The sequence below is a fragment of the Chlorocebus sabaeus genome, chromosome 22 (assembly GCF_047675955.1).
Source record: "Chlorocebus sabaeus isolate Y175 chromosome 22, mChlSab1.0.hap1, whole genome shotgun sequence".
In the NCBI taxonomy this organism is placed as follows: domain Eukaryota; kingdom Metazoa; phylum Chordata; class Mammalia; order Primates; family Cercopithecidae; genus Chlorocebus; species Chlorocebus sabaeus.
Window position 1 is genome coordinate 18,387,229 of NC_132925.1, and position 60,948 is coordinate 18,448,176.

Below are 60,948 nucleotides of genomic sequence, written 5' to 3' on the forward strand. Positions count from 1 at the left end.
TTAAGATTTTTACAAATATCATTTAATAAAAACCCAACAATAAAACCCCAAAGTTTCACTTTCAAAGAGATAACATGCCAGTTGGGTAAGTAAGGGTTGAATAAGAAAATGTAAAATACAGTGCTGGTGAATATGTTGTCTGGTCCAATCTTACTTTGAGTTTCTCCAAAAGCAGACGTTGAGAAAAGGATAGTGGTGCAAGTAGTTTATGTGGGAAGTAATCTCAAGATGCATAATTAGGATGAAGAAGTGAGATAGAGGAAGGAGGAAAGCCCATGAATGCATTAATGAGCAGGTTACATCTGTAAGGAATCAGGGACCTTCTGAAAGACTGAAAAACACACGTCAACATTTTTCACCATGGAGTGAGAAAGTCAGAGTCAAAGTACATACCCATAGACCACGCCCGCCCCTGCTGTTTTTTTTGAAACAGTCTTGCTCTGTTGCCCAGGCTGAAGTGCAGTGGCCGCAATCTCAGGTCACTGCAACCTCCGCCTCCCTGGTTCATGTGATTCTCCTGCCTCAGCCTCCCGAGTACCTGGAACCACAGATGTGCGCCACCAGGCCCAACTAGTTTTTTGTATTTTTAGTAGAGATGCGGTTCTGCCATGTTGGTCAGGCAGGTCTGAAAGTCCTGACCTCGGGTAATCCCCCTGCCTCAGCCTCCCAAAGTGCTGGGATTACAGGCATGAGCCACTGCACCTGGCCCTAGCCCCCATTTTTATTGGTTGAGGGTCATTCCCGCAGTGTTAAATTTCTGATGATGTCATCCTGGCCCTTTCCAAAGCGAAGTGAAATTGCATGGCCAGAGTAAACTAAAGAGCTTCTGCACAGCCAAAGAAACTATCATGAGTGAACAGACAACCTACAGAATGGGAGAAAAATTTTGCAATCTATCCAACTGACAAAGGTCTAATATCCAAAATCTACAAGGAACTTAAACAAATTTACAAGAAATAAAAAAACAACCCCATCAAAATGTAGGCAAAAGATTGAGCAGACACTTCCCAAAAGAAGACATTTATGCAGCCAACAAACATATTAATAAAAGCTCAACATCACTGATCATTAGAGAAATGCACATCAAAACCACAATAGATACCATCTCCCACCAGTCAGAATAGGGATTATTAAAAAGTCAAGAAACGATAGATGCCAGTGAGGCTGTGGAGAAATAGGACCGCTTTTACACTGTTGGTGGGAATGTAAATTAGTTCAACCATTGTGGAAGACAGTGTGGCAATTCCTCAAGGATATAGAACCAGAAATACCATTTGACCCAGCAATCCCATTACTGGGCATATACCCAAAGGAATAGAAATCATTCTACTATCAAGGCACATCCACACATATGTTTACTGCAGCACTATTCACAATAGCAAAGACATGAAAACCACCCCAAATGCCCATCAATGATAGACTGCATAGAGAAAACGTGGTGCATATAAACCATGGAATACTATGCAGCCATAAAAAGGAACAAGATCATGTCTTTTGCAGGGACGTGGATGAAGCTGGAAGCCATCATCCTCAGCAAACTGACACAGGAACAGAAAACCAAACACCGCATGTACTCACTCATAAGTGGGGGTTGGACAATGAGAACACATGGACACAGGAGGGGAACAACACACACTGGGGCCTGTTGAGGGGGTGGGGGGTGAGGAGAGGGAACCTAGATTACGGGTGAATAGGTGCCGCAAACCACCAGGGCACAAATGTACCTGCAAGTTCCGCCTGGAACTTTAAAAAAAAAAAAGGCACAAAAAGCCTTAGTCAATTTGTACAGGAACTGTGTGTATGTGACCCAGAGAGTAGGTCCAGGGGCAAAGGGCAGGGCAAGTGTGTCTATCATAGGACCTAAACAGTGGCACAGAATTCTAACCTGGATAACCAAGAAAAACACTAAAGATCAATCTGACACCAGGCAGATTCTAGAACGAAATGAGTAACAAACAGGGTAGGCAGGTTGGCAAAGGCAAGAAAAGGAAGCAGGAAAACCTGTGGCCTAGTTGGGTAGTTCCCAAGTTTGGCTGTTGTAGAAAAGTTTCTATAAACAAAGGGCCATATATGCAGATACCTTCAGAAGGTATGTATATATAAAATATGTTGGTTTCCTAGTACATATAAAAGTTATGTTTACTCTTTATTATGGTCCACTGATTGTACAATAACATTATGCCAAAAAACAAAGTATATATCTTAATTTAAGAATAATTTATTGCTAAACAATGTTAACAATCATCTGAGACCAGGGAATAGTGATCTTTTGTTGGTGGAGGGTCTTGCCTTCATGATGACGGCTTCGACCACCAGCTGATCAGGATGGCGTTTGCTGGAGGTTGGAGTGGCTGTGGCAATTTCTTTAAAAAAGACAAAAATGAAGTCTGCCACATTGACTGAACCCTCGTTTCACAAAAGGTTTCTCTGTAGCATGTGGCACTGTTCGAGAGCATTCTACCCATAGTAGAACTTCCTTCAAAATTAGAATCAAACCTCTCAAACCTGCCGCTGCTTTAACAACTTAGTTTATGCAATGCTCTAAATCCTTTGTTGTCATTTCAACAATGTTCACAGCATCCTCAGCAGGAGTGGACTTTATCTCAAAAAAACAATTTCTTTACTCATTCATAAGAAACAACTCTTCTATTCAAGTTTTATCACAGTATTGCAGCAATGCTGTCACATCTTCAGGCTCCATTTCTAATTTTAGGTCTCGTTATCTCTGCCACATGTGCAGTTTCTTAATCCACTGAACTATGGAGCTTTTCAAAGTCATCCATGGAATGAGCTTCTTCCAAACTCCTGTTATTTTTGATATTTTGACCTCCTCCCACCCATAATGAATGTTCCTAATGGCATTTAGAATTATAAATTCTTTCCAGAAAGTTTTAGTTTTCTCAGATCCATCCAAAGAATCACTAATGATGGCAGCTATTACCTTATGAAATGTATTTCTTATATAATAAGACTAGAAAGTCAAAATTACTACCTGATTCACAGACTGCAGAAGAGGATGTTGTGTTACCAGATATGAAAACAACATGAATCTCCTTATACATCTCTATCGAAGATCTAGGGTGAACAGGCATATTGTCAATGAGCAATAATATTTTGAAATAAATCGGGATTTTTTTTTTTGAGCAATAGGTCTCAACAATGGGCTTACAATATTGAGTAAACCATGCTGTAAATAGGTGCGCTGTCACCTCAGTTTTCCTTTTTTAATTCTCCATATAAGCAGTAAGGCTGTTTTGCTTATCATTTGTGTGTTCACTAGAGAAAAACTTTTCATTTCTTTTGCATTTGCAGCTTGGATAACTGACACAAGAGGCGCAGGCTTCTGCCTATCTCGGCTTTTGACATGACTTCCTCAATAGGCTTAATCATTTCTAGTTTACAATTTAAAGTGAGAGATGTGTGACTCTTTTACTTGATCACTTAGAGTCCACTATGGCGTTATTAGTTGGCTTAATTTCAATATTTTTTTTGGCTCAGGGAATAGAGAGGCCCAAGAAGAGAGAGAAAGAAATGAGAGAACAGCTGATCAGTGGAGCAGTCAGAGCACACACAACATTTATTAATTGTCTGCTGTCTTATAAGGGTGCAGTTTGTAGCACCCCAAAACAATTACAATAGTAACATCAAAGATCACTGATCACAGACTATCGTAACAGAGTGAACAATAACGAAAAGTTTTGAAATATTGTGGCACAAAACCATGACATAGAGACAGAAAGTGAGCACATGTTGTTTGAAAAATGGTATGGATAGACTTATTTGACACAGGGTTGTCACAAATCTTCAATTTGTAAAAAACACAATATCTGTGAAGTACACTAAAGTGAAATGCAATAAAATGTGATATACCTATGTATAAAATGGATGTAAGCAAGACAGACGGACAGAGTCATCACACGTGGCAGTATTGTAATAGCACAGAAACGAGACAATAAAGAAATGATTCTCAAACATTTTTGTGTTTTTTATAATACACTTTAAATATTAGATATTTTAGCACCATTATCTAAAACAAGAAGACACAAGAGTATTAAATAAGATGTCAATAATTCCAACAAAATTACTACTATAGTATAATAACATTTTATAATGTCTGTAAAAGTATCCATGATTAATGAAATCTTTTCTTTGCTGTCCCTCATAGTGTTTCTGTCTTAACAGAACTGCTCACTGATATGAACAAGCTCTCTTATGTATTTATGAGACAGAATTTTAATATTTTTGGTACCAGTTCAATGTTATGGTACCAAACAATGTTTGTTATGGTATTTTATAGCCCTGAATTACATGAGATGAAAAATCACAGGATACAGACCTCAACAACAACACAAGTGACTAGAATGAGAGATGTTTATTAGGGAAGAATCCATGGAACTTGATGACAACTTGATAATAAGTTGGATACAGGGAGTGAGGATAATGGCCGTGCCATAGATGATAGTATGAAGCCTGGAGATGTTGAATGTCTTCCTGTTGGTCTTAGTATACGCTTGGGAGTCTTGAGCCCGGACTATAAAACCCTATGATAGCTGACCCTGACTATTACAGAAGCGAAAGCTGATATCAGTTGAATATTTTGACTCACTTCTTCTAGAATATAATATCTCCTTGATTTTTACCATACTACACTCTCTCTCCTCTTCTCCCAATTGCTTTCTTTCTTCTCTTTCTTTTATCCTCCCTTTCCACTCCTTTCTAAGACAAGTAAGTGCTGTCCAACTGGTAGCACTAGCCATGTGACTATTGAGTGCCTAAAATGTATATAGTCTGAACTACAATGTGCTCTAAGTGTAGTAAACCCACCAGATTTCTTTTATTATTATTATTATACTTTAAGTTTTAGGTACCTGTGCATAACGTGCAGGTTTGTTACATATGTATACATGTGCCATGTTGGTGTGCTGCACCCATCAACTCGTCATTTGCATTAGGTATATCTCCTTATGCTATCCCTCCCCCCTCTCCCCACCCCATGACAGGCCCTGGTGTGTGATGTTCCCCATCCTGTGTCCAAGTGTTCTCATTGTTCAATTCCTACCTGTGAGTGAGAACATGTGGTGTTTGTAAACCAACCAGATTTCTAAGGCGAGGTGAGATTAAAATAAAGTAAAATATCCTATTAATTTTTTACATTATTACATGTTGAAATGATAATATTTCGGATATATTAAGTTAAATAAATATATCGTTAAAATTAATTCACATTTTTATTATTTTTAATTAGGTTAGTAGAATATATTAAATTACATATGTAGCTTACATTATAGTTTTATTGGACAGCATTGCTCTAGATTTTCTTATCTATACATTCTCCCTAGGCTTCAGCACCACCTCTAACTAATTGATACGTAAATATATATCTTCACATGAAATACATTCAGACATCATTGCTAAGCCTCAAACTTTCTAAACGTCTTCTTTTAGAAGTCTCAGGGTCAGGCACTGTGGCTCACACCTGTAATCCCAGGGCTTTGGGAGGCTGAGGTGGGAGGATCACTTGGGGCCAGGAGTTCCAGATCAGCCTAAGCAACACAGTGAGATCCAGTTTCTAAAAAAAAATATTTTTTATAATTAGCTGGGCATGGTGGTGTGCACCTAACTACTTGGGAGGCTGAGGTGGAAGGATTGCTTAAGCCCAGGAGTTGAAGGTAAAAGTGAGCTTTTATCATACCTTTGCAATCCAGCCTGGGTGACAAAAAAAACACTGTCTCTGGAAAAAAAAAAATGTGCCTCATACTCAGCATGTGTGAAATCAAACTTATTTCCTGCTGTCCTCTCTCTTCAAACCTAATCCTGTTCCATGGTCCAGTCTGAGTGAGTGTCATCACCACCCTCTTGCATAAGCCAGAATTATAGACCCTTCTTTGAACCCTACATCCAACCCAGCACACAGTTCTGCTCATTCTACTTAAATACTTCTCCAATTTGTCCATTCCATTCTTATCTCCACCAACTACTACATGCTACTGTAATCTCTTTCCTAGAAATTTTCAATAGTTAGTCTGCTATATTAGTCCATTCTCACACTGCTGTAGAGAACTGCCCTGGGTAATTTATAAAGGGAAGAGTTTTAATTGACTCACAGCTCTGCATGGCTGGAGACACCACACAAAACTTACAATCAAGGCAGAATGGGAAGCAAACATGTCCTCCCTCACATGGCAGCAGGAGAGAGAAGTGCTGAGCAAATGAGGAAAAGCCCCTTATAAAAGCATCAGATTTCATGAGAACCCGCTCACTATCATGAGAACAACATGGGGAAACTGTTCCCATGATTTAATCACCTCCCACAAAGTCCTTTCCCTTCTCCAGCATGTGGGGATTACAATTTGGATTACAATTCAAGATGAGATTTGGGTGGGAACATAGAGCCAGCCTATATCATCTATCCACAACCAATTTTCTAACTTCCAATATATTCTGCATTATTCAGTCAGATTTGGTTTTCAATGGGTTTGTTTTTTGCTTTGTTTTTTGTCACCCAAGCTGGAGTGCAGTGGCATGATCTTGGCTCATTGCAACCCCGCCTTCCAGGCCTAAAAGATTCTCCCACCTCAGCCTCTCGAGTGGCTGGGATTACAGGCGCACACCACCATGCCTGCCTAATTTTTTGTGTGTTTTAGTAGAGACGGGGTTTCACCATGTTGCCCAGGGTGGTTTCAAACTCCTGAGCTCAGACAGTCTGCCCATCTCGGCCTCCCAAAGTGCTGGAATTACAGGCTGAGCCACCACATGTGGCCCGGATTTTTACAAAATGAGAATCTAATCATGTCAACCTTCTTTATCAAAACCTTCCATGGGTTCTCATTGCTCTTAGAATAAAGAGTCAAATTATTTATATTGTTTATAATACTACTTGTTGTCTCTTCCCTGTTCACCTCTCTTGCACAATTTTCCCCAACTCTCTTTGCCTAACTGACCCTCTTTCAGTACCTTGAACTTGCCATGTTCCCTCCGGAAATAAGGCCTTTATTATATAGATTCTCCTCACAACTCGCTCACTCTACCCTTCCCTGGTAACTTCTCTTCAGTCTCCAGATTTCAGCTCAGTTATCACTTATTCAAGGAAATCTTTCTGTTAAGGTCCCCCCCCGCCACGCCACTGTGACTCACCATAAGTAATAGTGGTGGTGGTGACAACATTTAGTATTTATCAAGCACTTAGTATGTAATAGGCTTTTTTCTTGTGCTTTACACATAATAATGTAGTAAATCTTTAAAACTATCTTTTTTAATCTCCATTTTTGGAACATAATTCATTATAATATACATTATTCTTTGAGAAAATTAAAGATCAGAGAGGTTAAGTAATTTTCCCAAGAGCAGCTAGAAAGTGATAGAGCTAAGATTCAAAATTAGGCATCCTGATTCCAGAGTTCATGGGGTTAACTGCTACATTATACGATCTTTTCAGACTAGCCTACACCTCTTTATTACAAGTTTTAGATCTCCAGGGACCTTCATAATAGAGAAGTTGTACTTTCACAGCATTTGGGTGATTGGTTAATGTCTTTCTCTTATGCCTTGCCCCAAATTCTTTAAGGGGAGGTGCAGATACCATATCTACTTTTGTTTATTGCTTAATCATGGTGCCTAGAATTGTGGCTGGCATAAAGTGGACATATAATATATTTGGAGGAAAGGATACAAAATAAATGTATGCATATATGAAAGAAGAAAGAAAGAAGGGAAAGAAGGAAAGAAAAAAGTGAAAGAAAGTAGGTTCCATGTCTCTAGTTATGAATATCTCTGTTGGGCACAGCTTGGTCTACCATATTCTATCTTGGTTCCTACATTTACCTTAGGAAATTTGACTTTTACTCTGCCTACAATAAAATCAAACATCCTTTCTGTTATGTACCTAATGACTTTAGAACTCCTCCTGAGCAATTACTTGATTATGAATAGCTGATTCATTTAATATTTATTTCAGGCAGAAATATCAAAATTGTATCACCAGTGAGTAATTTACCCATCACATAATGACGAATACCATGTTCTCTAATACATCCTACATCCAGCAAGACTGGAGACTAGTTTTCATTCCTCTAAAACTTCCTGGCTTTTATGTCTCTGGTATTTTGCTTGTCATTCCATTTCCAACCCTTCTTTGCTGAGAAAATGTCTACATATCTTTCAAAGTGAAGATTAAATGTCATCTCCCAGTCTTACACAGATGCTAAGCTTAATTGTAGGATATTTTGATATGATTATACTATTAAACATATGGCTATGCCCTTGTTATTAAGGTTGGACTCTTCCCTGAAGAGCTGGCCATTCCTAGTGTCAATTACATAAGGGAAGAGCTAAGCCCTAAACAACAAAAAGGAGTGAGTCTCCTGCCTGCTCTTCTGTCCCTCAGACTCTTGGAAATGGATCTCTGGAGCTGAGCTATGCCAGATGACTAGGAAAAGGCAGCATCTGTCTTTCAGAGGCAGATGTGGATATGGGTAAGGGGGTCTCACTGTAGCAAACCATAAGCACAAGATGAGCAACTCAGTCATATAAACCAGATTATCACGATCAGCAGCTTTCATGCTATTAATATTTTAACACCCTGATCTGTCACAATTGGTTATGAGATGCATCACAACTGAAGTGTTACTAATAACAACGTTCCATAATTGAAATATGACTAACTTTTTAAAAAGTAAGTATAGTGGGCCGGTCGTGGTGGCTCACACTTGTAATCTCAGCCCTTTGGGAGGCTGAGGCAGGTGGATCACGATGTCAGGAGATCAAGACCATCCTGGCCAATATAGTGAAACCCTGTCTCTACAAAAAAATACAAAAATTAGCCAGGCGTGGTGGCGCATGCGAATAGTCAGCTACTCAGGAGGCTGAGGCAGGAGAATCACTTGAACCGGGGAAGCAGAGGTTGCAGTGAGCCAAGATAGCACCACTGCACTCCAGCCTGGGCAACAGAGCAAGACTCCATCTCCAGGGTGAAAAAAAAAAAAAAAAGAAAGTATAGTGGATTCCAGATTACTTCAGTGATACCTTCCTCACTCTTCTGCAAAACAATATGCTCTCTGTGGGAGAAAATGAAGAGGAATCAGAGCCAGTTAGCTAGCTAATGGGCAATTGTTCAAAACCTAGGGGGCACGTGGGAGTATGTCATGAAGTCATGTCACCTGCCAGCTTACCAGCTTTCTAAGTAGGGTGAAAGGGTTAAGAACTGTTCTTCTAGGCTGGGCTCAGTGGCTCATACCTATAATCGGATCACGAGGTCAGGAGATCGAGACCATCCTGGCCAATATGGTGAAACCCTGTCTCTACTAACAAGAAAAAAAAAATACAAAAAATTAGCCGGGCGTGGTGGCAGGCGCCTGTAGTCCCAGCTGCTCGGGAGATTAAGGCAGGAGAATGGCGTGAACCCGGGAGGTGGAGCTTGCAGTGAGCCTAGATCACGCCACTGCACTCCATCCAGCCTGGGCGACAGAGCGAGACTCTGTCTCAAAAAAAAAAAAAAAAAAAAAGAAGAAGAAGAACTGTTCTTCTGGTTGTATATTACTGAATTTTGTTTCCAGTGGTTATCTCCTAGATCTAGTAAATGATCCTTCCTACTCTCCTCTGCTACCGGGGATCATCTGGGTGAGAGTGAATGTGAATGGAAGAGCAGTGCCTTCTTGCGGTCACCATGGTTTGGGCAGCAGGTGTAACTACTTCCCCAAGGGGAAAATGAGTATCTGGGAAAAGGTTTGGAGGTTATAAGACCTCCATGGTGTTCACATGGAGGCTCCGTCTCAAAAAAAAAAAAAAAAGAAAAAAGAAAAAAAAAGAACCAGCAAATATTTATTTTTATTTAATTTTTAAGTTTAGGGATACATGTACAGGTTTGTTATATAGGTAAACTTGTGTTACGGGGGTTTGTCGTACAGATTATTTCATCACCCAGGTATAAACCTAGTACCCATTCATTATTTTTCTTGATCCTCTCCTACCTCCAACCTCCTACCCTCCACCCTTCACCTTCCAATGGACCCCAATGTGTGTTGTTGCCCTCTACATGTCCATGTGTTCTCATAGTTTAGCTCCCACTTGTAAGAGAGAACATATGGTATTTGGTTTTCTGTTCTTACATTTAGTTTGCTAAGGATAATGGCCTCCAGGTCCATCCATGTCTCTGCAAAGGACATGATCTCATTTTTTATTGCTGCGTAGTATTCCACGGCATATATGTACCACATTTCCTTTATCCAGTCTAACATTCATGGGAATTTAGGTTAATTCCATGTTTTTGGTATTGTTTATAGTGCTACAATGAACATACATGTGCAGGTTAATGATAGAAACATTTATATTAGCTCAGGTATATACCCAGCAATGGGATTCCTGGGTCAAATGGTGTTTCTGTCTCTTGGTCTTAGAGGAATTTTCACACTGTCTTCCACAATGGTTGAGCTAATTTACACTCCCACCGACAATGTAAAAGTGTTCCTTTTTCTCCACAACCTCTCCAGCATCCTTGTGTTTTTACTTTTTAATAACCATTCTGACTGGTGTGAGATGGTATCTCATTGTGGTTTTGATTTGCATTTCTCTGATGATCAGTGATGTTTAGCTTATTTTCATATGCTTGTTGACCTCATGTACATCTTCTCTTGAAAAGTGTCTGTTCATGTCCTTTGCCCACTTTTTAATGGGTTTGTTTTTCTCTCATAAATTTGTTTAAGTTCCTTATAGAAGTTGGATATTAGATCTTTGTCAGATGCATAGTTTGCAAATATTTTCTCACATTCTGCAGGTTTCCTGTTCACTCTATTGATGGTTTCTTTTGCTATGCAGAGAAGCCCTTTAGTTTAATTAGATCCCATTTGTCAATTTTTGCTTTTGCTTTTAGCATATTTGTCATGAAATCTTTGTCTGTTCCTATGTCCAGAATGGTATTGCCCAGATTGTCTTTCAAGATTTTTATAGTTTTGGGTTTTACATTTAAGTCTTTAATCTACCTTGAATTGATTTTTGTATATGGTTTAAGGAAGGTGTCCAGCTTCAGTCTTCTGCATATGGCTAGCCAGTTTTCCCAGCACCATTTTTTGAATAAGGAGTCCTTTCCCCGTTGCTTGTTTTGGTCAGTTTTGTTCAAGATCAGAGAGTTGTAGGTGTGGCCTTATTTCTGGGTTCTTTATTCTGTTCCATTGGTCTCTATGTCTGTTTTTGTACCAGTACCATGCTGTTTTGGTCACTGTAGTCCTGTAGTATCATTTGAAGTCAGATAGCATGATGCCTCCATCTTTGTTATTTTTGCTTAGGATTGCCTTATTTATTTAGGCTCTTTTTTGGCTCCATGTGAATTTTAAAATGTTTTTTACTAGTTCTGTGAAAAATGTCAATGGCAGTTTAATGGGAATAGCATTGAATCTATAAATTGCTTTGGACAGTATGGCCATTTTAACAGTATTGATTCTTCCTATCCATGAAAATTGATTTTTTTTATTTGTTTGTGTCAACTTTGATTGCTTTGAGCAGTGTTTTGTAGTTCTCTTTGTGGAGCTCTTTCACCTCCCTGGTTAGCTGTATTCCTAGATATGTTATTCTTTTTGTGGCAATTGTGAATGGGATTTGGTTCTTGGATTGACTGTTGGCATGTAGAAGTGTTGGTGATTTTAGCACATTGATTTTGTATCCTGAGACTTTACTGAAGTTATCAGCTTAAAGAGCTTTTCGGCAAACATGATCAGAAAAGAAAACCAATATTCATTACATTCAATTTGAGTTCTTGTTGTTTTATAACAATCTCAGTTTAAAGCTACTTTTATTTCATAGGTTTAATCTTTTGTGTTACATAAAAGGCACTCAATATAATATTTGTTTATTGATTTCTCATCTATGTCATATTAACATGCAGAATGTAGCATAAAGAATAAAGCAGTGAGTCAAACACAAAGTTGTTTTCCTGAAACTCAGATTTAATGGAGTCAGAACCTCGACAAATTTATTTGAGATCAACTAAAGAAATGTCATCTTTAGAGCTATGAGAAGCCTTGGGAAGGTATATTAATTTCCTATTGCTGCCCTAACAAATTATCACAAACTTAGTAGTTTAAAACAACAAAAATTTATTAGTTCACAGTTCTATAACTTGGCATTCTGGCTTCATCCATTTTAGGGTACTTCCTGTAACTTCTATACCACTGAATTTTCCTCCCACCAGGCCATTGCTAGACAATGTAGTCTAGTCTAAACCATAGAGACCCAGAGGACTCTTGACCAGTCACCCTTCTCTTTTCTACCTTCTTACTGCACCTAGATAATCTCATTCAGTTCTGGCACTTTATATGTGCTGATAACCTCTAATCTGCAGCCTTGTCTTTTATATTCAATTGCCTATGTGACATCCCCACTCAGATAACTGATAGCTATCTCAAACACAATAAAGATAAAGTAGAACTCGTAGTTTTACCTCCTCACTTCCTGAAAGATTATTCCTCTTCCAATCTTCTTCAACTCAATAAATGCATCTTGATCCACTTTATTAAAAATTGATACAATGTTCCTTTTTAAAATGTAATAATAGTGTGTCATTTCTCTGCTTTAAAAATCTCTCGTTTGGCAGGCAGAATAATGGCCATCCAAAGATAACCTCATTCTAATCCTGGGAAACTGCAAATGTGTTGCAGATGGAATTAAGTGGCTAATCAGCTAACTTTAAAATAAAAAAATTATCCAGATGGGCCCAAAATAATTCTTTACATGTTGAAGACAGAAGCAGAAGAGTCTAAATCAAAATGATACAGTGTGAGAAAATTTTTTTGTGTTTTTTTTTTTTACTTAAGCCATTCATTTTGGCTGGAAAATGTGAAAAAAATTTAACCAATCATTTCAGGGTTTGAAGATAGAAGGGGGCCCATGAGCCAAGGAATAAGAGCAGACTCTAGAATCTAGGAAAAGTAAAGACTGTAAATTTCTCACCAGAGCTTCCAAAACAGAACCCAGCCCTGCTAACATCTTGGTTTTAGCTCAGTGAGACATATTTCAGACTTCTAAACCGCAGAACTGTGAACTAATAAATTTTTGTTGTTTTAAACTACTAAGTTTGTGATAATTTGTTAGGGCAGCAATAGGAAATTAATATACCCTCCCAAGGCTTCTCATAGCTCTAAAGATGAAATACAAATTTCATAATCTCTGTTACCAACCCAAAAAGATCAATTCTCCAAACCCATCACCAACAACTGTGGTCTGTCTTTTACGGGTTCCTCAAATATGCATAAGTGATTTCTGCCTTGAGGAACTTTCACTACCTCTCCTCGGTAACCTACCGTGTTCATCTGTCATGGCTGACTTTTTCCTACTCATGTCTCAGCTTGACTGCTCACCTTTTCCTAAACATTTTTTCTAATCATTGTATCTAAAGTAACTCCCAGTCATTGTTTATCACATCTACCCTATCTTACCTCCAGCATAGCATGTAGTAATTTCTGCTTTTTTCTTCTTCATGTATTTATTTATATCTGCTTGCCTGCTTCCCTCGATTAGAATGTAAGTTCCATGAGAACAGAATCTATAATTATGATGGTAACACGTAGGCACCATATAGTATTTACTGCATGAATAAATGACACAATAAGTGGAAGCTGATTTGTAGTTCTGAATATAAGGACTTTTCATAATTGTAAAGAAAGCATAAAAGTTTTCAAAAATTTGTAGGAAAATTAGAGTAACAAGAAATGAGTTGCATGATTTTTTTCACTGACTCCTATGAATCTTTTCACTGATCCTACATTATTTCCTGGGTAAGAGCAATATTCATCATTCTTCATCTGGTGGAGGTTTTCCCCCAGTGAATCCTGATAAGCTCTCCTAAACAAATGGAGACTTGAAACTGGTGGGCAATCAATTAATCAGTAGGAGTCATAACACCATAAAAGGGCCGGGCGTGGTCGCTTATGCCTGTAATCCCAGCACTTTGGGAGGCCGAGGCGGGCAGATCACCTAAGGTCGGGAGTTCATGACCAGCCTGACCAATATGCAGAAACCCCATCTCTACTGAAAATACAAAATTAGCCAGGCATGGTGGTGCATGCCTGTAATCCCAGCTACTCGGGAGGCTGAGGCAGGAGAATCGCTTGAACCCGGGAGGCAGACGTTGCGGTGAGCCGAGATCACGCCACTGCACTCCAGCCTGGGCAACAAGAGCAAAACTCTGTCAAAAAAACAAACAAACAACGACCAAAAAAAAAAAAAAAAAAAAAAAAAAAATCAAAATGATAGGAGAGTCCTGAAAGCGAGGTGGCATTATGAAGCAAGAAGGCTTTCATGCAGCTGCTTCTGGATTTGGAAGAAATTTTCTAAAGTTTAGTAACTAAGGTATAAAGTTAGCGACATTATGAATGAAATGTCAATGGAAGATTCTACAAACTAAATACTGCCATTAAAAAGGGGTGGGAAAGGTGCTGCTTTCATCTTCTGATCTCAGCAAGCAATCTCTCTGAGGCACCCAATCCTAGCTCAGTTCCCACTTCCTCCATGAAGCCTTGGCTGACTATTGCAGTGGGAATGTTTTCTTCCCACTAAGGATCTTCTGTTCAGATTGGTGGTAAGGGTAAGTAGTATGAACTCAAATGAATAAAAATTAAAACATTTCTGTTTTCTTTAGATTTTATTTTATTAAGTTCCAGAAACATGTGTAGGACGTGCAGGTTTGTTACATAGGTAAATGTGTGCCCAAAACATGGCTCTTAAAATTTGTTTAGAAATTGGAATTTGCCTTACTCTTTAGGTGTCAGAGGAGTACGGTCTGTGATGTTCAGAGGATTACGTCTCTCAGAATGTGCTCTTCCAATTTAGTAAGTCTCTGATGTTCAAAGGATTAGGTCTCTCAGGCCGTGCTCTGAAGTCAATGCCAACTAAATCCCTTTAGAATTATTTCAGATATCTGAACCATTCTCTACCGGTGACATAAATATTGGCATCAACCTCTTTGTAGAACTATTCTCCCAAATGATCAAGAAGATAGAGCTTAATTGTGGGATTAAAAATTGTTATCAGGCAACCAACTGGCCCCTCTAAAACTCTTAGCAGGGAAAATTCAGGTGAGAAAGAATTTAAAACTTATTTTTGCTAGAAATATTAATCACATGAAACATTTTTTTCTCTAAGTTATTTAAGGTTTTTTTTTTTCTTAAAACTCTAATTTTTCAATGTTTTAAGATCTTTAAATTATTTTTTAAATCTGAAGTCTATTGTGTAAGCTTTAAGCAAATGACTATCATTCATTTGTATCACTTCTGAAATTCTTAGGAGCCTAAATTTATACCAAGAGATAAAAGCACACATTTTTAGTAATAACAGAATACCTTAATGAAGACTATGAAACTTATCTGAATAATGTAGTTTGTCCTATTACTTATAAACTTGATGAAATGAATTATTAACTTCTACAATGAAATAGTGTTTAAAATTTTTGTGCTGGGCATTCCTACAAATTATATGAGTAAGGACTATAATTTCAAACCAGTCTTTCAAACCCCAATATAATTTTGGGGAATGTTCTAGTTTCTTTTTGATTCTTAGAGAAATAAAATATCATCGTAAAACTTATTTCTATCTGGCCAATAGACAACTGGATGAACTGAAGGAAATTTTATATTATGTAACTTCAAGCTGGCAAGGGCAAGGCAGTTAATGAAAAAGTTATTCAAATTATGTAAGTTTCAAATGTTTTTTTTTTTTTTTTTTTTTTTTTTTTTTTTTTTTTTTTTTTTTTGAGACGGAGTCTTGCTCTGTAGCCCGGGCTGGACTGCAGTGGCCGGATCTCAGCTCACTGCAAGCTCCGCCTCCCCGGTTCATGCCATTCTCCTGCCTCAGCCTCCGGAGTAGCTGGGACTACAGGCGCCCGCCACCTCGCCCGGCTAGTTTTTTGTATTTTTAGTAGAGACGGGGTTTCACCGTGTTAGCCAGGATGGTCTCGATCTCCTGACCTCGTGATCCGCCCGTCTCGGCCTCCCAAAGTGCTGGGATTACAGGCTTGAGCCACCGCGCCCGGCCTCAAATGTTATTTTAAAAATATTTATCTTAAAGTTACATCAGCTGGGTGCAATGGCTCATGCCTGTAATCTCAGCACTTTGGGAGGTTGAGGGGGGAGGATCACTTGAGGTCAGGAGTTTGAGACTAGCCTTGCTAACATGGTGAAACTCTGCCTCAACTAAAAATACAAAAAATAAATAGCCAGGTGGGTGGTGCATGCCTGTAATTTCATACTTGGGAGGCAGAGGCAGGAGAATCTCTTGAACCTGGGAGGAGGAGGTTGCAGTGAACCAAGATTGTACCTCTGCACTCCAGCCTGGGCAACAGAGTAAGACCTTGTTTCAAAAAATAAATTTAAAATATATATAATATGTATATATACATCATCTTCAAGTAATCTGAGATTTGAAAGTTAGTAATATTTTCAGAAACCAAAAAGAAGAGATCTTTTTTTATCTTTCCAAAATGGTTTTCCTCTTCGGAGTATAGTTGTGGTTAATGAATACCCAGAAAACTGTCTATCTAGAAATATCTAGGAGGGTCAGTTAACCTTTCAAAGCAAGTAGGTAGCATAAAGCGAGCATCCAATAACTATCAGCTCAATTAATAAATGATTCCCAAAGTAACAAAGATAAATAAGGTAGATTGAAACAAAATGCTCCCCAATAGGTAAGAACTCTTTGTCTATAAGTACATATAATGAGTAGATAATGAAAGTTTTTAAAATATCCCAAAATTTTGGGCCGGGCGCGGTGGCTCACGCCTGTAATCCCAGCACTTTGGGAGGCCGAGGCGGGCGGATCACAAGGTCAGGAGATCGAGACCATGGTGAAACCCCGTCTCTACTAAAAATAGAAAAAATTAGCCGGGCGCAGTGGCGGGCGCCTGTAGTCCCAGCTACTCGGGAGGCTGAGGCAGGAGAATGGCGTGAACTCGGGAGGCGGAGCTTGCAGTGAGCTGAGATTGCGCCACTGCACTCCAGCCTGGGCGACAGAGCGAGACTCCGTCTCAAAAAAAAAAAAAAAAAATCCCAAAATTTTAATAAATGTGAACACCCTAGAATCTAGGAATACAATGAAAACACATGATATTTGAAAGAGTAAAAGTTGACAGCAAAGAGATAACTGCTTCCATAGAGGAGGTGACCTTAAGATTGCATTACCACATGATATGAACATATGCCTGAATAGTTTGAGATGCAGGATTGCCAGCAAATTACTATTATTTATAACTGGTGATGCCATTATCATAAAAGTGGAGTAGGCAGCTGCTCAATGAATCCATTATAACATTATTCACAGCAGAATTGTAAAATGCAGAAAACATTAGTTAAATTCCCATGATTATTGTGGACTTAATCAAGTTATAAAACACTGCAGACCTAAAAACATGCCATTTTATTTGCTTAATAAAAAATTTCTTTGCTGATTATTGAAGCAATAGCCATTGCAGACAATTTGAAATGGAGGAAAATATAAAGGAGAGAAATAGTTGACCTCTGATTTTATTGCATAGAAAAAACTAGTACTATTTTGATGCATTTTCATGTTACTGTTTAACCTTCATATGTAAGCATTTATTTGGAAATTGCAATTATTTTATTTATAAAACTTTCTATTTTGTTTTTACATAACATATTTCTATCTATTTTTTCATTACAATAATCTCCAAGGTAAACAGTATTTTTAATGATTGTACAATATGTCATCATGTGAATGATTCACATTTATTTCATCTAACTGACTAAATGGTTATACCACCACTTTCAGGTGTTTTGAATTTTTTATGATTATGAATGAAATTACAATAGGCATCATTTTATGTTAATCTTTGTGGGAGATTCTAATTATTTCTTTTTGGTCAATTCATTATTATTGGCCAAAGGATGTGAATGTTTAAGAGTTTCTTTAATTTATTACAAATTATTTTCCAATAATTGCACCAATTTTGGCTACCACTATATACTATCATTTCTTTTTTAAAACATCTTGCCACTTTAATAGACAAAATAAATATAACCTCGTAGCTATTTCAAATTATGTTTCTCTGATTAGTAATGAAGTTAAAAATTTTTAATTTGTAAAAAATTATATTTCCTTCAGATTTTTATGTTCCTGCCATTGACCTGTTTTCTAGTGATTATGTGTACTAATTCCTTCCTAAAATACAACTAGAGAAACAATATCCTATTTATTCCAGTCTCCTAGTTTTTGTTTGATGCTTGACTTTTATTCATGATTTTTTATATATACTTATATAAATAAATTTGTCAACTTTTAACTTTTTCTTGAATTTTTGATGGCATTTGAATTTCATGCACACATGAATAATTTTACATTGTATGCATAAATTGTATATAAATAACCTGGATGGTTTCTAGTATAGGCATTTTTTCTCATTTCCCTTAATCTCTCTGTCTCCTCCCCACTTCCACCCACATCCCTTTTCCTTCCCACCCCAGAGGGGTACAAATACCTTAAAAATAGCCTGTTTCCAAAGCATGTTATGTTTAAGTGTACACTCCAGTAGTGTTTGAGATAGTAAATTACTAAGAATATACAACTCAAAATAGGCATTTAAATTTTTTATTGTGGTAGAAAATACATAACATAAAATTTATCATCTTAGTCATATTTAAGAGTGTAGTTTAATAGAATTAAGTACATTCACATTGTTGTATTAATGCAGTCATCACCACTACTCATCTAGAACTTTATTTATCTTCCCAAACTGAAACTCTGTAACCAATAAGAAATAGCCCCCCGTTCCCACCTCCCATGGACAACCACCACTCTATATTCTGTCTTTATAAATTTGACTACTCTAGGTACCTGTAAATGGAGTAATAGAGTATTGGTCCTCTTTTGACTAGCTTATTTCAGTTAGCATTATGTCCCCAAGGTTGATCCATGTTGTAACATGTCAGAATCTCATCCCTTTTTAGGGTTGAATAGTGTTCCATTGTATGTATATGTCACCATTTATTTTTTCATCATCCTTGGACATTTGGGTTGTTTCCACTTTTTGGCTATTATGAATAATGCTGCTATTAACATTGGCATATAAAAATAGTCTTTTATTTTTATATAAGAAAGAATGAGATCATGTCCTTTGTAGCAACATGGACAGAGCTGGAGGCCATTATCCTAGGCAAACTAATGGAGGAACAGAAAACCAAGTATTGCATGTTCTCACTTACAAGTGAGAGCTAAACACTGAGTACACATGAACGGAAAGAATGGAACTACAGACACTGGGGCCTACTTGACGGTGGAGGGTGGAAGGACAGAGAGGACTGAAAAGCTACTATTAGGTACTATTAAAATGGTTTAAAAATGATTTTAAAGGGTACTGAAAATATATTTCATAACTAGCCAAAGAGGTAATTCTTTAGGAAATTCATTCTCCTCATGAGCGGGGCATGCACCAAAGTCCAGGCAACATGAGGAAGCATTGTTGAAGATGCTCTCCTTCCTTTAAGCCAAAGAGACCTCAATAGTTGTGGCATATTATAAATTAGTACCTTATTTCTCCACAATTGTTTTTCAGACAAGTCAGGAATGGCTGAAGAAAATCATACCATGAAAAATGAGTTTATCCTCACGGGGTTTACAGATCACCCAGAGCTGAAGACTCTGCTGTTTGTGGTGTTCTTTGCCATCTATCTGATCACCATGGTGGGGAATATTGGTATGGTGGCACTGATATTTACACACCGCCGACTTCACACACCAATGTACATCTTTCTGGGAAACCTGGCTCTTGTGGATTCTTGCTGTGCCTGTGCCATTACTCCCAAAATGTTAGAGAACTTCTTTTCTGAGGACAAAAGGATTTCCCTCTATGAATGTACAGTACAGTTTTATTTTCTCTGCACTGTGGAAACTGCAGACTGCTTTCTTCTGGCAGCAATGGCCTATGACCGCTATGTGGCTATATGCAGCCCACTGCAGTACCACATCATGATGTCCAAGAAACTCTGCATTCAGATGACCACAGGGGCCTTCATAGCTGGAAACCTGCATTCCATGATTCATGTGGGGCTTGTATTTAGGTTAGTTTTCTGTGGATCGAATCACATCAACCACTTTTACTGTGACATTCTTCCCTTGTATAGACTCTCTCGTGTTGACCCTTATATCAATGAACTGGTTCTATTCATCTTCTCAGGTTCAATTCAAGTCTTTACCATAGGTAGTGTCTTAATATCTTATCTCTATATTCTTCTTACTATTTTCAGAATGAAATCCAAAGAGGGAAGGGCCAAAGCCTTTTCTACCTGTGCATCCCACTTTTCATCAGTTTCATTATTCTATGGGTCTCTTTTCTTCATGTATGTTAGACCAAATTTGCTCGAAGAAGGGGATAAAGATATACCAGCTGCAATTTTATTTACAATAGTAGTTCCCTTACTAAATCCTTTCATTTATAGCCTGAGAAATAGGGAAGTAATAAGTGTCTTAAGAAAAATTCTGATGAAGAAATAATCTCAAGAAAGATGGAAACAAGTGACATCCACTATAGCTTAATGATTTAAATGCAGCAAAAACATCCATATGAAATTACACAGAGGAAATGCACAAATTATAAGTAAATTTTAATATATAATAAAACTTTCAAATTAAGTGGCAATAGGTAAGGGTAGAATATACAAACAAAACAGTAAACTGTGGTAAAAATTCAAAATGGCAAAAATGAAATTCTAATTTTGAACTCATTCAAGTAACAGCGCAGTATGTTGTCAAGCTCTTGGTCTGTGTTGGCGTCAAGGATGGTAAGCATCCAAAAGAACACAGCAAAACTGGAAGTTACAAGTTGAAAGGACCATTCCATTAAGCATTGATAACTAGATAAACTATTTTAATAGCTTAGAGCATGAGCATTATGGTTAAACTGAAAGGGCTTAAGATCATGTGATGGTCAACCAATAAAATCACTTACATCCATGAGCAACAAAATTGTGACAAGCGAATTTTGAGAAATCAATTTTAATAGCATTATGGGGACATTACTGTAGTTAGAAAGGAAGTATTGGGAAAACGAAGGTGTCAAATAATAGTGAATATCAGATTTCCAAATATAAATTATTATTGAGTTAAATATTAAACACAGAATGTCAATTTTCAAGACAAGCTACATTAAGAGAGTTCTATCTACTCCCATATCTACCTACATAAAGATACCATAACATAAACTTCCAGAAAAACAGTTCAAACCTCATGTAGGATTTGAAGAGCTGCTCTGTCAGTGAGTTAGGCGCAATGTCTCCATGCTCCTACCTGAGAGGTCAGGAAAGGCTTCAACCATAGAGACACTACCCTAGGTATATTATATATAGAAATGTAAAACATAGCATTGTTAAACTGTAGGTAGAGCTTATCTAATTTTTTTTTCTTTTCACTATTGCAAAACCTGAAGTTGCATTTGTGGGTAGAGTAATAACTTTAATGTAATATCATTTTAAAAATTACTTTCCAATTATTCACTCAACATATACTTACTGAAATCCTGCTATAGGTAGGCATTGTTCTGGGTGTTGGGTCATATCAGTTACAAAAAATGCCAGTTTTTCCATCTTCTTAAATAATGGAATATTGCCACAATTTTTATTACTAACTTCTGGATTAAAAAGGACCTATGTCACATAATAGAAAAAAATCTCCCTTCCACCTCTTGCTCTGAGGACCTGCCTAACTTCCCAGAAAGCAATTGTCAAGTGCTCCAGGCTAACCAGCCACCAGAGGCTGGCATCACAGGAAAAATCAATATGCTGAGTCTGTACAGAAAAAGTAATAGGAGAGCAGACGCGTTTCCAATTCCCTAACTCATCAATGCAAAAATATAACCACCTAGTTTTTCTTTGTAACCTCCAAGAAAATCTAACCTAGTTCATTCCAGTTATACTCGGACATGTGAAGATCTTGTTTGTTTCAAATTAAATTCCATCAATTTAGGATTTACCCAACACTACCTACACTCTTCCTTCGTTGCATATAAGTGTATAGGTCCTTGCCTGGTATCATGGCACTGAGCACAGGTACCAGATTATATATGAGCTCTGTCCAAGCTATGATTCTGTGAGATGCTTGAACCTATTTGACCGTCTGGTTATTTCGTCATGCCACTATCACTTCAGGTATCTACATCCATGTCTGCTCCTCAGGCTACACTGATTTTCAGCTAAAATGTCTATTTATCCAACCCACAAGGCTTTGGGTTGGCTGGCTCTCTCTCTTTTACTCTTGCTGTACTAATTTCTGAGTAAATTCTTTTGACCTCTTCCCAATGAGTCCAGGAAATGTTGAAATGCATCATTTTTGCACTTCTGATGCTACACAACACCACTACAATGTAGGATTTTGAAAGCTTACATGCGTCCCTTTTGAAGGTCCCTTTTGCACATAGGTCACCAAACCTCCTGAGCAATTGTCAGCCCACTCCCATGCCAGGACACCCCCTGGGAATTGAAGCCACAGAACCCTTTCCAGGCAACACTGACTCTTCCCTTCTGACGTTGCTTTTTTCCCAACTGACTGAATCCTTAATTCTAGGATGATACTTAGTTTTCACATCATTACAAATGTTTCCCGAATGTACTTTTATGAAATAAAATTGGACTCAAAAATGAGATTCTGTCTTAATCTATTCTCTCTGTCTGGAATATCAAAGGTATGCTCAGAAATTTAAAAAAAGTGAGAATAACACTATTGTGTGACTCTGGCCTCCTTCTGTTATATCAATAAATGTGATTGCCCTGGCTGCTGTCTGAAATGGCAGGTATAGTCATTGGGTAAGACAGAATTACAGGCAGGCTTTATCTGAGAATTACTGGTTATGGGAGAAAAATATCTGATAAAATCAATATTTTTAAAATCTCAACTCATTTTATAATATGCAGAGGAAAACAGACATGTTTAAAACAGTATTTTGAAAAATAAAATTATAAATTATAAATGTTTTATCTTATCCTTAACCAAAGTTTAGTTATGATCACAAATGTGTCCTTAATTTTTAAAAATTTTAAAAAGACTGAATCAAATATCAAGGATTTTCCTTGATGTTATTTTTCAGAAAATTAAAATATGAAAATTCAAAACAACCTTTATTTAACTTTTTACATCGAGGAATAATAGTAATTATAATTATAATAATAATAGATTGATTTTTTTTAAAACGGTCAGTGACACCACAGGGGCATCACTTCTTTATTGTACAGATTTTTCTCTTTTGAATTTGTTTATATTTTTCTCGTTTGTTCTTTTTTCCATTTTAATTGTTTTATGTCTGCAAAGACCTATTTGTCATGTCTGCAAGGACATATTTCTCAATATGTCCTTTACATTTCATTCAAGTGGCAATCCAACACAATTTTCATCAGCTTCATGAAACTGATCACTTCTTTCTCATGATCATTTCACACTAAAGTTCAAGCATGTTTACTATATCAGAAAATTAGTGGGTGAGATATTGGAACAATGGCTGAAGATAGACACTAGAGTGAAGCACGGAGAAATGGTTAAGAGGAAAGTAATTCTAGAAGTGGTTGGTTCACTTAGGAGTATTTGTGTTCTGACAATTCTTACTTGCCTAGACAGCATTGTCACTTCAGGAACTGGCATATTGAATGACATGATAACGTGAATCTTCCTGTTGACTTATCAGTTAGTATCATAATTTTGCCTCATCATGTATACAAAAATTAACATTTGGGTTAATTTGTAGGTATTTCTATTTTATTTTTATTTCAATAGGTATTGGGGGAACAGGTGGAATTTGGTTACATTGATAAGTTCTTTAGTGGTGATTTCTGAGATTTTGATGCACCCATCACTGGAGCAGTGTACACTGTACCCAATTTGTAGTCTTTTATCCTTCACTCCCCTCCAACCCTTCCACCTGAGTCCCTTAAGTCCATTGTATCATTCTTATGCCTTGGCATCCTCATAGCTTAGTTCTCACTTTTAAATAAGAACATACAATGTTTGGCTTTCCATTCCTGAGTTACTTCACTTAGAATAATAGTCTCCAACTCCATTCAGGTTGCTGAAAATGCCATCATTTTTTCCCCCTTTTCATGGTTGAGTAGTATTCAATAGTATACATTTTCTTTATCTAGTCCTTGATTGATGGGTGTCCTTTCCCCACTTTATGTTTTTCTTTGCTTTGTCAAAGATCAGCTGACTGTAAGTATTGGCATTATTTCCGGGTTCTTCATTTTGTTCCATTGGTCTATGTGCTTATTTTCATACCAGTACCATTCTGTTTTGGTGACTATAGCCTTATAGTATAGTTTGAAGTCAGGTAATGTGATGCCACCAAGTTTGTTCCTTTTGTTTAGTCTTGCTTTGGTTATGCCAGCTGTTTCTTGGATCTATATGAATTTTAGCATTGTTTTTTCTAATTTTGTGAAGAACGATGGTGGTATTTTGATGGGAATTGCATTGAATTTGTAGATTGCTTTTGGCAGTATGGTCATTTCCACAATATTGATCCTACCCATCCATGAGTATGGGATGTGTTTCCATTTATTTCTGTCATCTATGATTTCTTTCAGCAGCGTTTTACAGTTTTATAGAGGTCTTTCACTTCCTTGGTTAAGTATGTTCCTAAGTGGTTTTTTGCTTGTTTGTTTTGTTTTGTTTTTGTTTTTGCTATTATAAAAGAGGTTGAGTTCTTGATTTGAGTTTCATCTTGGTCGCTGTCAGTGTATAGCAGTGCTACTGATTTGTGTACCTTAATTTTGTATCCTGAAACATTACTGAGTTCATTCATCAGATCTAGGTACTTTCTGGAGGAGTCTTTAGGGTTTTCTAGGTATATGATCACATCATCAGTGAACAGCAACAGTTTGACTTTCTCTTTACTGATTTGGATGTCCGTTATTTATTTCTCTTATCTGATTGCTCTGGCTAGAACTTCTAGTACCGTGTTGAATAGAAGTGGTAAAAGTGGGCAACCTTGTCTTTTTCCAGCTCTCAGGGGAAAGCTTTCAACTTTTCCTCATTCAGTATAATGTTGACTGTGGGTTTGTCATAGATGGCTTTTATTACCTTAAGGTATGTCTCTTCTATGCCAATTTTGCTGAGGGTTTTAATAATAAAGCGATACTGGATTTTGTCAAATGCTTTTTCTGCTTCTATTGAGATGATCATATGAGTTATGTTTTTAATTTTGTTTATGTGATGTATCACATTAATTGCTTGCATGTGTCAAACCATTTCTGCATCACTGGTACAAAACTCACTTGATTGTGGTGGATTATCTTTTTGATATGCTGTTGGATTTTGTCAGCTAGTATTTTGTTGAGGATTTTTGCATCTATATTCACCATGGATATTGGTCTGTAGTTTTCTTTTTTTTTCTATCATGTCCTTTCCTGGTTTGGGTATTAGGATTATACTGGCTCCGTAGAATAATTTAAGGAGGATTCCTTCTTTCTTTATCTTTTGGAATCATTTCAATAAGATTGGAAGCAATTCTTTTGTGAATATCTGATTAAATTCAGCTGTGAATCCATCTGGTCCTGGACTTTTTTTGTTGTTGGCAATTTTTTAATTACCATTTTCATAACACTGATTCTCATTGGTCTCTTCGGGGTTTCTATGTCCTCCTGGTTTAATCTAAGAGGGTTATGTATGTCCAGGAATTTATCTATCACCTCTAGGTTTTCTAGTTTGTGCATGTGAACATGTTCACATTAGCCTTGAATGATGTTTTGCATTTCTGTGATATCAGTTGTAATATCTCCCATTTCATGTCTAATTGAGCTTATTTAGATCTCTCTTCTTTTCTTGGTGAATCTCACTAACAGTCAATCAATTTCATTTGTCTTTTCAAAGAACCAGCTTTTTGTTTCATTTATCTTTTGTATTTTTTGTTATTGTTTCAATTTCCTTGAGTTCTGCTGTGATCTTAGTCATTTCCTTTCTTCTTGTGGGTTTGGGCTTCGTTTGTTCTTGTTTCTCTAGTTCCTTGAAGTGTGACCTTAAACTGTCTATGTGTGCTCTTTCAGACTTTTTGATGTAGGTATTTAATGCTATGATCATTCCTCTTAACACTGCTTTCGCTGAATCTCAGAAGTTTTGATAGGTTGTGTCAGTATTATTGTTCAGTTCAAAGAATTTTTTAATTTCCATCTTCATTTTACTGTTGACTCAACAATCATTCAGTAGTAGGTTATTTATTTCCAAGTATAAACATGGTTTTTAGGGTACCTTTTGGAGTTGATTTCCTATTTTATTCCACTGTGGTCTGAGGGAGTACTTGATATAATCTCAATTTTCTTAAATTTATTGAGACTTGTGTTGTGGCCTATCATATGTTCTATCTTGGAGAATGTTTCATGAGCTGAAGAATAGAATGCATATTCTGCAGTTGTTGGGTGGAATGCTATGTAAATATCTGCAAAGTCCATTTGTTCTAGGGTATATTTTAAGTCCATTGTTTCCATGTTGACTCTCTGCCTTGATGACCTGTCTAGTGCTGCCGGTAGAGTACTGAAGTCCCCCACTATTATTGTGTTGTCATCTATTTCATTTCTTAGGTATAGTAGTAATTGTTTTATAAATTCTGGAGCTCCAGTGTTGGGTGCATAAACATTTAGGATTGTGATATTTTCCTGTTGGACTAGTCCTTTTATCATCATATAATGTCCGTCCTTGTCTTTTTTAACTGTTGTGGCTTTAAAGTCTATTTTGTCTGATAAGAGGATAGCTATTCCTGCTTGGTTTTTGTGCCCATTGGCACGGAATATATTTTTCCACTCCTTTACCTTAAGTTTATGTGAGTACTTATGTGTTAGGTGAATCTCTTGAAGGTGTCAGATATTTGATTGGTGAATTCTTATCCATTCTGCCATTCTGTATCTTTTAAATGCAGCATTTAAACCATTTATGTTTCATGCTATTATTGAGATGTGAGGTACTATTCTATTCAACATGCTAGTTGTTGCCTGAATTCCTTGGGGTTTTTTCCATTGTGTTATTGTTTTATACCCCCTGAGAGATTTATGCTATAAGGAGGTTCTAATTTGATGTATTTCAAGGTTTTGTGTCAAGATTTAGAACTCCTTTTAGCAGTTCTTGTAGTGCTGGCTTTGAAGTGGCAAATTCCCTCAGCATTCGTTTGTCTAAAAAACACAGCATTTTTTTCCCTTTCCTTATTTTTTATTATTATTATTATACTTTAAGTTCGGGAGTACATGTGCAAAATGTGCAGGTGTGTTACATAGATACACACATGCCATGGTGATTTGCTGCATTCATCAACCTGTCATCTACATTGGTTATTTCTCCTAATGCTATCCCTCTCCTAAACCCCCCAAACCCCTGACAGGCCCTGCTGTATGCTGTTTCCCTCCCTGTGTCCATGTGTTCTCATTTTTGAACTCTTACTTATGAGTGAGAACATGTAGTATTTGGTTTTCTGTTCCTGTGTTAGTTTGCTGAGAATGATGGTTTCCAGCTTCATCTATGTCCTTGCAAAGGACATGAACTCACCTTTTTTATGGCTGCATAGTAGTCCATGGTGTCTATGTGCCACATTTTCTTTATCCAGTCTATCATTGATGGGCATTTGGGTTCATTCCAAGTTTTTGCTATTGTGAATAGTACTGTAATAAGCATATGTGTGCATGTGTCTTTATAGTAGAATTTATAATCCTTTTGGTATATTCCCAGTATTAGGATTGCTGGGTCAAATGGCATTTCTGGTTCTAGATCCTCAAGGAATCTAACACTGTCTTCCACAATGGTTGAACTAATTTACACTCCTACCAACATTGTAAAAGCGTTCCTATTTCTCCACATCCTCTCCAGCACCTGTTGTTTCCTGACTTTTTAATGACCACCATTCTAACTGGCATGAGATGGTATCTCATTGTGGTTTTGATTTGGATGTCTCTAATGACCAGTGTTGGTGAACTTTTTTTCATGTTTGTTGGCCACATAAATGTCTTCTTTTGAGAAGTGTCTGTTCATATCCTTTGCCCACTTTTTGATGGGGTTGTTTGTTTTCTTCTTGTAAATTTGTTTAAGTTCCTTGTAGGTTCTGGATATTAGCCCTTTGTCAGATAGATAAATTGCAAAAATGTTCTCCCATTCTGTAGGTTGTCTGTTCGTTCTGATGATAGTTTCTTTTGCTGTGCAGAAGCTCTTTAGTTTAATTAGATCTCACTTGTCAATTTGGTGTTTGTTGCCATTGCTTTTGGTGTTTTAGTCATGAAGTCTTTGCCCATGCCTGTGTCCTGAAAGGTATTGCCTAGGTTTTCTTCTAGGGTTTTCATGGTTTTAGGTCTAATGTTTATGACTTTAATCCATCTTGAGTTAATTTTTGTATAAGGTGTAAGGAAGGGGTCCAGTTTCAGTTTTCTGCATATGGCTAGCCAGTTTTCCCAACACCATCTATTAAATGGGGAATCCTTTCCTCCTTGCTTATTTTTGTCAAGTTTGTCAAAGATGAGATGGTTGTAGATGTGTGGCGTTATTTCTGATGCCTCTATTCTTTTCCATTGGTCTATATAACTGTTTTGGTACCAGTATCATGCTGTTTTGGTTACTGTAGCCTTATAGTATAGTTTGAAGTCAGGTAGTGTGATGCCTCCAGCTTTGTTCTTTTTGCTTAGGATTGTCTTGGCTATATGGGCTCCTTTTTGGTTCCATATGAAATTTAAATTAGCTTTTTTCTAATTCTGTGAACAGTCATTGGTAGCTCGATGTGGATAGCACTAAATCTAGAAATTACTTTGGGCAGTATAGCCATTTTCACGACATTGATTCTTCCTATGCATGAGCATGGCATGTTTTTCCATTTGTTTGTGACCTCTCTTACTTCCTTGAGCGGTGGTTTGTAGTTCTCCTTGAAGAGGTCCTTTACATCCCTTCTAAGTTGTACTTCTAGGTATTTTATTCTTTTTGTAGCCATTGTGAATGAGAGTTCACTCATGATTTGGCTCTCTTTTTGTCTATTATTGGTGTATAGAAATGCTCGTGATTTTTGCACATTGATTTTGTATCTTGAGACTTTGCTGAAGTTGCATATCAGCTTAAGGAGATTTTGGGTTGAGATGATGGGGTTTTCTAAATATACAGTCATGTCATCTGAAAACAGAGACAATTTGACTTCCTCTCTTCCTATTCAAATACTCTTTATTTCTTTCTCTTGCCTGATTGCCCTGGCCAGAACTTCCAATGCTGTGTTGAAAAGGAGTGATGAGAGAGGGCATCCTTGTCTTGTGCTGGTTTTCAAAGGGAATGCTTCCAGCTTTTGCCCATTCAGTATGATATTGGCTGCAGGTTTGTCATAAATAGCTCTTATTATTTTGAGATACGTTCCATTAATACCTAATTTATTGAGAGCTTTTAGCATGAATAGGTGTTGAATTTGATCAAAGGCCTTTTTTACATCTATTGAGATAATCATGTGGTTTTTATCATTGGTTCTGTTTATGTGATGGATTACGTTTATTGATATGCATATGTTGAACCTGTCTTGCATCCCAGGGATGAAGCCAACTTGATCGTGGTGGATAAGCTTTTTGATGTGCTGCTGGATTTGGTTTGGCAGTATTTTATTGAGGATTTTTGCATCGATGTTCATTAGGGATATTGGCCTGAAATTTTATTTTATTTTTTCTGTTGTGTCTCTGCCAGGTTTTGGTATCAGGAGGATGCTGGCCTCATAAAATGAATTAGGGAGGAGTTCCTCTTTTTCTATTGTTTGGAATAGTTTCAGAAGGAATAGTACTAGGTCCTCTTTGTACCTCTGGTAGAATTAGGCTGTGAATCCTGGGCTTCTTTTGATGGGTAGGCTATTAATTACTGCCTCAACTTCAGAACTTGTTATTGGTCTATTCAGGGATACAACTTCTTGCTGGTTTAGTCTTGGGAGGGCGTATGTGTCTAGGAATTTATCCATTTCTTCTAGATTTTCTAGTTTATTTGCATAGAGGTGTTTTTAGTATCCTCTGATAGTAGTTTTTATTTCTGTGGGATCAATAGTGATATTCCCCTTTATCATTTTTTTATTGTGTCTGTTTGATTGTTCTCTATTTCTTCTTTATTAGTCTGGCTGGATCTTTTCAAAAATCCAGCTCTTGGATTCATTCATTTTTTTAACAGTTTTTCGTGTCTCTATCTCCTTCAGTTCTCCTCTGATCTTAGTTATTGCTTGTCTACTGCTAGCTTTTGAATTTGTTTGCTCTTGCTTCTCTAGCTATTTTAATTGTAATGTTAGGGTATCAATTTTAGATCTTTTATGTTTTCTCCTGTGGGCATTTAGTGCTATAAATTTCCCTCTAAACACCTCTAAACACTGCTTTAGCTGTGTCTCAGAGATTCTGGTATGTTGTGTCTTTGTTCTCATTGGTTTCAAAGAACTATTTATTTCTGCCTTAATTTCGTTATTGACCCAGTAGTCATTCAGGGGCAGGTTGTTCAGTTTCCATTTAGTTGTGTGGTTTTGAGTGAGTGATTTCCATTCTTTTGCATTTGCTAAGGAGTGTTTTACTTCCAATTATGTGGTCAATTTTAGAATAAGTGCTATGTGGTGCTGAGAAGAATGTATATTCTCTTGATTTGGGGTGGAGAATTCTATAGCTGTCTATTAGGTCTGCTTGGTCCAGAGCCGAGTTCAAGTCTTGAATATCCTTGTCAATTTTCAAGACAGTATCTTTCCTTCACTTATGAAGATTAGTTTTGCTGGATATAAAATTCTTGGCTGATAATTGTTTTGTTTAAGGAGGCTAAAGATAGGACTTCCATCCCTTCTAGCATGTAAGATTTCTGCTGACAAATCTGCTGTTTATCTGATAGGTTTTCCTGTATAGGTTACCTGATGCTTTTGCCTCATAGCTCTCTTAAGTACCTAGGTGATGAAATGTTTTTGTGATGAACTTCCAGGGTGTTATTTTAGCTTCTTGTATTTGAATGTCTAGATCTCTAGCAAGGTCAGGGAAACTTTTCTTGATTTTTCCCTCAAATAAGTTTTCCAAACTTCTGTATTTCTCTTCTTCCTCAGGAACAGCAATTATTCTTAGGCTCCATCGCTTAACATAATCACAAACTTCTTGGGGGCTTTGGTCATTTTTCATTTATTATTTTTTTCTTTTTTAAGATTCAAAGCCTTGTTCAAAGACAATTCAAAAGCCTTGTCTTCAAGTTCTGAAGTTCTCTCTTTGACTTGTTTAATTCTATTTTTGAAAGTTTCCAGTGTATTTTGCATTTCTCTAAGTGTGTCTTTCATTTCTATAAGTTGTGATTGTTTTTTATTTATGTTACCTATATCTCTGGAGATTTTTCATCCATATTCTGTATTATTTTTTAATTTCTTTAAGTTGGTTTTCACCTTATTCTGGCACCTCCTTAAATAGCTTAATAATTGACCTTCTGAATTCTTTTTCTGGCAATTCAGAGATTTTTTCTGGGTTTGGATCCATTTCTCGTGAGCTAGTGTGATCTTCCGGGGGTGTTAAAGAATCTTGCTTTGTCATATTACCAGAATTATTTTTTCTGGTTTCTTCTCATTTGAGTAGACTATATCTATCAAATAAAAGATATGGGGTTCAAGAGCTGCTATTCAGATTATTTTGTCCCACAGGTTGATCCCTTGATGTGGTGCTCTCCCCCTTCCCTTACGGATGGGGCTTCCTGAGATTCAGACTGCAGTGGATGTCATTGTTCTTCTGGGTCTAGCTACCCAGCAGCGCTACTGAGCTTTGGGCCAGTACTGAAGAGAGTCTGCAAGGAGTCCTGTCATGCGATCCATCTTTAAGTCTCTCAGCTGTGGATGCCAGCACCTGCTTCCGTGGTGGTAGCAGGGGACTGAAGTAGACTCTTTGAGGGTTCATGGTTGTAGTTTTTAGTGTGCCGATTTTCTTGAATGTTGGTTGTGCTAGCAGTGAAGTTGTCATCTGGACAGACACAGCACCTATGGTTAGCCAGGATGTTTCAGTGGTGGAATTAGCTGTTGTTTTCTCCTTTCTTGGAGCAGGGTTTTTCTTTTATGAGTTGCTATAATGGCTTGAGTTTTTGGCCTCCAGCCAGGAGACTTTCAAGACAGCATCAGCTACAGTAGTATAGGGGAGATACAAGCTTGCTGTGATGTCACTTGGAAAAGTATTTGGATTTCTCAAGCGATGGGCGGGGCCATAGAGCTCTTGAATGATTGTATCTTTTTTCTTTGGCTATCAGAGTGGGTAGAGAAAGACCATCAGGTCGGGGCAGGATTAGGGGAGTCTGAGCTCAGACTCTCCCTGGGTGGGGCTTGCTGCAGCTGCTGTGGGTGATGGAGGTGTGGTTCTCAGGCCAATGGAGCTATGTTCCCAGGGGCATAATGGCTGCCTCTGTTGCATCATATGGGTTCCCTGCAAAGTCGGGGAAAGCTGGCAATGACAAGCCTTGCTGGTCTCCTATGCAGCCAGCAAGGCCAGTCTCAATCCCACCATGCCCCACCAATAGCACCTAGTTTATATCCAGGCAGCCAATGAGCAGTGCTGCGATCTTGCCCCAGGCTACAAGCTTTCTAGCTGAGAAAGCAAACAGGGCTTTCAGGCCCCACCCCTCCTTGCCTATCACAGCTTCTGTGCTGCTGTCTGCACTTCCCATTCCCTCCACCCCGGATTCTGCCCAGGAAAATTTGCACTTGGTCAAAATTATTACAAAGTTCAGCTGAAAGCTTTCTTCTACCTGTGGTCCTTCCCCAATTCCACTGGCAGCCATACCCATTGACTTCTGTGAGAAAACGTCAGAAATGGCTTCCCTGGGAACCAGGAATACCTACAGGGCTTTTTGTGTACTACTTCTACTTTATATTTTGCTCAGCTCTCTAAATTCTTTTCAGCTCTAGGTAAGGTTAAATCCTTCTTCCATGATCTGGGTTTTCAGGTGCCCCAGTGAGGATGTGAGGATGTGTGTTAGGAGGTGAACTTTCCCCACTCACACTTTGGGCACTCACAGTTTCTCAGCTGTTTCACAAAGCGTGCATCAGCAAGCCACTTCTTTCAAAAGGTCTGTGGGCTCTTTCAGTTTTCCTCGTATGCCTGTGCTAGTTCTTGGCGTTCTTGGACTCACTATGTGAGTCTCCACATGCTGTTCTGTTCATCCGAGAGGGAGCTGCAAGTTAGTCCCGCTTCCTGTCTGCCATTTTTTCAAAACACAAAAACTAATTTGTAGAACTTGTTAATGTTGCTAACACTTCCTTTTTACATTTTAATTATTTTAATTATTGACATATTACCTAAGTCCTAATATGCCATTTCCTGTCATCCAGGATTAATTGTCAACTGTCTGATTATCCAAAGTTTGGTGGACTAGAGAGTATTTATTTTATACATTCATCTCTGGGGACACCATTTATCTGCCTTCTACAGATCATGCCCCTTCAGATCATATTCCTACACATTTCCAGCTCAGGAAAAGTGCTCTAAAGTTGGCACTGCTTATTTGCACAAGTCTGCTTTATCAGCAAGTCTATTTCAACACATAATTTTATTTTATTTATTATTTATTTATTTTGAGACAGAGTCTTGCTCTGTTGCCCAGGCTGGAGTGCAATGGTGTGATCTTGGCTCACTGCAACCTCTGCCTCCTGGGTTCAAATTATCCTGCCTCAGCCTCCCAAGTAGCTGGGATTATAGGTGCCTGCCACCACACCAAACTAGTTTTTGTATTTTTAGGAGAGACAGGGTTTCACCATTTTGGTCAAGCCGTTCTCAAACTCCTGACTTCAAGTGATCTGCCTGCCTTGGCCTCTCAAAGTGTTGGCATTACAGGCGTGAGCCACTGTGCCCAGCTAATTTTAAATGTTGGGTCATAAGTGATGCTGATTAAACATTTGAGAAGTAGAATGTAATAGCTATAGCCCATTCAACTCTAGAGTCATACTAACTGTTGAAATATTAAATTTTTGTTTAATGTAACTCTCTGATTATAATTATAATATATTAAGATGGGACTCTATTAAGATTATGTACAGGAGAAGAAAAAAGTTATATGCAATACTAGGAAATTATTTTTATATCAGAGCAAATAAAAGACCTTATTTTACCTTCTGATGTGTCAGTCTTGTATGTCTTTCAAAGATTTAAAACTGATATTATGATGAATTATTTCTATCAATTTGAAATCTCATAAATGTGTTATTTAAATAAAATTAAAAATAATAAAATTTTAACTATTTGAAAATATAATTTTCTACTTCTTTTTCAAAGGGGATAGCCTTGCTGGTGGGCTGGACTTATTCCTTTCTTCAAAAGATACGCATTAAATTATAGCAAGAAAAAATGTATGCAGTGATACAAAAACAACAAAAATATACAATAAATTAACTACCTGTATTCAAAAGATATCTCACATGCATATACATAATGCATGTATTCATAACTTTGTTCCATTTTCTGTAGCTCTTGAGTCACAAGTAGAAAAGGTTATATTTTCCTACAAACATTTATATTGTCCTGATACTATCAAAATGTATTCATCCTCCTTGGGCCTTGGTAGTTAATGAATAACCCACTTTCAAAACTTCAGAAAACTGAATTTTAAAGATAATTTTTAAAATAATTGTAAAAACTTTAAGAGTCTATAATGACAATTTGTTTTTTAATTTTTCTTAAAGAAACATTTACTAATGATTCATTCTATTAAACATTAAACATACAGTCTGCAACTTATACCTGAGTCTTTCCATGTTGGCTCTGCCTAATCAAGGACTTTGTAGTTTCCTAGGCAGTAGCAAAGATCAGTCATTTTTATTTCTTCAAAATTTATCTTAGGCTAAGCTTCTGGTTTCTGCTGCTCTTTTGCTGTCTATACTTCTTACAGTGCTAAGTTGGATAAGTTCAGAGTATTATATGGTACAAATATTTTTCCACATGGTGTCTTCTCACCTTCCCTGGAGATAACATATAAATGGCAACTCCAGTTTTCACCTAAGACTGATGTAAAGCATCACCCATTTCTTATTATGCTATCCATCTATTTCCCTGTTTACAGTTTTTCCATTAATCAATTCAGAAGACTTTGTCTTTCATTTTTATTTTTTCCATATGTGCAAGATCTATCCCTTTATTCAGCCAACCCACTTCTGAGGTTTGCAACATGTGAAGCATTAAGGTAGTGGTGCTGAGTTAAAACAAAAATTAAATAAGACCTAGTGTCAACTTGAAAGAGTAAAACTTGTATTCAAGAAGCTAAAATGTTTTAGACTAACCCATATGAAACCATTTTGTTAACCAAAAATAAAAAAATGGTATAATACTGGCACCTTAATGGCACGTCAAAATATATTTTTTCACAAATAATTCCAATATGAGGCATGATCATCAAACTTTTCTTAAACCTAGAATCTCATTAAAATATCTTTGAGATATTCCATAAGCAGATTGGCCCTCAGCCCTTGCTGACAGATTCAGCAGATCCTTCATGCAGACTTTGAGTTCTGCCTCACATCTCTCTCTAGAGGGGCCTCAATCAAGTAGGGGCCATACCAGAAATGAAAAATATATTCTCCTTCTCATGCCAAATCCATCTCTCTCAAAACTAATTGTCAGTGATTGGATTTCAAGAGCAATAAGATGTTAGATAGAGTTTAGTGTGTAGATGTTTAATGGGGAATGCCCTTGGAGTCAATTCTTATAGAAAGGATGAAAAAAAGGGATTTGGTAGCAAGCGAAATTCAATACAATAGACACTTGACAGCCTGAATCAATCCCACAGGAGTCCTGGACATAGAAGGGCTTCATAGATCTCATGGGAAAACAAGCAAACTTTTTTTTAAAAAAAGGAAGGAAAGAAAAATACTTTGAGGAAAAGAGACAAATCAGACAACAAAATAAAATTTCCAAAAGTAATCACATCACAAACAAATTAAAATTTATAGCATTCAAAATACAAGAATAGAAGCTATATAAAAGTGAAACTTAATATTAAAAATTTTGAAATTTTAAATTATAAAGGCAAATTTTTTTTAACAATTAAGAATTAGAAGACAAAGCTTGGAGATAGACCAAAATGGTGAAATAAGACTTTCCATTGTTTGTCTCCTAGCAAAAACATCTATTAGAACAACTATCCATGCATGAAAATACCTTCACAAGAACTAAGGAAACTAGATTGAAAGTTACAGAACATGGGCATAAAACAGAAATAAGACAGACTAAAGAGGATAAAAAGGACAATTTCATATGACTCATGTCACGCCCTCCCAACACATACGTATGCCTGCATAGCACAGCTGTGAGAGAGGTAGACTCTGTTTGGGGAAAGGAGACTGAAATAATCACCCAAATTTATCATGGACCCAAGTGCCTGGCCATCCCCTATGACCTGAGACTCCTACACAGCACAAAGGAACTTAGCCTCCAGGCTGGCCTCATTTACTTATTGCCTCTCATTCCAAGGCCTCAGACCTACCCCAGAACCAGGCCAGCCCTTGCAGACCCAGATGAGACAAGCACCCACAGTCAATGAATTCAGGCTCATCCCTGTGACATGCCCCCATTTGTAGTCCCACACTTCAAGCTGACATCCATGTCAGGCTGGACCTTGCAACCTCAAGCTCCAAGTAAGTATGCAGGGACCCAGGTATCGGGCCAACCCTGCAGCCCTAGACTCAGTCCCACCACATCAAAAGGCCAGCTCCTGCAGCCCCAGGCTTCAAGCAGACCCCTGTGACAGACCTGTTTGCAAAACTCATGACTCCAGCCCAGCCTCCTACAAACCCAGGTTCCATGCCCAACCCAGTTCCAGGATAACACCTGCAGCTCCATGGACCAAGTTGGCATCCAGAGCCCTAGGACACAGAATAACGCAACATCTGGGCAAAACCCTGTAGCCCAACTATGTAGGCAATTCCCCCATGGATCCAAGATCCTGACCAATCCCAGTGAACACTAGCTCCAGGCCAACCTGCCAAGAACTCCACCAGTAAGTCCACCCACCCATGAACTCCACCAAATGGCCTAACAAGAATCTCTAGACTGGTTGACTCCTGAAGGGCATCTCCTGCTAAAGCCAGTCTGTGAATACTGAAATAGGTGCCAGCTTCTTCAAATGTACAGACACTAATACATAGCCACAAGGAACATGAACAATCAGGGAAATGAGACACCAACCAAGGAACAAAATAAAGCATCAATAACTGGACCCTAAAGAAATGGATACTTATGAACTGCCTAAAAAGAATGAAAATAATAATCTCAAAGAAGCTTAGTAAGATGCAAGAGAACACAGATAAACAAATAAATGTAATAATGAAATCAATAAATAAAATTAGAAACTTAAAGAAATAGAAACCATTAAAAAGAACTAAACAGGAATTCTGGAGCTTTAGATGACTTCATGAAAAATTCCATAAAGAGTTCAACAGCAGACTCAATAAAGTAAAACATGAATTAGTGAGCTTGAAGAAAACTCGTTGGAGATCAGCCAATCAGAGAAACAGAGGGCAAAAAAAATGAAAAAGAGGGAATAAAGTCTATGAAAATTATGGGACATCATTAAGTGAACAAATACATACATTATGGGAGATCCAGAAGTGTCAACAAAATAGAATGAGACAGAAAGCTTATACAGAAAAATAATGATGAAAAAATTCTCAAAAATGAAGAAGGGAATAAACATCCAAATCCATGAATCCCAAAGAACCCTAAATACATTAAGTATATGGAAATCTGCTCTAAGACACATTATATCAAAATGTTCAAAAAGTCAAAGACAAACCTAAAATTTTGATGACAGCAAGCGAAAAGCAATTTGTTATATGCAAAAGAAGCCCAGTTAGACTAACGGTAGATTTATCAGCGCTATTATTTCAGGCCAGAAGAGAGTGAGTGATACATCGAAAGTGCTGGAAGGATAAAACCACCAACAAAGAATACTATACTCAGCAAGATGTCCTTCAGAAATAAAGAGGAGAAAATAACTTTTTCAGACAAGAAAAAAAAAGCCTAAGTGCTAAAGGGAGTTTTTCAAGTTGAAACAAATAAATGCTAACTAACAACATAAAAATATATGAACGTGTAAAGCTCACTGTGAAGGTAAGAATATAATCAAATCCGGAATACTCTCATTCTGTAAAGGTGATACACAAATCACATTTAACTCTAGTATGAAGTTAAAAGATAAAAGGATAAATATAACCATAGCTACTATAATTTAGGTTTGGATACATAAAATATAAAGTAAGCAAATTGTAACATTGACAACATAAAATGTGAGGGGAGTAGTAAATACAATGTATAGTTTTTGTATGCAGTCAAAGCTAAGTTGTGATCAGCTTAAACTCATCAGATATAAGATATTTTATGTACACCTCATGGTAAGTACAGACACATACACCCACAACAACAACAACAACTGCAGCCCTGCAGCAGATACACAAAAGATAAAAAGAAGAAATTAAAGCATACCACTACAAAAAAATCATTAAATTACAAAGGAAGATGACAAAAGAAGAGGAATGAAATAAAGGAACTATAATATAATTAGAAGACAACTAAAAAATTGTGGTAGTAGTCCTTACCTAACAATAATTACTTAACTATTGACCTTAAAGAGAGCAAGAGTGGCTATACTTTTATCAGACAAATTAGACTTTAAGTCAAGAACTGATATAAAACACAAAGAAGGTCATTATATAATGATAAAGAAATCACTTCAACAAAACGATGTAACAATTATAAATATGTATACACAAATCTTGACACACTTAAATATACATAATGCAAATCTAACAGAACTGAATGAAGAAATAGATAGCAATATAATAATAGCGAGGGACTTCAATACCCCACTTTCAACAATGGACAGATAATTAACACAAAAAATCAATAAAGAAACAGTAGACATTAACAACACTATAGACCACAGGAATCTAACAGACATATACAGAATGTTTCAACCAACAGCAGCAATATACTTGAGCAGTATTATTTTTCTTCAAGTGCACCTGAAACATTTTCCAAGATAGATTATATGTTAGGCCATCAAACAAGTCTTTAAAAATTCAAGAAGATTGAAACAATATCAAGTGTCCTTTCTAACAACAATGGTATGCATCCAGAAAACAGCAACAGGAAGAAAATTGGAAAATCCACACAAACACGTAGAAATTAAATTACACACTCCTAAGCATCTAATAGGACAAAGAGAAAATCAAAAGAGAAATAAAAACATATCTGGAGACAAGTGAAAATGGAAACTACATACCTAAACATATTGGATGCAGCAAAAGCAGTTCTAAGAGAAGTTTATAGCAATAAATGCCAATATTAACAAAGAAGAAAGATCTCAAATAAAAATCATAAGTTTACATCTCAAGGAACTAGAACAAAATAACAGATACCAGATCATCAATAAATAAAACAAAAACTAGAAAAATAATATTAAGTATTAATGAAACTGAATTGTTTTTGAAAAGATAAATCAAGAAACCTTTAGCTAGACTAAGAAAAATAAAAAGAAGACTCACAAAAATAAAATTATAAACAAAAGAGGAGACATTACAACTGGTATCATGAAAATGCAAAGCATCAAAAAAGACTATTATGAATGATTATACATATGTAAACAAATTGGTTAACCTAGAAGAAATGGATATATAATTCTTAGGAGGATACCACTTACTCAGCCTAAATCATAAAGAAATAATCTCAACAGATAAATAATGAGTAAAGAGATTGAATCAGTAATCAAAAAACTTACAAAGAAAAGAAGTCCACAAATTGATAGCTTCATTGGTGAGTTCTAGGAAAAAATTTAAAGAATGATTAATGCTAATTTTTTTCAGACTCTTCAAAACAATTAAAAAGAGAGAAATATTCCAAACACAGTTTATGAGCCCAGCATTATACTGGTAAAAGCAAGATTGAGACATTACAGGGAGAGAAAATTACAAGGCTACTCTCCCAGATGAACACAGACACAAAAGTCCTCCACAAAATACTAGCAAACTGAACACCACAGCACATTGAAAGGGTCACACATCATGATTAAGTGTGATTTTCCCCTGGGAGGCGAGGAAGACTGACATACTAATCAACAAATATGATATACCACATTAACAGAATGACAGAGTTAAAAAAAATCATCTCAATATACGCAGAAAAGCATTTGACAAAATTCAACATACTTTCACATGATAAAAACTCTCAACAGATTAAGTATAGATGAAATGTACCTAAAAATAGGTACAAACCCAGAGGTAACATCATACTCAGCATGAAAAACTAAAAGCTTTTTCTGAACGATAAAAAACAAGACAGGAATGTCCACCCTCACTATCTGTATGCAAAATAGAACTGGAAGTCCTAGCCAGAGACATCAGGCAAGAAAATCAATAAAATGTATTTATATTGGAAAGGAAGAAGTAAACTTTTCTGTATTTGAAGGTGACATAGTCTTAAGTATTGAAAACCTTAATGACTCCACCAAAAAGCTGTTAGAACTAATAATTCATTCCATAAGTTTACAGGATACAAAATCAACATACAAAAATTACTATTTCTATATAATAATGACAACAAAGTATCTGAAACAGAAACCAAGAAAATAATCTCATTTAAAATAACATTAAACAAAAATAGAATACTTAAGAATAACTTTAACCAATGAGGCAAAAAATCTGTAACTGAAAGCTATTAAACACTGATAAAAGAAATTGAAGACACAAATAAAACAAAAGGCATCCCATGTTTATGTACTGGAAGAATTAATATTGTGAAAATGCCTATACAAGTCAAAGCTATCTGCAGATTCAATGAAATATTAAAATTTTAATAACATTTTTCACAGAAATAGAAAACATTGTTAAATTACAATGGAACCATAAAAAATTTCAAATGACAAAAGCAGTCTAAAGCAAAAAAAATCAAAACTGGCCCCATTTCAAAACTTACTACAAATCAAAACGGCATAGTACTGACGTTCCATACATAAACCAGTAGAATAGCATAGAAAGCCCAGAAATAAATCCCTGCATTTAAGGTCAATTGCTTTTTAATGAAACTGCAAAGAACATACAATGGGGAAAGGACAGTCTTCTCTATTAAATGTGTTGGGAAACGTAAATATTCACATGAAGAAAAATAAAGTTAAACCATTATTTCACACTTTATTCAAAAAACAACTCAAAATGTTATTACTTAAACGTAGAACGTGAAACCATAAAGTTATTAGGAGAAAATATAGGAAAAAGGTTCTTGACATTGGTCTAGATTATAATTTTTTGGATATAACCTTTAACTCACAGACAACAAAAGCAAAAATAGACAGATGGGACTACATTAAACTAAAATGCTGCTGCACAGCAAAGGAAGCATTCATACAATTAAGAGACAACCCACAAAATGGGAGAAAATATTAGCAAACCACACATCTGATAAGGGATTAATATCCAAACTACAAAAGGAACCTAAATAACTCAATAGTAAGAAAACAGCGTGATTTTACAAGTGAACAAAGGACCTGAATAGACATTTCTCGAAGGAATGAATAATGGATATATAAAAAATTGCTCAACATCACTGTCATCAGATACACGCAAATTAAAACCAAAAGACAGGACCTTCTATCTATCAGAATGACTATCCTCAAAAAGACAGAAGATAGCAAGTGTTGGTGAGGATATGGAGAAAATGGAATCCTTGCACACTGTTAATGGCAATTAAAATTAATACAGCCATTGTGAAAAACATAGAGGCAAATCTAAACAGTTAAAAATAGAACTTCCATATTAACCAGCAATCTCATTACTGGGTATATATTGAAAGGAAATGAAATCAAGATGTCAAAAAAATCTACACTCCTATGACCATGTAGCATTATCTATAATAGCCAAGATATGGAATCAACCTGTGTTCATCAACAAATTAATTATTAAGGAAAACATCATAAATATACCCAGTGGAATATTATTGTGCTTAAAACAGAAGAAAATTCTGTCATTTGCAACAACATGGACCAACCTGGAGGATATTAGGTTAAGGAAAAAATTCAGACACAGAAAGACCAGTACCATATGATCTGATTATATGTGGATTCTAAAACAGTCATAGAGCAGAGTACAGCAGAGGGGTTACGAATGGTTGGATAGTAAAGTGGGTAGATATTGATCAAATTATTCAAACTTTTAGTTAGACTGAAGGAATTAGTTCAGGAGATTTGTTGTACAATATGGTGATTTTGTTAAAACAATGTATTGATTTCTTGAAAATATTTGAGTATAAATTTTAAAAGTTATCACCCATACAAAAATAATAAGTGTATAGACAATACATGTTAATGAGCCTGATTTAGCCATTCCACAATATATACATATATTAACCCATCACGTTGTACGCCATAAACATATGCAATTTTTATGAGCCAATTAAAAATAAATTTTAAAAAATACAATAAGGCCAGAGCTCCTGAAATAAAATACTATCACTAACCAAAGAAAAAAAATATGGAGAATGTGTTAACTTCCAAACTCTGCTCACAACAAGCAATCTCCCCTCCAAGGCAACTAATCCTAGCCCAATTGACAATTCCTCCATGAAGCCTTTGCTGACTGCTCCAGTATGAATATTTTCTTCCCACTAAGGATTTTATATTCAGATTGATGATAAGGATAAGTGGTATAAACTCAAATGAACGAAAATCAAAATATGGCCCTTAAAGTTTGTTTATTAATCAATTTTTGGCTTACTCTCCAGGTCTCAAAGGATATGCCTAATTAATCCAATTTAGTATGTGTGTAATGTTCAGGAGATTAAGTCTCTTAGGCTATACTTTGATGTCAATGCCAAATAAATCCTCTTAGAATTATTTTGAATAGCTGGGTCATTCTGTACAAGGACATAAATATTAACATTGATCTCATTGTACATATATTCTCCCAAATGATCAAAAAGATAGTTTAATTGCTGCATCTAATTTAAAAACTAATACCAGGCAACCAGATGGTCTCGATAAAACTCTTATCAGGAAAATCGAGGTGAGAATTTAACACTTATTATTACTAAAAAAATTGATATCCCGAAACATTTTTTCTTTGAGTTACTTATGGTTTTCTTTTTCCTTACATTTCTAATTTTTCAATTTTTTAAGATTCTTATATTCTTTTTCTAAATCTAAAGTCTATTGTGTAAACTCTAGACAATTTACTATAATTCATTTGTATCACTTATGAATTCAAGATGAGCCTACATTGATCCAAAACTAAATAAGAGCACACACTTTTGTAGTAATAACAGAATACGTTAGGGAAGATGTTTAAACTTCTTTAAATAATGAGGTAACCTCTACAATGAAATAGTGTTGAAAATGTATTGTGCATTCCCTATGTATTAAAAAATCATATGAACAAGGACTATAATTTCAAACCAATCTTTTAAACCCCTGATATAATTTTAGGGAGTGTTCTTGTTTCTCTTTTGATTCTTAGAGAAATCAAATACCAATATAAACCTTATATCTGTTTAATTTACTATAATCAACCAAGAAAACTGAAGGAAATCTTATGTTATGTGACTTTAAACTGGCAAGGGTAACTAGTTAAGGAAAAGTATTCAAATTATATTTATATACATTTCAAAGTTCATTTTAAAGTATTGTTTCTAAAGATATCATCCCCCAAATAATCTGATATTTAAAAGTCAGCAATATTTTCAGGAAACTAAAATAGAAGAGGTCTTTCTATGTCTCTCCAAAACATTTTCTCTGTTCCTGAAATTTGGGGTGTACTTGTGGTCACTTACTATCCAGAAAATTATCAATCTGTAAATGTCTAGACCAGTCTCAACTACCTTTTAAAGAAAGTAACATAAAACAGGCATTCAATATCAGTGCATGCATACATGTTTCCAAAAGTAACTATAATAAATGAAGGTAGATTGAAATAAAACATGCCCCAACAGATTAGAACTCCATGTTTAAGGACCTACCTAAGGGGTTAGTAACGGAAGTTTTAAAAATATCCTCAAATTTTAACAAATGTGATCTAGAATCTATTCCAAATAGAATCTAGGAATACCATAAAATCATAATGTTCAAAAGAGCAAAAGTTGACACTAAGGTGATATTGCTTTTATACATAAAGGATCATAAGAATGCATTACCACAAGATATGAACATATCCCTGAATGTTTTGAAACACATGCGAGACTGTCGGCAAATAATTATTGTAACTACCAATGTCATCGTCATGAGAATGAAGCAGGCACTTGTTCAGTAAGTGCATTGTGATGTTCTCCACTGTAGATTTCTAAAGTGCAGAAAACATTTGTTGAATCCCCAATGATTTTTATGGATTTATCGAAGTATGAAACATAGCAGTTCTAAGGGTATTTAATTTTATGTACTTAATAAAGATTGTTTTCTGAATATGAGGAATAGTTATTATAGAAAACTTAAAATAGAGAAAAATATGAAGAGGAAAAAATGACCAATAATTTTTATACATAGCAAAAACTAGTGAAAACATTTTGATGTGCTTCTGTACTACCTTCTGTTACATTTACATGTAAATATTTATTTGGTAATTCAGGTTATACTGCATGTAAAACCTTTTATTTTGCTTTTATTCAATATTTTGTGTCTGTTTTATTATAATAAATATTCTAGCTAAACACCATTTAAAATATTTGACAGTATACATTTATACAGATGATTCACATTTATTTAATCATACTGGTTAACTAAATGGTTACCATTTAGGTGTTTAAATTTTTCACTATTATGAATGAGATTACAATGAACATCATTATATGTACATATTTTCTGAAGTTTTAGTTATTTCTTTTTGACAGATTTATTTTTACTGGTTAAAAGGTATGAACCTTAAAAGTTTTTTAATCTATTACCAAATTATTTTCTAATGATTACACCAATTTATACATTTATCAGGAATGCAATTAAGTTGCCATTTTACTGTTTCCCAGATAACACTCAATATTGTCAGTTTTTTAAAAATCTTATTATCATCTTGTGGAAGATGCTCTCCTTCTTTTAAGCCAAAGAGACCTCAATAATTGTGGCATATTATAAATTAGTGCCTTATTTCTCCACCATTTTTTTTCAGAGAGGTCAGGAATGGCTGAAGAAAATCATACCATGAAAAATGAGTTTATCCTCACAGGATTTACAGATCACCCAGAGCTGAAGACTCTGTTGTTTGTGGTGTTCTTTGCCATCTATCTGATCACCATGGTGGGGAATATTGGTATGGTGGCACTGATATTTACACACCGCCGACTTCACACACCAATGTACATCTTTCTGGGAAACCTGGCTCTTGTGGATTCTTGCTGTGCCTGTGCCATTACCCCCAAAATGTTAGAGAACTTCTTTTCTGAGGACAAAAGGATTTCCCTCTATGAATGTATAGTACAGTTTTATTTTCTCTGCACTGTGGAAACTGCAGACTGCTTTCTTCTGGCAGCAATGGCCTATGACCGCTATGTGGCTATATGCAGCCCACTGCAGTACCACATCATGATGTCCAAGAAACTCTGCATTCAGATGACCACAGGGGCCTTCATAGCTGGAAACCTACATTCCATGATTCATGTGGGGCTTGTATTTAGGTTAGTTTTCTGTGGATCGAATCACATCAACCACTTTTACTGTGATATTCTTCCCTTGTATAGACTCTCCTGTGTTGACCCTTTCATCAATGAACTGGTTCTATTCATCTTCTCAGGTTCAATTCAAGTCTTTACCATAGGTAGTGTCTTAATATCTTATCTCCATATTCTTCTTACTATTTTCAGAATGAAATCCAGAGAGGGAAGGGCCAAAGCCTTTTCTACCTGTGCATCCCACTTTTCATCAGTTTCATTATTCTATGGATCTATTTTTTTCACATACATTAGACCGAATTTGGTTGAAGAAGGAGGTAATGATATGCCAGCTGCAATTTTATTTACAATAGTAGTTCCCTTACTAAATCCTTTCATTTATAGTCTGAGAAACAAGGAAGTAATAAGTGTCTTAAGAAAAACTCTGCTGAAAATAAAATCTCAAGAAAGTGTGAACAAATGACATCTATCCTAGCTTAATGGTTTAACGCTCAAAAACCTTCTAAATAAAATTACACAGAGGAAGTGTACTAATCGTATACAAAATATTAAAACATGTCAAAATGCAATCAAATTAAGCGGAAATATGTGACAGGGAAAATTCATGGAAAGGAGTGAGTTGTGCTAAATCTTTACTCAGAATTTAAAAGCACATCCAAACATTGAATTCATTCAAGCAGCAATGTAGAATGCCACCATGCCTATAGGCTGTGTTAGTAACAATTATGATTAACACCCAAAACAACAGCAAAACTACAAGTTACAAATATAAAAGGCTATTCCACTTACAAAGTGGGCTTTGATAACCAGCCCATTCTAATAGCTTACAACATGAGCATTACAGTTATGTGTTTAAGATCATGTGAACAGTCAACCAATGAAATTACTTACATCCATGAGCAACAAAAATGGCAAGTGGATTTTGAGGAAGAAAATGTAATCGTGTGTGGGGGACATTATTGTAGTTAGAATGGGGTAGTCAGGAAATGATTGTGCCCAATAAAAGTGAATATTGTATTTCCAAATTGAAGTTGTTGTTAAATGATTTAAACATTTAAATAATTAAAATCAGAATGTCAAATTTCAAGATAGGTTACATTAAGTTTTATTTACTCCAAAATCTGCATGCATGAAGATACCATATCATAAAGTTCTAGACAAACAGTTCAAGCTTCATGTAGATCTGAAGAGCCTTCATTGCCAGTGAGTTAGGCTAAAACTTCTCTGTGCCCCTTCCTGAGAGGTGAGGAAGGGGTTAAACAATGGAGACACAATCTTTTGGTATATTATATATAGACATGTCAAAACGTATGATTGTTGAACTGTGGGCAGGGCTTATCTCAAATACTTTCTTTTATTCCTTCACCACTGCAAAATTTAAAGTTGTTTAATACGGATAGAACCTAATAATCTTATGTGACATCATAAAGAAATAGTTTCCAATTATTCACTCTACATATGTTTATTGAGATTCTGCTATGTATGAGAACTGTTCTAGATGCTAAGACATATTAATGACCAAGACACCACTCTTTTCGTCGTCTTAAATAATGGAACATTGCCATTATTTTAATTACTAACTTCTGGAACAAGGAGGACCCATAACAGGTAACAGAAAAATTCTCCCTTCCACGTCCTCTCTTGATGCTCTGTGGTCACATCTAAGTTTTCAGAAGGCAATTGTCAGGTTGCAGTGGGTCTCATCACTGCATCACATGGAAAATCAGCATGCTGAGTCTATATAGAAAAAGGAGCAGACAACAGATATATTTTCTAGATATAATTCCCTAAACCATGAATGCAAAACTATAAAAATATAGTGTATATTTGTAACCTCCAAGAAAACCTATCCTAGTTCATTCCAGTTATACTCAGACATTTCAGTATTTCCTTGCCTGTTTCACATTTAAACCCCATCAATTGAGTTTTTGCTTAATTCACTTCCATCAGCACCACCAAATGGATTTGAATACTTACTATGTGTCTATCCTGTGCTAAGCTGTATATACACATTATTACCTCATTTAACCCTCATAAATCCTGTGAGAGAACTACAATTATTATCCCATGTGACAGGTGAGAATATGAAGGGCAGTATGATTGAGTCGCTTGTTCAATGACCCACAGGAGTCTGCATGACCTGAACCCCAGGCTGCCTAACTACAAAAACTATATTCTCGATTATTACATAAGAAATCACAAAAGGTCACCCAGATGTTGCACAGAATTATGTATCCCACGCAATGCAGAACAGCATAGTGTTCTTTGGAAAATTAATTTTAAGAGATTTAAAAATAAGGAGAATATTTATTAAAATTTTTTATAAAAGCAAAATTTGACTTTTCTTGAAAAACTGGCAACAATTCTTATGTCACCTCCCTGGCCCCTCTGAACATTTAAATGTATAACTTTGCATTAAAAACTACTGCCTCTCATCATACTTCATTATTTCAGTGCTTACTTACAGTAGAAATATTTACCAAGTTGTAGTTGTGAATTATAAAATATGCTGATTTGAACAATTTCTCAATGTTTCAGCTTACCTTTTATAATGAAAACATTTAAAAAAAGAAATGACCAAAAAGTTCCAGAAGGGATAATTTATTAATTCGTTTGCAGTCACATGTAGTGGGTTAAGAAAAAGCAAAAATAACAATAAATAAATAAACTAAATACAGAATTTATCGGGCACCTAATAAAACGGTGGTGTGTTTTTGGGGTGTGTATTTCTGCTAGATGCCTTTTCACTATGCATTAAGTATGCAATGTAGGATTCAACTAGTACCAGGAGGAAAGATGGGAAATTTTGACCTGTTTGTTATACACCAGAGGAGAAAAATTGGGAAGAAATACTCAACCTACAAGAACTATAAATAGATTTAACCAGAAAAAACTTTACATTTTAAATGCCTGCATTGACTTCTTCCCTGGTTTCCTGAGTCCAGCTAGGTCAATTTTATAGTAAGAGGCCCCGACTTCCATCTTCTCAGAGATTGCATCTGTTGGTTACATCATCCATGAGTGGAAACTTTACAGTTCAAAGAAAAAGTAATGGTTTGAAGATCATATTCACTGGGGAAGAAATGAAGATGAAAAGAAGGATGCAGTTCATTTTAAGTTCTGAGGGTAGAAGTAGATTTCAGGGTGATTTCAGGGAAGTAGATTTGTCTTTTCCTCCGGGGAATAATCAGATTTCTTCCCAAATCCCTACAACCTCTTTCCTCTTCTCCTACTTGGGCTTCCTTGTTTGCACGCATGCGTGTGCAGGAATGGCTGTGTGCTTGGACTCAGCTCCAGTTGGAAGCATGCTCTCCTTTGTTACTGTTGGAGAAATTCAACAGTACAAAAATACAGTTGATGACTTGATGAAAGCGCTGCACCTTCAAGCCATAGATGCAGCCCTTTTGTCAAGTCATCAACTGCATTTTTGTACTGAGGTTAACAAAAAAAGAGATAAAATATTAATTGTTCCTTTAAACTTTAAGAAAACTTTAAAAGAAAAAAATAAGCCAAATGCATTATTTTAAAAAAGAAAATCTTATACAGTAAACAGTTAACTGTTGAGCTGTACATTCTTTATAAAAAAATTATTCAGTTTTACTGAGCAGGAGATATAGGTCTGAACTTGATAGAAATATGGTAGAACAATAATCAATATAATTCATTTTCAGTAAATACATTTTACTAAATATGGTTATTGACCAACCCTTTTATTAACTATAAACTTGCTATTTTATTTGGTTTGAATTAGCTTCATCTCTGCGTTATAATTTTATGTTTTGTTTATGGTGATGAATCAACATCAATCCCAGGGAACAGAGAGAACAGATACCAGTTAGTCCTGTTTAAGGTGTTAACAATAAAGGTAGCTCCATTTTCATAAAGGAAAGAAAGCCAAATACTCATGTGGGACAGCATGTATTATCAAATCAGTGTGATAACTTTGGAGAAATGAGTCATATACCGATATGACTTATAGGTCTATTTTGTTTGACGCTCCCTTTAGAAGACCAGATACAATAATACTTACGAAATGAAGGAAAACTGACTGAGATAAAAGTCACAAAATTTATACTGGGAGAATAACTTACTGGAGATTGTTTTAAACATGACTTTATGCAGAGATATGTATCTATGTGGAACTAGTTCTTCATAAAACCAGAGAATTAACATGAGAAAAGTAAACAACAGCATTTTGGCTACGATGCCCTGATGGGCATGTTAGGACATTCTAACCTGAATGCAGGTGTTGGAGCTTACTGGTATACCATTTAAGATGGGTAGTCAGGGGTTGGGAGGAGACATGTTTTGAATGTTTGCAGTCAATCTGAATATAGACTAAATGAGTTATTCTAGGATACCACAAGCGGGGATAAGAGGGCAGGGAAAATTTATTTACTCATGCCTGGAAGGCAAATATGTATAGACTAACCCAATGTGTAGGTCAAGTAATGTAATATGAGGGGCACCTAAACTATTCTAGTCAAAATACTTCTCCAACTCTATAGCAAGTGCATATTCCACTATTAGAATACTAAATTGAGGCAAACATGATGGATAGATTTTATCTTTCCTGCCAAATGAGTAAGAGGACGATTGATTGGACTCAGAAATATGTTATGCTTCCATATTTTTAAAAAATTATTTACTTTTAAAACAAATGTGGTGGCACATATTCCATGTTATTTGTGAGGGGAGGGGTGCAGTCTGTGTCTCAGGATCTATTAAATGCATGACACCAGCTGAAGCGTTCAAACACTATATTAAGAAAGAAAGGCAAGCAGGTAAGAAGCATGAAAGACGGGACCTGGAGCAAGATGGCCAAATAGGAACAGTTCCAGTCTCCAGCTCCCAGCATGAGAGACACAGAAGACGGGTGATTTCTGCATTTTCAACTGAGGTACCGGGTTCATCTCACTGGGGAGTGCTGGACAATTGGTGCTTGTCAGCTGGTGCAGCCCGACCAGCAAGAGCTGAAGCAGGGCCAGGCATCGCCTCACCTGGGAAGCACAAGGGGGAAGGGAATCCCTTTTCCTAGCCAGGGGAACTGAGACACACAACACCTGGAAAATAGGGTAACTCCCACCTTAATACTGCACTTTACCAAGGGTCTTAGCAAACGGCACACCAGGAGATTGTATCCCACACCTGGCCGGGAGGGTCCCACACCCACTGAGCCTCCCTCATTGCTAGCACAGCAGTCTGAGATCTAACTGCAAGGCACCAGCGAGCCTGGGGGAGGGGCACCTCCCATTGCTGAGGCTTAAGTAGGTAAACAAAGCCCCAGGAAGCTCGAACTGGGTGGAGCCCACAGCAGCTCAAGGAGGCCTGCCTGTCTCTGTAGACTCCACCTCTGGGGAGAGGGCACAGCTAAACAAAAGCAGCAGAAACCTCTGCAGATGCAAATGACCCTGTCTGACAGCTTTGAAGAGAGCAGTGGATCTCCCAACATGGAGGTTGAGATCGGAGAATGGACAGACTGCCTACTCAAGTGGGTCCCTGACCCCTGAGTAGCCTAACTGGGAGACATCCCCCACTAGGTGCAGATCGACACCCCACACCTCACATGGTGGGGTACACCCCTGAGAGGAAGCTTCCAGAGCAAGAATCAGACAGGAACACTTGCTGTTCAGCAATATTCTATCCTCTGCAGCCTCCACTGCTGATATCCAGGCAAACAGGGTCTGGAGTGGACCTCAAGCAATCTCCAACAGACCTACAGCTGAGGGTCCTGACTGTTAGAAGGAAAACTATCAAACAGAAAGGACACCCACACCAAAACCCCATCAGTACATCACCATCATCAAAGACCAAAGGCAGATAAAACCACAAAGATGGGGAAAAAGCAGGGCAGAAAAGCTGGAAATTCAAAAAATAAGAGTGCATCTCCCCCTCCAAAGGAATGCAGCTCATTGCCAGCAACGGATCAAAGGTGGAAGGAGAATGACTTTGACGAGTTGAGAGAAGAAGGCTTCAGTCCATCCAACTTCACAGAGCTAAAGGAGGAATTACGTACCCAGCGCAAAGAAACTAAAAATCTTGAAAAAAGAATGGAAGAATGGATAACTAGAATAATCAATGCAGAGAAGGCCATAAACGAACTGACAGAGATGAAAACCATGACACGAGAAGTACGTGACAAATGCACAAGCTTCAGTAACCGACTTGATCAACTGGAAGAAAGAGTATCAGCGATTGAGGATCAAATGAATGAAATGAAGTGAGAAGAGAAGTCTAAAGAAAAAAGAGGAAAAAGAAATGAACAAAGCCTTCAAGAAGTATGGAATTATGTGAAAAGACCAAATCTACGTCTGATCGGGGTGCCTGAAAGTGAGGGGGAAAATGGAACCAAGTTGGAAAACACTCTTCAGGATATCATCCAGGAGAACTTCCCCAACCTAGTAAGGCAGGCAACATTCCAATTCAGGAAATGCAGAGAACGCCACAAAGATCCTCCTCGAGAAGAGCAACTCCAAGACACATAACTGTCAGATTCACCAAAGTTGAAATGAAGGAAAAAATGTTAAGGGCAGCCAGAGAGAAAGGTTGGGTTACCCACAAAGGGAAGCCCATCAGACTAACAGCAGATCTCTTGGCAGAAACTCTACAAGCCAGAAGAGAGTGGGGGCCCATATTCAACATTGTTAAAGAAAAGAATTTTCAACCCAGAATTTCATATCCAGCCAGACTAAGTTTCATAAGTGAAGGAGAAATAAAATCCTTTACAGACAAGCAAAGCTTCCAGATTTTGTCACCACCAGGCCTGCCCTACAAGAGACCCTGAAGGAAGCACTAAACATGGAAAGGAACAACCAGTACCAGCCATTGCAAAAACATGCCAAAATGTAAAGACCATTGATGCTAGGAAGAAACTGCATCAACTAATGAGCAAAATAACCAGCTAATATCACAATGACAGGATCAAGTTCACACATAACAATATTAACCTTAAATGTAAATGGACTAAATGGTCCAAATAAAAGACACAGACTGGCAAATTGGATAAAGAGTCAAGACCCATCACTCTGCTGTATTCAGGAGACCCATCTCACATGCAGAGACACACATAGGCTCAAAATAAAGGGATGGAGGAAGATCTACCAAGCAAATGGAAAACAAAAAAAAGCAAGGTTTGCAATCCTAGTCTCTGATAAAACAGATTTTAAACCATCAAAGATCAAAAGAGACAAAGAAGGCCATTACATAATGGTAAAGGGATCAATTCAACAGGAAGAGCTAACTATCCTAAATATATATGCACCCAATACAGGAGCACTCAGATTCATAAAGCAAGTCCTTAGAGACTTAAAAAAAGACTTAGACTCCCATACAATAATAATGGGAGACGTTAACACCCTACTGTCAACATTAGACAGATCAATGAGACAGAAAGTTAACAAGGATATCCAGGAATTGAACTCAACTCTGCACCAAGCGGACCTAATAGACACCTACAGAACTCTCCACCCCAAATCAACAGAATATACATTCTTCTCAGCACCACATCACACTTATTCCAAAATTGACCACATAGTTCGAAGTAAAGCACTCCTCAGCAAATGAAAAAGAACAGAAATTATAACAAACTGTCTCTCAGACCACAGTGCAATCAAACTAGAACTCAGGACTAAGAAACTCAATCAAAACCGCTCAACTACATGGAAACTGAACAACCTGCTCCCGAATGACTACCAGGTACATAATGAAATGAAGGCAGAAATAAAGATGTTCTTTGAAACCATTGAGAACAAAGATACAACATACCAGAATCTCTGGGACACATTTAAAGTAGTGTGTAGAGGGAAATTTATAGCACTAAATGCCCACAAGAGAAAGCAGGAAAGATGTAAAATTGACACCCTAACATCACAGTTAAAAGAACTAGAGAAGCAAGAGCTAACACATTCAAAAGCTAGCAGAAGGCAAGAAATAACTAAGATCACAGCAGAACTGATGGAGATAGAGACACAAAAAAACCCTTCAAAAAATCAGTGAATCCAGGAGCTGGTTTTTTGAAAAGATCAACAAAATTGATAGACCACTAGCAGGACTAATAAAGAAAAAAAGAGAGAAGAATCAAACAGATGCAACAAAAAATGATAAAGGGGATATCACCACTGACCCCACAGAAATACAAACTACCATCAGAGAATACTATAAACGCCTCTATGCAAATAAACTAGAAAACCTAGAAGAAATGGATAATTTCCTGGACACTTACACTCTCCCAAGACTAAACCAGGAAGAAGTTGATTCCCTGAATAGACCAATAGCAGGCTCTGAAGTTGAGGCAATAATTAATAGCCTACCAACCAAAAAATGTCCAGGACCAGATGGATTCACAGCTGAATTCTACCAGAGGTACAAGGAGGAGCTGGTACCATTCCTTCTGAAACTATTCCAATCAATAGAAAAAGAGGGAATCTTCCCCTAACTCATTTTATGAGGCCAACATCATCCTGTTACCAAAGTCTGGCAGAGATACAACAAAGAAAGAGAATTTCAGACCAATATCCCTGATGAGCATTGATGCAAAAATCCTCAATAAAATACTGGTAAACCAAATCCAGCAGCACATCAAAAAGCTTATCCACCATGATCAAGTGGGCTTCATCCCTGGGATGCAAGGTTGGTTCAACATATGCAAATCAATAAACATAATCCAGCATATAAACAGAACCAAAGACAAAAACCACATGATTATCTCAATAGATGTAGAAAAGGCCTTTGACAAAATTCAGCAGCCCTTCATGCTAAAAACTCTCAATAAATTTGGTATTGATGGAATGTATCTCAAAATAATAAGAGCTATTTATGACAAACCCACAGCCAATATCATACTGAATGGGCAAATACTGGAAGCATTCCCTTTGAAAACTGGCACAAGACAGGGATGCCCTCTCTCACCACTCTTATTCAACATAGTGTTGGAAGTTCTGGCTAGGGCAATCAGGCAAGAGAAAGAAATCAAGGATATTCAGTTAGGAAAAGAAGAAGTCAAATTGTTCCTGTTTGCAGATGACATGATTGTATATCTAGAAAACCCCATCATCTCAGCCCAAAATCTCCTTAAGCTGATAAGCAACTTCAGCAAAGTCTCAGGATACAAAATAAATGTGCAAAAATCACAAGCATTATTATACACCAGTAACAGACAGAGAGCCAAATCAGGAATGAACTCCCATTCACAATAACTTCAAAGAGAATAAAATACCTAGGAATCCAACTTACAAAGGATGTAAAGGACCTCTTCAAAGAGAACTACAAACCACTGCTCAGTGAAATAAAAGAAGACACAAACAAATGGAAGAACATACCATGCTCATGGATAGGAAGAATCAATATCGTGAAAATGGCCATACTGCCCAAAGTAATTTATAGATTCAATGCCATCCCCATTAAGCTACCAATGACTTTCTTCACAGAATTGGAAAAAACTGCTTTAAAGTTCATATGGAATAAAAAAAGAGCCTGCATTGCCAAGACAATCATAAAGCTGGAGGCATCATGCTACCTGACTTCAAACTATACTACAAGGCTACAGTAACCAAAACAACATGGTACTGGTACCAAAACAGAGATATAGACCAATGGAACAGAACAGAGTCCTCAGAAATAATACCACACGTCTACAGCCATCTGATCTTTGACAAACTTGAGAAAAACAAGAAATGGGGAAAGGATTCCCTGTTTAATAAATGGTGCTGGGAAAACTGGCTAGCCATAAGTAGAAAGCTGAAAATGGATCCTTTCCTTACTCCTTATACGAAAATTAATTCAAGATGGATTAGAGACTTAAATGTTAGACCTAATACCATAAAAACCCTAGAAGAAAACCTAGGTAATACCATTCAGGACATAGGCATGGGCAAGGACTTCATGTCTAAAACACCAAAAGCAATGGCAACAAAAGCCAAAATTGACAAATGGGATCTAATTAAACTAAAGAGTTTCTGCACAGCAAAAGAAACTACCATCAGAGTGAACAGGCAACCTACAGAATGGGAGAAAATTTTTGCAATCTACTCATCTGACAAAGGGCTAATATCCAGAACCTACAAAGAACTCAATGAAATTTACAAAAAAAAAAAACCAAACAAACAACCCCATCCAAAAGTGGGCAAAGGATATGAACAGACATTTCTCAAAAGAAGACATGCATACAGTCAACAGACACATGAAAAAATGGTCGTCATCACTGGCCGTCAGAGAAATGCAAATCAAAACCACAATGAGATACCATCTCACACCAGTTAGAATGGCAATCATTAAAAAGTCAGGAAACAACAGGTGCTGGAGAGGATGTGGAGAAATAGGAACACTTTTACACTGCTGGTGGGATTGTAAACTCATTCAACCATTGTGGAAAACAGTATGGGGATTGCTCAAGGATCTAGAACTAGAAGTACCATATGACCCAGTCATCCCATTACTGGGTATATACTCAAAGGATTATAAATCATGCTGCTATAAAGACACATGCATATGTATATTTATTGCAGCACTTTTCACAATAGCAAAGACTTGGAATCAACCCAAATGTCCATCAGTGACAGACCGGATTAAGAAAATGTGGCACATATACACCCTGGAATACTATGCAGCCATCAAAAAGGATGAGTTTGTGTCCTTTGTAGGGACATGGATGCAGCTGGAAACCATCATTCTCAGCAAACTATCACAAGAACAGAAAACCAAACACCGCATGTTCTCACTCGTAGGTGGGAATTGAACAATGAGATCACCTGGACTCGGGAAGGGGAACATCACACACAGGGGCCTATTATGGGGATGGGGGAGGGAGGAGGAATTGCATTGGGAGTTATACCTGATGTAAATGACGAGTTGATGGGTGCTGACGAGTTGATGGGTGCAGCACATCAACATGGCACAAGTATACATATGTAACAAACCTGCACGTTGTGCACATGTACCTTAGAACTTAAAGTATAATAATAATAATAATAAGGAAATGGGAAAAAAAAAGGAAGCATGAAAGAAAAGAAGCAAAAAAGTAAGACTAAGGTCTTGAAAGTCTAAGTGTCAAAATGGCAAAAACTTTGGGAGTTGTGACTCATTGTCTCAGTAGCACACATCAATTAATCTATATTGCTTGCTCTTCAACAAGAAACAGCCCAGATGAATGAGGCATATATCAAGGAAGTCATTAATTCTCAGAGATCAAGACCAGATAATGTCCCAAACTGAGGTTCCTGGAAGACTGGGGGCAGCTGGGTTCACAGGAAGAGGCAGTTCTAAAAGTGGGTGGGAGGAGGACCCTCATACAAGTTCTATTCTTAGTTTTATGTCAGCTGAACTAGGAGTGTGACTCTCCAAAAACCCCATTACTTGAGCACGCTCAGTCTCATACTGTCACACACACACAAAAAGTAAGACTGAAATGTATCATGGTGAGAATTCTTGCAGAGAGGCATGCAATGAGCACCAAAGAGATGAAATCTGGTGTAATTTCCTCAGCAATCTGATGGCTGTTCTCCTTTGCTGCTGCTCTTCCTTGCCTCCTCATCCCCTCCTGTAAAGCATGTCTTCTTTCATCCCAGCAAAGTATGTATTGAATTAGTTCTTAACATGGTGTATTAGTCCGTTTTCACGCTGCTGATAAAGACATACTCGAGACTGGGCAATTTACAAAAGAAAGACGTTTAATGGACTTACATTACCACATGACTGGGGAGGCCTCACAATCATGGCGGAAGGTGAAAGGCAATTCTTATATGGTGATGGTAGCAGCCAGAGAGAGTTTGTGCAGGGAAACTCCCATTTTTAAAATCATCAGATCTGGTGAGACTAATTCACTATCACGAGAACAGTGCAGGAAAGACCTGCCCCCATGATTCTATCACCTGCCATCGGGTTCCTCCCACAACACGTGGGAATTGTGGGAGTTACAATTCAAGACGAGAATTGAGTGGGGACACAGCCAAATCATATCGCTTGGGTAATGATAAAGGGCTACACACACAGTAAAAAGAATTACATAGGCACAATCCCTGCTTCATAGAAATGTATCTAATGCAGGCTATTAAAAAACAAAATAAAATGGTGTAGGATATTTATAGCACATTTAATGTAATTGACCAATAGTAAACCTAGTAGAATCTTATCCTTCACAATACTTCCCTTCTCAATTTTTTCTTCTATTTAACTTCATATTTAAATACATAACCCTTATTTAAAGGGAAATCACTATTTTTGAGATAGAAAGATTTATTACTCTCCTTGAGAAAATATACACCAACAAAGTAATTTATTTAAGGACTGATAGAAAACAATGAAGCTCAAAATGTAATAATTATGAGTATGACTATGTACTTTTACATTTGAAAAATGTGTATTATGGATAACCAAATAATTAGTTCATAGACAACAAAATGCCAGTGGCATAATCTAAATATATTTATTTATTCATCCATCATTCAATAAATACTGAGCATTTTGAAAATACACCACACACTATGAGCAAAGTTAGTCAAGATTTCTTCTGTCATGGGTCTTACAGAAGTCTTGGGAGGAAGATGTTAAACTAAAATCATTACAATTTAATAAATGTTTAAGATTTATGTGCAATTTCTCCTGACATCTCAATTTAGTTTTATCAGCAGCTCCGCATTCCAAATTAAGACACCAACTCCTGTGCAGGATTTTCAAAGAGTGGTTTAAAACCCTATCTTGTGACCTTTGATTCATTATCCCCCTCAACTATCTATGAGTCTTGGGAATTAATCAGAATTTGGAGAATTCAGACACAGACATTCTCTAGAAAGACTTACCGGTTTTCCTCTAGTCCCACCCATTGCATTGAGGAAGCTTGTCCCCACTCACTCTACTTACCCGATTGAGAGGGTCTTTACTCAGAGTTTGATACATGTCCCCTGGAGTTCTGGAAACCCATAGAAGAATATATGACTCCCCTTTGAGGGGTCCAAAGGTGAAAGGGCTTGATTAGACAGCCCTGAAATAGTGAGACCCCAAGGTGAGTTGAGAGAGACCAGCACTCCCACTGTCCAGATATCCACTAATCCTTCATGATTCTTGTGGGTTAAAAGTCTTCCTAAGAGAAGGAGCTGGCCTGGGGGCCTAATAAAAGAGAACTCTTTCTTTTTAGAAAAGTTTTTAGAGACAAAATCTCACTCTGTCACCCAGACTAAGATCATAGCTCACTGTAGCCTCAAATTTTGGGCTCAAGCGATCCTCTTGCCTTAGCCTCCCCAGTAGCAGGGACAACAGGCATGTGCCACCACATGTGCCTATTTTTTAAATTTTTTGTAGAGACAAAGTCTTGCCATGTTGCTCAGGCTGGTCTTAAACTTCTGGCCTCAAGTGATCCTCCTGCCTCAGCCTCCCAAAATGCTGGGATTACAGGCGTGAGCCACTGTGCCCAGACCCAAAGAGAATTCTTCAGTGTGGTCCCAACAGAGGGGAATCACAGCCTGCTAGGAATGGGATTGAGGGGCAGCCCGCTGAAGGACAGATATTGACTTTACATGTTAGCAAAGCTGCAGTCTGAAGATCTGCAAAAAGCCCCTGAGAAACTCACAGAATGGCTCCAAAAAGAGAAAGAGCCAGCATTATGCATGGGCTCTCCATGGCTCCAGGTTCAGATGACAACAGTACCAGCCACAATGGAAATATACTTTGCCCTAATCTACTCTCCCACTGGTTTGACCATAGAGAGATCAGAAACAGTCGGTGACTGAGGACAGAGAGAAGAGGCTGAGAAAGCCTCCTCCCCTACTGTGAGCCTCCCAACGACAGGCAAACCGAAGCTAAGAGAGAGAAGAGTTTTAACATTGAATAGTGAGTTTTTACACCTCCCTAACTGAACTGGAGTGTGATTATTAGACTGACTTTTTAGTGCTTCTCTACCTCAAAAGGGGTTACTTCATTAATTTTTTTTGTTTTGTTTTGGTAATTTTTTGTAGAGACAAAGGCCAGACTGGTCTTAAACTCCTGGCCTCCGCCATTCTTTCATCTCAGCCTCCCAAAGAACTGGAATTATAGGCATGAACCACCATGCCTGGCTAATTAATTATTAAATGACTAAAAACCCTACCTTAGGTTTTATGGCAGTATAGAAAAAATGGATCTACAGAGTCTCGAAGGAGCAGTAGCAAGTGGAATCACTCTTATATTTGGACTTAGCTGTATACTGCAGTCAATAAACTACCACATTCAAGAACTTCACAGTGCGATGAAATGTAAGAGAACTAACCCAAAACATAGCAGCGTAAAACAACAATTCATTTTATTTCTATCAGTTCTATAGGTTGATTGGGCTCAGCTAGTTGGTTCTTTATTAGAGTCTCACAAGGATGTAGTAAGATAATAGCTGTGGCTGAAGTCCTCTGAAGGCTCATTAAGGCTGGACATCCAGGATGGCTCCCGCACATGGCTGGAAATGCTGTTGGCTATTAGCTGGGAGCTTAGCTTGGGATTTCAGCTGGAGCATCTACACAGGACCCCTCCATGTGGCCTGGACTTCACAGCATGGTATCTGGGTTGGAGCAGGAGTGTTCTAAGACTGAGTGTTCCAGAACTGGTTTAAGGACCCATGATCTTTATGACCTCATGAGAAGAGTGTCGTTTCAGGCACATTCTATGGTCAAAACCATCACAAGCCAGCCTACATTCAAGGGGATGGGAATCTCAATGCAAGACTGATCAAAGGATTTTAAGGCCATGTTTTTAAACTACCATAGTATAGTCATGGCCCAATGGAAAAACTAAAAGTTCAGTGTGTCTGAAGTATAGAAATTGCCAATGAGTTTTAAGGCCATTTAAAGAGCTTGGAAGTTATCCTTAGAGTCATGGGATGAAATTAAAAGATTACTGAGAAATGAGTAATTATCAAGGATAATGTAGAAGATCATTAAAATTATTCATGGAGCCAAGAATCTGAGTAATTTCCTGTGGAAAGAAATAAATTATTGCTTGTTAAGAATCTACTTTTAATCAAGACAAGCACCACTATAGTAATCAAGACAGATTGCATAATATTGGGCAGATTTGGGGGTAACCAGGACAGATTAGAAATGTATGGTAAAGTTTCCTCTTGATGAAAAGTTACCTTTTGATGAATGTGCATTTGAAATAACAGCCATCTTCATTTTGAGATTTGTTAAAGTATTCATGTTCCCCTCCACTCATCTCTTAAACTTGTAACTAAGAATACTCTGATTTCATTGTAGCATTTTACTTCATAGTTTAAATACAGATTAGGATACATTTATTTCATCAAACTTTGCCAACGGTGGTCAGCATTGAGTTTTTATCTTCTAACAACGTCATCAAAAATCTTTAAACATTTTCTAGTATAAGCACTTTATATGAAGTGAACAAAAATCACAAAAGCCTATGTGATTGGGTAAAATTATGG

The 60,948-nt window shown here is 37.0% G+C and overlaps 2 protein-coding genes across 2 annotated transcripts; both read left to right on the plus strand.

Annotated features, from left to right (window-relative positions):
• Positions 1-14,958: 14,958 nt before the first annotated feature.
• On the plus strand, positions 14,959-22,901 carry OR5K1 (olfactory receptor family 5 subfamily K member 1). The gene is made up of 2 exons (XM_007986101.3): positions 14,959-15,059; positions 19,544-22,901. The coding sequence occupies exon 2, from the start codon at positions 19,555-19,557 to the stop codon at positions 20,479-20,481; it is 927 nt and encodes a 308-aa protein (XP_007984292.3). The 5' UTR covers positions 14,959-15,059; positions 19,544-19,554; the 3' UTR covers positions 20,482-22,901.
• Positions 22,902-44,943: 22,042 nt separating this feature from the next.
• On the plus strand, positions 44,944-46,014 carry OR5K2 (olfactory receptor family 5 subfamily K member 2). The gene has a single exon (XM_007986100.3). It carries the CDS (start codon positions 45,064-45,066, stop codon positions 46,012-46,014), a length of 951 nt encoding a protein of 316 aa, XP_007984291.3. The 5' UTR covers positions 44,944-45,063.
• The last annotated feature ends 14,934 nt before the right edge of the window (positions 46,015-60,948 follow it).

Excerpts from the sequence above, each read along its gene's own strand:
- OR5K1 (XM_007986101.3), top strand. The coding sequence starts at position 19,555 with ATGGCTGAAGAAAATCATACCATGAAAAATGAGTTTATCCTCACGGGG.
- OR5K2 (XM_007986100.3), top strand. The coding sequence starts at position 45,064 with ATGGCTGAAGAAAATCATACCATGAAAAATGAGTTTATCCTCACAGGA.